We start from the raw sequence: 72,089 nt of genomic DNA on the forward strand, positions 1-72,089 counted from the left end.
GCGTACTCGTAACTGCTCGTTGCTCGGACGAATACTTCGCCAGCTCGAGAAAATGGCATCTCCCGCCGTCTTGATTTTTGGTGGCCAGAAACAGCCAATCACAAGCCAGGAGACTCTGCACTCCACCCAGCATGATGTGGTACCCTTACATGTCGAGAGCAGTGGTTGGCTGGCCCGATCAGGTGACCCTGGAATAGACTAGCTGCTGCTCGCATCATTCTCTGTCTGGATGCCGTTAGGGAGAGAGCTGCTGCTGCTGCAGGGATAGCGTTAGGGTGTTATATTAGTGTTAGGCAGGAGTGAGTCTACAAGAACCCAACAGCCCTTGTTAGAATAGCGTTATATTTAATTTTTTTTTGTTTGCTTGTGGCTGGGCTTGCTGGCACTAGTAGTGCAGCTAGTACCATAATGTGAGGAATTTGCAGGGAGACTTGCGAACGTTGTATTTAGCTCTTAGTGACACACATATCCATCTCAAACACCTAAGTGGGACAATTTGTTAGGGGTTTGATTGAATTAGGCACAGTCTGACGATTTTTTTTTTTCTTTCAAAACTTAAAGTGACTTTAAAAAATCCAGTTGTGTGTTGTCAGTGTAGGTTAGAAACTAGGCATACAAGAAACCAACCGGCTTTCTTAGGGGTACAATAGCGTTATATATATATTTTGTTGATTTGCTTGTGGCTGGCCTTGCTGGCACTATTAGTGCAGCTAGTGCCAGATTGTGACGAATTTGCAGGGAGACTTGCGAACGTTATATTTAGCTCTTAGTGACACACATATCCATCTCAAAAACCTAAACCTAAAACCTTTTTTTTCAAAACTAAAAGTCATAAGGCACAGCACAAAATCCTGTTGTGTGCTGTCAGTGTAGGTTAGAAACTAGCCATAGCAATAGGATAGCATCGTTTTAGTAAAAAAAACAAAAACACAAAAAAACACAAAAAAAATTTACAGTTTACACTTTAATTTTGAAAATGTTGAACCCGAGGGCTAGGGGTGGAGGACGAGGGCGTGGGCGTCCAACTACTGCAGGGGTCAGAGGCCGTGGTCCTGGGGGGGTGAAACACCACCTGCTGATGAGGGAGCAAGGGAACGCCGCAGAGCTATACTCCATAGGTTCATGTCTCAAGTTGCTGGGACTCGTGGTAGAGCACTGTTGAGGCCAGAAGAGTGCGAACAGGTAATGTCTCTGGATTGCGGATAATGCTTCTAGCCATTTATCCACCAGTCAGTCTTCCACGCAGTCTGCCCATGTCACCGAAATCAGCACTTCTCCAGCTCCTCCACCTCAGCCTCCTTCCCCCCAGTCTGCCCCCTCCCAGGAAAATTTGGCATTTGAACCGGAATACTCTGAGGAACTGTTTTCTAGACCCTTCCCAGAGTCACAAACCACTTGTCCGGTTACTGCTGAGCTCTTCTCCGATGCCCAGGTTTTCCACCGGTCGCAGTCTGTGGGTGATGATGACATTGTTATCATAGTGGAAGAAGTGTGTAAAGAGGTGTCGAATGATGAGGAGACACGGTTGTCGGACAGTGGTGAAGTTGTTGTCAGGGTAGGAAGTCCGAGGGGGGAGCAGACTGAGGGATCGGAGGATGATGAGGTGACAGACCGAAGCTGGGATGATAGGCCGGGTGAACACAGTGCTTCTGAGACGGAGGCGAGTCCTCTACGAGAACAGGTTGGAAGAGGCAGTGGTGGGGCCAGACGGAGAGGCAGGGCCAAAGCTGGTGCATCAGCGCCAAATGTTTCACGTAGTGAAGCTCCTGTGGCGAGGGCTAGATTTTCGGAAGTCTGGAGGTTCTTTAAACAAACAACGGATGACCGACGGACTGTGGTGTGCAACCTGTGCCACACCAGGATCAGCAGGGGTTCCACCAATACCAGCTTAACCACCACCAGTATGCACTGGCATATGAATGCTAAACACCCCACTCAATGGAACCAAGGCCATTCACCTCCGGCCGGGCACACCACTGCTCCATCCCCTGTGTCATCTGCTGCCTCTGCTAGTCAGCCCCCTGCCCAGGACCCCAGCCCAATCACCTCCCGTGCGAAAACCACACCTTCGCCTCCACGATCCTCCACAGCATCCACCAATGTCTCCATGCGCAGCGTTCAGCTCTCCATACACCAAACGCTGGAGCGCAAGAGGAAGTACAGTGCAATCCACCCACATGCCCAAGCCCTCAACATCCACATCTCCATACTACTTAGCCTGGAGATGCTGCCCTATAGGCTGGTAGAGACCGAGGCCTTTCGCAACCTCATGGCGGCGGCCACCCCTCGGTATTCGGTCCCCAGCCACCACTACTTTTTCCCAGCCCTGCACCAGCACGTGTCAGATAACATCATCCGTGCCCTGACCAACGCCGTTTCTGACAAGGTCCACCTGACCACGGACACGTGGACGAGTGCTGCCGGGCAGGGCCACTATATATTGCTGACGGCATATTGGGTTAACATGGTGGAGGCTGGGACTGTGTCTGACCCTGGGGCTGCTCATATATTGCCGACGCCGAGGATTGCTGGGCCTACCTCGGTCGAGGTCTCTAAGGCCTACTATGCCTCCTCCCACCCCTTCTCCACCTCCTCCTCCGAATTACCATCCATGGGCATGGCGCCATCAGTCGGTAGATCTAGGCACAGCAGCAGTGCCGTCGGCTGATCTGTGGCTGGCACCGCGGAACCTGAAGCCAGGCATGGTTGTGCGTGACAACGCCGTAACCTGGTGGCGGCTCTGCAACTCGGCAGACTGACACATGTGCCATGCCTGGCCCATGTGTTAAATCTCATAGTTCAGCGGTTCCTCAAGACATACCCCAATCTGTCTGATTTGCTCACGAAGGTGCGCCGCATCTGTTCGAATTTCAGGAAGTCCAGCACAGATGCTGCCACTCTCAGGGCAGTGCAGCGCCGATTCTAACTGCCCGCTCACCGACTGTTTTGCGACGTGCCCACGAGGTGGCATTCAACATTAACCATGTTATCCAGAGTTTACCAGCAGCGCAGAGCGATTGTAGAATGCCAGATGTCAACTTCCACCAGAACTGGTAGTCAGGTCAGTCAGATTCTTCAAGTCTGCAATGAGGAGTGGACGTGGATGTCTGATATCTGTCAGGTGCTGAGTAACTTTGAGGAGTCAACACAGATGGTCAGTGGCGATGCTGCCATCATCAGCCTCACCATCCCACTGCTTGACCTGTTGAAAAACTCTCTGGTCAGCATGAAGTCAGAAGCTTTGCGCTCGTCACAAGAGATGGGGTAAGAAGATTCCCTTGTTGATAGCCAAAGCACCCTCAGGTCTGTTTCTCAGCACATATTGGAGGAGGTGGAGGAGGATGAGGAGAAGGATGAGGAGGAAGAGGAGGAGAATGTTGGCGAGACAGAAGACGGGAGCATTGCTCATTCCTTCACTGTTCAGCGTGTATGGGCAGAGGAAGAGGAGTTGGATGAGTTGGAGGAGGAGGAAATGGACAGTCAGGCCAGTGAGGGGAGTGAATTCTTGCGAGTTGGAACTCTTGCGCATATGGCAGTTTTCATGCTAGGCTGCCTATCCCGTGACCCTCGCGTTCAAAGAATTTATTCCAGCACCGATTACTGGGTATTCACTCTCCTGGACCCACGGTACAAGCAAAATCTTTCCACTCTCATCCCTGGAGACGAAAGGAGTGTGAGAATGCATAAATACCAGCAGGCCCTGGTGCACAAGCTGAAACAGTATTTCCCTTCTGACAGCGCTAGCGGCAGAGGCCGTACTTCTGCGGGACAAGTAGCGAGGGAGAGTAGGTGAGCAGGCAACTTGTCCAGCACTGGCAGGGGTACGCTTTACAAGGCCTTTGCCAGTTTTATGTTACCCCAGCAAGACACTGTCACCTGTCCCCAGTCTCGGCAGAGTAGGGCTGATCTTTACAGAAAGATGGTGAGGAGTGCGTAGCTGACCATACCATCGTCCTAAATGATCACACAGCTCCCTACAACTACTGGGTTTCAAAGCTGGACATGTGGCACGAACTGGCGCTGTACGCCTTGGAGGTTCTTGCCTGCCTTGCCGCTAGCATGTTGTCTGAGTGGGTTTCAGTGCAGCTGGTGGCATCATCACCAATAAGCGTACACGCCTGTCGACTGACAGCGCTGACAGGCTGACGCTTATCAAGATGAATAAAGCCTGGATTTCTCAGGATTTCCATTATCCACCAGGTGAAAGAAGCTCAACCTGAATAATGTATGCACTCCTCCTCCTCATTTTCCTTCTTCTCCTCCTCTTTGTACACTAAAGCAGAGGAAACTTGCTATTTTTTGCCAGGGCCAACTGGCTCTAGGTATAGTACTCTATGTATTTAATTTTTCTGGAGGGCCACCTACCTGGTCCTCTGTTTTAAACAATTTTTGGGAGTGCCACATACAGACACTCAATCTATTTAATTTTTCTGGAGGACCACCTACCTGCTCCTCTGGTTTGAAAACTTTTTTGGACTGTCACATACAGGCACTATCCAAATTTAATTGTCTCCATAGCAGCCTCCACATGTCGTCTTTATAGCTGCATCCACATGTTGTCTTCATTGCTACCTCCACACATCATCTCCATAGCTGCCTCCCAAAGTCGTCCATATAGCTGCCTCCAGTGCAGCGACTGGCATGAACTGTAGGCATACATGGTCCCCTTAACAAATGAGCTGTGTCAGGCACAATTTTGGGTTGTTTTCATGGCTTCCACATCAAACTTGTTAACTTTGTTGGCACCCTGCTGTGTTATCCACAAAATTTACTGCCAAACTTTTATCATTTACAGATATTATTTCAGCACTTCTTGCGCATCTGTTTACATTCCCCTCACCTGCCATAACCAAGCCAATTACTTATAAGAACAGTACTACACTTGATCTTATACAAAAGGTTCTGGCCCCCAGGCTCATTTTGGGTGGGGAGGAGCTGAGAGACAGGGGCTTGGACAGGCGAAAACTCACCTGGCAGCGGACCGCCAGCTCCATCCCAAGATCCAACTAACATAGTTTTAACTGTAGCACCTTTAATCTATAACTACTTTACTGCCTCCATACATCGTCCCCTTATCAAACGAGCTGTGTCAGGCAGAATTTTCAGGTGTTTCACCAGATACATAATGGAACTCGGCCCATCTGTCGCCGCCATGCTGGAGGCCTGAAGTTTCAATCATAGCAGCGCAATATGGATGCCCCATACTGCCACTATTAGTCATGGTAGTCATCTCCATGGCTGCCTCCACATGTCGTCCCCTTTTCAAACAAGCTGTGTCAGGCTCATTTTTTGGGTGTTTCACCAGATACGTTATGGAACTTGATCACTATGTCGCCACCATGCTGTGTTATCGACTAAATATACCATCAACCTTTTGTTCACATAGGAAATCATTTCAGCGCTTCTTGCTCACCTCCTTTGGTTCCTTTTCTGCCACCCATTGGTTTGAAGCCTGAGTCCATTTGGGGTATGTCGCCATGCCACTCTCTAGCCTGCCGCTGCCTCTGCATGTCGTCTTCTATAGTGTCAGGGTCAATTATTGGATGTTTTAGATGCTATCTAGCCTCATTCGGTCACTCTGTCATCGCCATGCTGTTGCCCATAATTTTGGCATAATGCTGCGATTAGGCAGCCTCAGAGGCATCCATGCATGCTGCCCCTGCTGTTTCCTGTCCATTTCCGTGGTGTTTCCATCGTTTTCGGAGGTTTCCAGGTGTTTGGCCAAGCTTCCCTGTGCAGACCCTTGATCCCCTTGAAAAATGCTCGAGTCTCCCATTGACTTCAATGGGGTTCGTTATTCGAGACAAGCACTCGAGCATCGGGAAAAGTTTGTCTCGAATAACGAGCACCTGAGCATTTTAGTGCTCGTTCATCTCTACTTATGACCATGAGCTTGATGAGAACAATGTGAAATTCATACTTGCTCAATCCAAGACCGCAAAGACTCATAGGTGAATTTGAGGGGTTGTACGTACATGTGTATTATAAAGCATGCATTTAATTGAAAACATTCTAGAATTACACCATGTTGTATATCTTATTTAATGAATAATGGCGAAAGTTTGTACACTTACAAGTGGTAACAGTTTTTATATGTTTTTTTCTTTAAGGGGTTTATACTAAATGACTGTTTGTACAAACCAATGCTTATGTCAAAGTCTGACACTCTACACCCCGCACCCCAACACCCACCCTCCTTTGCCCCTCCCTTCCCTCACTCACTTTCACAAACCTTAAGGAACATTGCCACTTAACCAAATGGATTGGGGATTAGCAGGATAATCAGTATGGGATGACAATCCCCCATTTCTCTCACCCCGCCTCTCCTCCCACCCCTGTTACCCCACCCACAATTAAGGAAATCAATTTTAGTCCAAGACCGGACCTAGAGATCTAAATGTACCTTTCTGTAATGTATCACCTTGTTGTCAACTCTGTATCCGGAATGCTATTGACTTTTACTTGTCTAAATTCCTGTATTGTACCCCGCTTACCTTGAAAAACAATAAAAATAGTCATTCGAAATAAATGCGTTTTGAATTGTCACCAGGCCGATTCATTTGTGCCTAATTTTGCATCTGTAGAAGGCAAACCTTATATTTTACCTGATAAGGGTTGACGATGAGCACATACAGTACACAATCAAAACTTATTTATAGAATATAGATTTTTTGTGTGTATATTGTATATGTTTAAATGAAAATAACTCAAATGCTTTCTGTAAGGGTATATGTACAAGTCATCTAACATGGAATAAACTTTGTACTAGATTCAAAATGTAATGTATTTGCTTTTGCTTCTCTCCAGTGCATGTTGCATCTTTGTAAACTCACTAGGGTGCATTTATACAAATATAGCAGGTGGTATTTAAGTTGTTCCCCCTTTTTTGCATACCAATAAGCTATGTTTATCATTTGGAGAAAAGCGGTCCTTACAGATGGTAAATCACTGCTAACAGAACTTGTAGTATAATGTTATTCTAAGTCGTATCAAAATATACAGGTAGTAATCAACTAAATACATTGTTATTTGTCAGTCTGAAACTTTACTCAAAAGGTCAAAAATAGAAAAGTTTTAACAGTTTGACACTACCACTGCTACACAGTTCAATAAATGTTCACACATTAATGGCAACTTTCTCCTAAACTATTCAATGCTGACTTTAATGAGAATGTAAATACAATGTACTGAACATCTGTATAGCCTTGTAGGAGGTTTAATGAATACTTAATTGTGTTTAGTGACATGGGTTATAGAAGTACTGTACTGTTGGGAGGACAAGACTGTCAATTGCTCCTAGGATTTTAGACTTTTAGCATGAAATACAGTACTAGAATATAAATTGTGCTCATATACTTTTATATTAAGTAGGTTATATGATAATTAAATTGTGTATATTTTAATTGAAAGAAGTGCTCATTAGTTTTTCTAAACATTTGTACCAGGGGTGGTATTTTTAACTTTGGTAAAAAAATATCCAATGCTAGAAATTATAAAATATGACAAACCTATTTTATATGATCATAACACCAATACTACAATAAATAAACTTAAAATGACATTTTATAAAGTCATAATTTATACTTTGTATGTTCTTGTTATTTGCCCCTCTCTGTAGTATATTTCATTCTATATTGCTTCAGAACTAGTAAGAAGAGTGTAACTTCTATGAAGTCCAATAGTAGTCATCCTCAACCTTTTTGTATCTGTGGACTGGCTACACCCAACTTACCATGGTCCCAGGGAAAAAAATTGGTTTTCCCACAAATACCCCATATCTAACCCTGCACTGTCTTACCTTACTGCCCCATTACCTTTTTCTGTTGGTCTTAAGAAGGGGGCTACAGAAAGGGAGACATTATAATACCCCTATTTATATAGCATTCCACACACCTATAATACCCCCTTATCTTTGGCCTTTAAACTATGAGGAAAAAAATATACATACTGTATATAACTGAGTGTAAGCCAAGACACCTAATTTTACTGCAAAAATCACTGGGAAAACTGGGAAAAGCTGCTACTCTTATATAAAATGTCCAGCAGCAGCCACCCCACACTGATAAAATGTCCAGCAGCAGCAAGCCCACACTAATAAAATGTCCAGCATATGCCATCTCTCACTAAAAGAATTTCCAGCGGCAGTTGTCCTTCACTAATAAAATGTTCAGCAGCAGCCTCACCTCACTAATTAAATGTACATTAATGAAATGTCCATCCCTTGCTAATAAAATGTCCAAGCAGAGATCACCCTTCATTAATGAAATGTCCACAGCAGAGTCCCCCTTAATGAAATGTCCAGCAGCAGTGCCCCCACTCATTAATAAAATATCCACAACAGAGCCCCACTTAATGAAATGTCCACAGCAGAGCCTCCCCTCATTTAATGAACTATCCACTACTGAGTCCTCCTGTTAAAGTGTAACCGTCATTTCAAAAAACTTTTGATATGCTGTAGGGCAGGTAATTTTAAGCACTTTTGCAATTGGATTAGTTACCCAAATCTTGCTCCTTCCTCTTGTATTCTGCAGACTTCCCCTAGATGGCAGTGACTGCTCAGATAGCTGTTACTATGGACATTCCGTCTTCAGAAAGAAGACTACGGCAGGAGACATGCCCTCCTCCCCCTGCAATCAGCTGATCACCTCATGTGTCACTGCCCCAGCACTCAGCCATGTGCAGGGAGAAGACCTCACTAATATAGTGACTAGAGATGAGCGAGTATACTCGTCCGAGCTTGATGCTCGTTCGACTATTAAGGTACTCGAAACGGCTCGTTGCTCGGACGAGTATTTCCCCTGCTCGAGATCGAGCATTTAATTAAAAAAACACAGTGAAGAACAATGAAGAATAGAATAAAAACAGTGAACACAGGATCATTTAAGTGAAAAACACAGTGAAAAACACAGTGAAGAATAGATTACAGATGTTCGGCACATCTGCTTACTTGTCGGAAGATACGTGCGGAACGGTGCGAACAAAATAGTATGTGAAGAACACATTGAAGAACACGGTGAGCAGAACAGAGACACCGGGGAGCAGCACAGGCAGCGGCAGGCACGGACACATCGGGGCAGCGGCAGGCACAGACACATCGGGGCAGCGGCGGGCACGGAGACAGCGGGGCAGCGGCAGGCACGGAGACAGCGGGGCAGCGACAGGCACGGAGACAACGGGGCAGCGGCAGGCACGGAGACAGCGGGGCAGCGGCAGGCACGGAGACAGCGGGGCAGCGGCAGGCACGGAGACAGCGGGGCAGCGGTAGGCATGGAGACAGCGAGGCAGTGGCAGGCACGTTGACAGCGGGGCAGTGGCAGGCACGGAGACAGCGGGGCAGCGGCAGGCACGGAGACAGCAGGGAAGCAGCAGGCACAGAGACATCATGGGCAGCGGCAGGCACGGAGACATTGGGGCAGCGGCAGGCGCATAGACAGTGGGGCAGCGGCAGGCACGGAGACATCGGGGCAGCGGCAGGCATGGAGACATCGTGGGCAGCGGCAGGCACAGAGACATCGGGGCAGCGGCAGGCACGGAGACATCGGGGCAGCGGCAGGCACGGAGACATTGGGGCAGCGGCACAGAGACATCGGGAAGGGCAGAGAGATCGGGGAGACTTCAGTGGAAGAAGAGGAGCGGATCCCGGGACAGCGTATCTCCCGACAAGTAAGCAGATGTGCCGAACATCTGCAATCTATTCTTCACTGTGTTTTTCACTGCGTTTTTCACTTAAATGATCCTGTGTTCACTGTGTTCACTGTTTTTATTCTATTCTTCACTGTTCTTCACATCTGCTAACTTGTCGGGAGATAATATACACGCGGAACAGTGAAGAATAGATTGCAGATGTTTGCATACATTTGCTAACCTATCAGAAGACATTAATTAACACATTTTATTCCCGAACATAATCTCAGCAGCACGATCTCATCCAACATGGCGGCCCGACCCTAAGTCTGAAGTTACAGGGTCGGATCCAAGGGCAACTGAAATTTTGTACAGCAGGACTGATAGAGACAGGTTGGAATTATATCTGTGAAATGCATTTTTGTTAATAACAGTGAATTAGAGAATGTGTTATTTTGATGTGCAGAGTATACATAAGATACTTGTCTTCATGTGAATACCCCTTTAATGGGGACTGATATGTGGCCGCTTAATGGTCCCCATTGACGTCTATGGTGCTTAGTTACTGTGTGGTGAGCACATTTTGGGGCTTATTTACTAAGGGTCTGCAGATTGCATTTCCGCCAGACTTCCCAATGTTTTCGGGGATTTCACGGCTGAGACAGGTATTTAGAAGGGGATTGTGTCACATATGATTGGATTTTGGCACAATTACGCCAGATTTCATGCGATAGAAATCAGGGGGCGGGCCTTTGGAAGATTCAACGGAGTCCGGGAATTTAACTTTAAAATTGTGTCGCAAGACATGCACTTACATACACCGGGTGAACTCCTCGGACATGTAAGTAAATGTGCCCCATTGTCTCACCGCATCGTGACTGTGCATGGAGAAATATAGGACATGTCCTATATTTCGACATGCTATGATGCCAGTCACTCTCTTCTCTATGAAAGCCGCTGTATGTTTGCCCCAGGCGAACATATGTCGTATGAATGTATCCTAAGCCAAAACACTTGGAAACCTGTAGAAATGCTTTTAATTGTAATAAACATAGGTATACATGCACATTTTATACATTTTACCACCTCACAGGAACATCCAGCACATACCCACATATAGTACACACATAGAAAATTACTTATACATGTTCATACAATTTGCATACATTAAGCACACTTCACACACAGATCCACTTGCTGTTTATGAAGGGTAAGGGAGGAAGAGTGGACGTACATGGGAGCTGCTCTAGCTGATTGACATGGCTGAGAGATTCATGCTGGAGGCTTCACACATCCTCCCCAGCCCTCTCAGACCCCACAGGCTGAGGGACTGCCCGCTTGTGAGAGGAGTAGCAGAGCAGAGCATGATACAGCTGCTTTCTAAAGGGAAGATCTGTGGCCAGCTACTCTCAGGGGCTACAGCATGCACCCTCCTCACCTCTGATGCTAACCCCAGGACGCTACCACTGTATACACACACAAAGGGGCCCCCTTTGTGTCTGTAAATGAGGCTGCTCATTCACTGCCTATAGTGCAGCTAACATCCTCCTGCACTCTTCAAATGAGGCACAGGCCCAAGACCTGTCATCCCATCTGAATTTATTCTGGTAGATTAAATGGCAAATCCACCCCTGCACTTGATTGGGCCCATCCAGCTGCTCTGGCCTGGAGCAACAGCTTCCCCTAGAAATAGAATATATTTCTCTGTATACTATTGTCTTTTCTGCAATGTGCTATTGTATGTTGTTTGCAGCTCTCTATAACCCTGCAGCTGCGGGACCCTTAGTAAATGAGCTCCAATGTGTATGTGTTTAAAACTGTGCAGGGGAGCTGGAGTCCTGCATCTATGTCTGTCAGAGCCATACCTTAGTTGGTTTACGGTGAATGGCACCTCCACTTCAACAAAATCCAGCGGCCAGGCACGCCCACCTGTTCCCAGCCCTGCAGCTCTGACGGATTGCGATGGAGAGGCTAGAAGCACTGGACAAGGTAAGTACACCTTTATTTTTTCAACAGTCCTTCAGAGCCCACCTACAGAGTTACACTGTTGGACAACAGAGTGACAACTAGTTTAACCTTCCAAATAGAGACCTTTTTTAGTCTTTCCATGGTTTGATTCCAGGAGACTAAACTTTTAATTTTCCAAAATCTGATATGGGCAAATGAACGCTTGTTTTTTTGTAATTCCCAACAGTTTAATTATTAGGCTAACATAACATAATGCTATAAAATGATTAGCCCATTTCTACAGGGGAACAGACTGGGACTGGGTATAAAGAAGAGGTGCATATGTGTTTGCAGCAGTGCTAAATATAATCATGTGAGTGAATGTATGTAGCAGATTTGAGTCAGTGAATACCCAAGAGGAGTGAATGGATGTAGCAGAGCTTTGCGTGCTGTGGTTATGTGTAACTAACAAGGGATTTGTATTGGATTTCAATTTGTATCAAATATATTTCTTTTTGTATCATTAACTGTGGGGTGTGTCTTAATGGAAGTCTGAAAAAAATATAGTATATGTTTATATGTTGCCATTTTCGGAGTACTAGAACTTTAATCTTAAATCAAAGGAGCATAATTAGGGCGTGTTTCTTGTGCGATGAGATGACATTTTAATTGGTACTATTTAAGGATACATTTAGCTATTTAATCAGGTTTAGTTTAATGGGTTGAACTGCTCTGAGATCTTTGAGATCTCTTTGTGTATGACAGATGTATAAGGTACTAGCTTTTGTATAACAGCCAATCTCCTGCTGCTGACTGCAATGACACTATGAAAATACAATCAAATTAGGACAAACATTCTTGTCTATGTTGGCAACCTGTTAAGATTCATATTACTTTTTGTTACTATTTTACACTATTGAAATAATATTAATCCCTTAGGTAACTTTTAAACTTTATAAAATTCAATATCTTCACATGAAGCAAAACCACAAACCTGGTCAAAAGATCCATGAATAAGGCATCACAACTCTGAAACTAGTCTGTTTTTCTTTTTGGTTAGATCTGTGTGTTCCATAATAAAAGTGATTATAAAATATTGAGAATAAAGCAGGTATTTATTTTCTTATGGTTAATAACTATGTTGTGTTATAACTACACTAAGATCAATTTTTCATATAACATTAATGCCCTATAACAAAATGTAAGGTATCAGCTCACTGCTTTATTGATGACTAGCCTCAATTGATTTCTATTTGCAAATTACATGCTGCAAAAGGTAATTTACTTGAAAATAAGAACTACACTCCATGAAAATTATAGTGTGTTTGTCGCATATATTTTCAATCTCTTTGACAGTTTGGTTCCTCAGACTGATTAAAGTAGCCTATTAAGGGACCATTGAAGCTTAATCATATAATTTATAGGCTTCCTAAGACCTAACTACTAAAGAAACCACTTATGCCTTAGCTGTCAGTTTGCAAATCTCGAATATGATTAACAATTATTCCGTAGTCACTTCAGTGTTGCTGGAAAAGGATACATGCTTTCATTTAAATATATATTACACCAATGTGCTGCTTGTTTTAAATGTAAATCTATCTATATATATTTATGTAGAGCTATTCTTCTCACAAGTACATTCCGAATGCATATTTATTTCTTTTTTGTATTTCTCAAATCGTATAATCAGGGCAAATGAATAAAAAATAAAAATAAAAAAAAACATGTACATGGGTATGAAAGCAAGAACTATTATTTATGCCCAGAAGGCAGCTAGGAATAAGCAGGCTAGAAGTAATTTCACTAGTGATGACTGGACTACTTCACAATGAAATTTCCATTAATCCCATTTTAATGTTTTATGCAAGCAAGCCACATAAGGAGAATTATTTATGTTTTGTTGGTCAGCTCTGAGGATATAATGACTTGTGAAGTTATGCTGAAAAACACGAAAACACAATGGTTTCAACTTCTAAGTCTTGTTTCATGGTTGTTATTCAGTTCTGCAAGCCTAAAGCAGCAACTGCTAGTAAGCATTTAGAAAAGGAAATATATATATACAGGCGGTCCCCAACTTAAGGACACCTGACTTACAGATGATTTCTAGTTACAAACGGACTTCTGGATGTTGGTAATTTACCGTACTTTAGTCCCAGGATACAATGATCAGCTGTAACACTTATTAAAGGTGTCTGCAATTATTGTGACTCCTGGTTCTTATGACAACCCAAAAGTTTTAAAATCCAATTGTCACAGAGACCAAAAAAATGTTCTTATAAATTTTTATTATAATTTAATTATAAAATATAGAGTTCTGACTTCTGACTTCAAATTCAATTTAATAACAAATCTAAAGAACCTATCTGGTACGTAACCCCAGGACTGCCTGTATTCAGAAAAGCAAGTCTTTTTAAACATGGAATATTTGCTTAGTTCCTCAAATGATTATTTGTATTTGATGTAGTAATAGTTTGGGTCTCGAAGAAGAGCAGACCGCGAAACGGCCGTTGCTTCTATACATGTGAGTTGTTGTTGTCCTCCCTCCACTATGTATAATGCTTCTATGTAAGTATACTTTAGCCGGTGAAGGACCGGACCCTTTCCTGTTTATTCATTTCCATTTTTCACTCCACACCTTCAAAAATCTATTACTTTTTTTATTTTTACACGTAAAGAGCTATGTGAGCTTGTTTTCTGCGTAATAAATTGCAATTCATAGTGATGGTATTGAATATTCCATGCCATGTACTGGGAAGCAGGAAAAAAAATTCCAAATGCAATGAAAATGGTGAAAAAAAGCATTTGCGCCATTTTCTTGTGGGCTTAGATATTACGGCTTTCACTGAGCGCCCCAAATGACATGTCTACTTTATTCTTTGAGTTGGTACGATTATGGGGATACCAAATTTGTATAGGTTTTAGAATGTTTTCATACATTTACAAAAATTAAAACCTCCTGTACAAAATTTTTTTAAAATTTTTTGCCATATTCTGGCGCTAATAACTTTTTTATACTTTGTTGTACGGAGCTATGCGTGGTGTAATTTTTTGCAACATTTCAGTGATATCATTTTTAGGACTGTACAACCTTTTGATATCACTTTTTATAGATTTTTTTTATACTTTTCAAAATGGCAAAAAAGTGCCATTTTCGACTTTGGGCGCTATTTTCCTTTACGGGGTTAAACACATTGAAAAACCGTTAATATATTTTGATGGATCGGGAATTTTCAGACGCAGCAATACCTAATGTGTTTATGATTTTTGCTGTTTATTTATATTTATGTCAGTTCTAGGGAAAGGGGGGTGATTTGATTTTTAGGTTTTATTTTTATAAAATTTTTTTAAATCTTTTTTTTTCATTTTTCTTTTTACTATTTTTCAGACTCCCTAATGTACTTTAACCCTAGATCTGATCGATCCTATCATATACTGCCATACTACTGTATGGGGATTTTCCTCCTCATTCAGTACAACGTGCTATCAGGACATTGTAATGAAGGGGTTAAAACTAAATAGCCTCGGGTCTTCGGAAGACCCGAGGCTACCATGGCGACGGATCGCTGCCCCCCTGATGACGTCACGGGGAGTGACGATCCTTGGCATGCGCCACCATCTTTTTGAAGCTGCCGGCAGCTCTGCAGGCAGCAATCGCTGTGATAACACCCACGATCGGTGCTAGAAATATGCAGGAAAGACTTACCGGCTATGGAGAGGGCTCAGCCCGTGAGCCCTCTCCATGCAGCGGGACCTGACTGCCGCCGTGAATACATGGCGGGCGGTCATGAACCAGTTAATAAACGTCACTTGAAGGAAGAAAATACTAAGGAGCGAGTGCCATTCTTTTTGTCTATTATTGCAAGTCTCATTGCATTCTACTTTAATGGATAAATCAATTTTTGTGTACTGGCCACTGAAATCCAGAGTCATTAAGTAGTGCCGTCTATGTTTTTCTCTTCTATAAATTATGTAATAGATTCTTAGAATTATAATAGAATATGCATAATTGTACATTATTACACAGCATGTATAAATTGATCTGGGAACCAAACCTGCGATCTGTACCCCGTCATTTAACACCTACAAACTCTTTAAATGCCACTGACAAACTCTTTTGTATTGTGGCCATTACTAGAGATGAGCAAGCACTAAAATGCTCCTTATACTTCATGTGCTCTGACGTGCATTTTGAGCTGTGAGGTCTTTTATAGAGAGATGTGTACCTTTAATAATAAAGTCCAATCAGTTTAATTAAACACATCTGGACTCCAATGGAATCTTCAGAAGAATCAGAAGCAAATATAAAGTATGTGAGTTAAAATATGTTTCACAGCAAAGGGGCTGAATACTTATGACCATGTGATATTTCAGTTTTCTTGTTTAATAAATTAGCAAAATTATCTAAGTTTTTGTTTTTTTCTGTGAAGAGAATACATGAATGAGCAAAAAAAGAACTTTTTTGATCTTGCCAATTGGCTGCAATGTAACAAAAAGTGAAACATTTAAAGGGGTCTGAATACTTTCCGTACTCAGTGTTTATTGTATATACAATAAAGAATATACAACTCATCGATTACAACCTATGGCAGGCTGTAGTATATTTGATAGGCATTTAGTATATGTTACTAAATTACAGGCCTCTCAGACTTGATGATGCTCTGAATGCCCCCCATGAGATGCTATAGATTAGGTGTAACAGCACCCCACAGTGTGGACTCCTGTGAGCCATAACCACACCATGCTGTACAGTTATGCCATAGTACATATAGGGGTTAAAGCTATCACTTGTCTGGAAGAGTTATTATGATAATAGTGTCTGTGGGAATTAGTGCTATTCAACATAAAAAGCAATTGGGAGGTCAGGCAGTAATGTTGGTTTAGGATGCTCAATTAGTATTACAATGTTTCCCAAAAGTATTATATGTCATGTTATCGAAATTCTTTCATGCATACTTGTCAACACACGTCCTTTGGGACATTACTGTGGAAAAAGACCTTTCTCTGAGCTACTGTCAAATTTAATAGAAATACAATTGTCTATAATTAATTTCTATATTTTAGCTTTTACATTATATTGCTGATATTTTGAACATAGTCCAAAATCAGAAAAATTTATTATTTCTACAGCTTTTGCGGACAGAATTTAATTATCATGATTTACACAGTAGCATTTTTGTAGAGTTCATCCAAACACATTGTTTTTGGAATGAGGTTGGCAGAAACTCATTGGTACCAAGGTAAAACCGTTGCCTATGCTAACCAACCAGAGTTCAGCTTAAATTTCATAAACAGCTGTGAGAAAATGAAATACAAGCTCTGATTGGTTGCCATGAGCAACTAGAATTATTCTGGGGATGAGGGGCTCTATGTAGCTGTGTTACTGGGGGCGAGGCGGCTGTATGTAGTGGTGTTACTGGGGGCAAGAAAGTATGTAGCGGTGTTACTAGGGGTCAGGCAGCTGTATGTAGACATGTAGATGTGTGCATGTAGCTGTGTAAATATGGCCGAGGCGGCTGTATCTAGCTGTGAGAGTGCTAAGAAAGTGGAAAGTGAGCAGGGGGACGTGTATGTATGCTTCACTTAGTGGGGGCCCCCACCAACCTTAATCCGGCTCTGATACTCTTGACTATCTATTAGTTGGTCTACTTTACAACTGAATATTTTGGCATACAGACTGAATTTTAGGTCATGCCCCTCTTCACAATTCCATGCCAAAAATGCTTAAAAATGGTCTACTAACCTCAATAAATGTAAAAAGAACACTGTACACATGGCACCTATGGAGTGAAATTGGAAATATCTTTAAGATTTGCGAAAATATATTCTTATTTGATAAATTTGGTTAAACAGGCTCACTTTCCAACATATTTTTCAAAACTATGGGCATCATTTTTTTTTATAATGGACCCCACAGCTCCTATTTTTCATATTTGCAAAGCCAGTATTCTGGTGTAATAGCTTAATCAATGTTCCTCGCTTCTATTTCTATTATGATGATTGTTTTTTACCAGTAAAAAAGGTATACGCAGGCATTATACAAATAATGTGTATTTTACTATTGATTATTACTGTTATTGTACAAATTTTCTAAATTAATGTTTCCTGTATTAAATTATTCTAAATATCACATTATTCCTATATAACATTATTCCAAACCAATACATAAAATAAACTTATATAAACCAATGTAAATATACGATACAAGAATATATTGTCACGCTATCATACTTGCAAGTATAGCAAACAATGCCAAACAAGTCATCAGACTGTCAAAACTATAGTTACTTGCATTTGGATTATTGATCATTAAATACCATCTTAAATTGTCTCATTAGATTTCACAATTATTCTTATTATGTTGTTATTGTATAATCTGTGCAATATACACATTCTGCATTAAATGTTTATTTTGTAACCTAGTCAAGTGAATCACAATCTATTTCATATCTATAAATAGCTTGATTATAGAAGCGCCTAGCATTTTATTTCAGAGATGCCTTAAGGGTATTCACAGCAAGCATGCAAAATGGGGGAAATGTCAATTTTCTTTGAAAATGTGACATTTGCTCCTCTAGGTTTAGCATGGTCATTTGGGAAAATAATGACTCGGAAATCCAATTTCATCCTTTCTATTTTATTAAAAGAGGTTTATCAGTTCTGACCTCCCAAGACAGGTTATTTACAGTCAACTCTGTAATTCTTGTTTATAAAATCTACTGCTTAGTGGTTTTGTATTGTTCACATTCATAAATGTTGAATGTGTTTGTATGTTTTGCATATCTCTTAAATATCACAATGACCAACAGTTAAATGTCTTATACATTTTACAATATTTAAAAAAAATAAACAATCCCCTCGTCTGGTTGACTATTTCAAACAAAGAAAAAACATTTTTATAGTCAATTTAATGGTTTTCCACAAACATAAACCCTTTTATGACGAAGGGTCATTGATACCTGAATGTCGGGGTTAATAATTGCATTTCTGTTATGTTGTTGTGTTGTATTTCGATTTTTTGCCCATTTTCCTTAAAAAAACATTTTTTTTCTTCTTTTACATACCCTTAAAAGGGCATATTTTCTGTATAATAAATTGTACTTCCTGTTTGCAGTATTTAACTTCACATTTTTATATGTGAGACTGAAGAGAAAATATAGTCCCTGGTAAGAATTGTGAAATTGTGCATAAAACAAATAATCCTTCGACGAGGGATTGAAAATTCTCCATACATCTATGACCACTAAATCCTTAAGGCTTTCATACAGTAAGCTGAAGGATATTTAAGAGATTTGGTGTACACAAGTGATGTTATGGACCCCATAAAGCTAGGACAATGATTACTTACCTTCACTTGACAACATGGTTTCATGTTGCTAGCGCATGCAGGGCATGCAGATAAGATGGCAGCACAAAGTGTCTGCCAGCAGATAGAAGGGAAGGTAGAGAGGGGAGGGGGGTATTTACTGTTGTGCATAAGAATTTTATCCTGACCTGCTTGTGGACATCAAGGATGTCCAGGTGCTTTCTAAGCTCCTGTGTGTTCCTGTGTTCCTGCATTCCTGTTCCCGTGTTCCAGTCTGTTCCCGCTCCTGTGTTCCCATTCCCATCTGCCTGGACCTCCTGATGCTGACCCTGGATTGGACTCTGACCTCTGCATCTCTGCCGCCTGCCCTGACTGCCCACTTAGCCAGACCACGAGACTGTCACCTCCTAAGGTACTTCAACCTTGGTTGCCACCCGGGGCTAGCTTCACCTATGGAATGACCTGGTGGCACCCTGCCGCAGCAAGACAATCCCACTTTGCGGCAGGCTCTGGTGAAGATCAGGTGTCACTTAAATTCCTGTCCCAGGTGTAGGCTATTACCATCTCCCATGGTGGCCAGAGGGTCCACTGATCCTGAACTCTGACAAAATTAATGAGGTGTGTACAGATGTTCTGGTCCTAGTCACTAAATCATAAACATCATACTAGATGTGCTTGGAAGTCAAAATGTTGTTCATGGACGGGCATCCATGACGTAATATCTATTGGCAGAACATCAATTTCACACCAAAACATCGCCACTGTTTCAATAAACCATACCCTGTGGAATTTAGCATTTTTGGAGTGCTGCCTACACTTTTTTAAATTTATTACTGAAGGATCTTGCCAGGATCTAGGAAGGCTCTGCAATCCTTCTATTGAGGTTTTTCTCCACTGTTCGGACTTGGGGCCACATGTATCACTCGTTTTTTCTGTTATTTTTGTGCCTTTTCATACTGGCGCACTGTTTTTGCGCCTTTTTTGTGATTAAATGGTAAACTAGCCGAGCAGCAAAAATAACCAGCTTTCCCTAATTTATCTTACCAATCAAGATGTTTTGCTGCACCTAATGGTATTCATTTCTTTTTATTTAGGTGCAAAAACGGGCGTCGAAAACACTCCAGCCTGAAGGAGGCGTAAACTGAGAAGTGACACTGAGCCCCTGTGCAGAACAGCTCATTTCAAGCAGCAAAGCTCAGCCAGCCACTAGAACAGATAATACAGACACTGCAGACACTACAGACAGGATCTACAGACTCTTTTTACAGTTTATCACTAGAGATGAGCGAGCACTAAAATGCTCGGGTACTCGTTATTCGAGACGAACTTTTCCCGATGCTCGAGTGCTCGTCTCGAATAACGAGCCCCATTGAAGTCAATGGGAGACTCGAGCATTTTTCAAGGGGACCAAGGCTCTGCACAGGGAAGCTTGGCCAAACACCTGGGAACCTCAGAAAAGGATGGAAACACCACGGAAATGGACAGGAAACAGCAGGGGCAGCATGCATGGATGCCTCTGCGGCTGCTTAATCGCACCATTATGCCAAAATTATGGGCAACAGCATGGCCATGACAGAGTGACAGAATGAAACTAGATAGCATCTAAAACATCCAATAATTGACCCTGACACTATAGGGGACGGCACGCAGAGGCAGCGGCAGCAGCGGCAGGCTAGAGAGTGGCATGGCGACATACCCTAAATGGACTCAGGCTTCAAACCAATGGGTGGCAGAGAGGAACCAAAGGAGGTGAGCAAGAAGCGCTCAAATAATATCGGTACATGATAAAAGTTTGCCAGTATATTTTGTGGATTACACAGCAGGGTGGCGACAAAGTTAACATGGAAGTCATGAAAACAACCCAAAATTCTGCCTGACACAGCTCGTTTGATAAGGGGACCATGTATGGAGGCAGTGAACTAGTAGTAGATTAAAGGTGCTGCAGTTAAAACTATGTTAGTTGGATCTTGGCATGGAGCTGGCGCTCCGCTGCCAGGCGAGCTTTCGCCAATCCAAGCCCCTGTCTCTAGGCTACTCCCCAAACAGCACTTCTAAGAACCTTTTGTATAAGATCAAGTGTAGTAGCGTTCTTATAAGTTTAGGATATGGCGGGTGAGGGGAATGTAAACAGATGCGCAAGAAGCGCTGAAATAATATTGGTAAATGATAAAAGTTTGCCAGTATATTTTGTGGATTACACAGCAGGGTGGCGACAAAGTTAACATGGAAGCCATGAAAACAACCCAAAATTCTGCCTGACACAGCTCGTTTGATAAGGGGACTATGTATGCCTACAGTTCATGCCAGTCGCTGCACTGGCTGCCAGTCTCCTTTCGAATACAGTTTAAAATAATAACCCTCATCCATAAAGCTCTGTATAATGCTGCACCCCCCTACCTCTCCTCTCTTATCTCAGTCTATCGCCCAACCCGTGCTCTTAGATCCGCCAGTGATCTTAGATCAACCTCTACCCTAGTGCGGACCTCCCACTCGCATCTCCAAGACTTCTCTAGAGCTGCACCAATTCTATGGAATGCTCTGCCCCGGACTATCAGACTAATACCTAACCTCCAAAGTTTCAAACGTGCTCTTTAAACCCATTTCTTTAGGCAAGCCTATAACACTCATCAACTGCATGAAGTTTTAACTCTTCTACTAACCCGTCCTGTGTCGTCCTCCCATCTGTTATCCAGCAACCAACAGGCACCAGACTTCTCTGCAGTCCCATTCACCCTGGACCTGGTATATAAGATGACGGCTGAGTGGTTCAAGCGACAGCAATTCCATTTATTATATTTTGTTCTATTCCCTAAGAAGAATGGCTTGACCATTAAATATTCTTTTACCTCGTGTTACCCCATCATCTTCATAAACCGTAAGCTCTGGCGAGCAGGGACCTTACTCCTGTTGTTCCATACAAATGTTGTGCTCTGTTACATTACATTTGTATTTGTTTCCTATGATTTGTAAAGCGCTACAGAATATGATGGCGCTATATAAATAAAGATTATTATTATTATTATTATGGAGGCAGTGAACTAGTAGTAGATTAAAGGTGCTGCAGTTAAAACTATGTTAGTTGAATCTTGGGATGGAGCTGGCGCTCCGCTTCCAGGCGAGCTTTCGCCAATCCAAGCCCCTGTCTCTAGGCTACTCCCCAAACAGCACTTCTAAGAACCTTTTGTATGAGATCAAGTGTAGTAGCGTTCTTATAAGTTTGGGATATGGCGGGTGAGGGGAATGTAAACAGATGCGCAAGAAGCGCTGAAATAATATCGGTAAATGATAAAAGTTTGCCAGTATATTTTGTGGATTACACAGCAGGGTGGCGACAAAGTTAACAAGTTTGATGTGGAATGGCCTGTAATAGCTCTTGGGCGGTGTGCCTTTTATCGCCTAGGCTCAGCAGTTTGAGCACCGCCTGCTGTCGCTTAGCGACGGCACTGCTGCTGTGCCTAGAGCTACCGACTGATGGCGCAATGGCCACGGATGGTAATTCGGAGGAGGAGGAGGTGGAGGAGGGGTGGGAGGAGGAGGAGGTATAGTAGGCCTTTGAGACCTGGACCGAGGTAGACCCCGCAATCCTCTGCGTCGGCAGTATATGACCAGCCCCAGGGTCAGACTCGGTCCCAGCCTGCACCAAGTTAAGTGTAGTAGCGTTCTTATAAGTTATAAGATATGGCGAGTGAGGGGAATGTAAACAGATGCGCAAGAAGCGCTGAAATAATATCCCTAAATGGTAAAAGTTTGCCAGTATATTTTGTGGATAACACAGCAGGGTGGCGACAAAGTTAAAAACTTTGATGTGGAATCCATGAAAACAACCCAAATTTCTGCCTGACACACCTCGTTTGATAAGGGGACGATGTATGGAGGCAGCTATATGGACGACTTTTGGAGGTAGCAATGGAAACAACGTGTGGAGGCTGCTATGGAGACAATTTAATTTGGATAGTGCCTGTATGTGGCAGTCCAAAAAAGTTTTCAAACCAGAGGAGCAGGTAGGTGGCCCTCCAGAAAAATGAAATAGATTGAGTGCCTGTATGTGGCAGTCCAAAAAAGTTTTCAAACCAGAGGAGCAGGTAGGTGGCCCTCCAGAAAAATTGAATAGATTGAGTGCCTGTATGTGGCACTCACAAAAATTGTTTAAAACAGAGGACCGGGTGGGTGGCCCTCCAGAAAAATTAAATGCATACAGTACTATAGCTAGAGCGAGTGGGCCCTGTCAAAAAATAGCCAGTTTCCTCTGCTTTAGTGTACAAATAGGAGGAGAAGGAGGAAAATGAGGAGGAGTGCATAAATTATTCAGGTTGAGCTTCCTTCACCTGGTGGAGATTGGAAATTATGAGAAATCCAGGCTTTATTCATCTTAATAAGCGTCAGCCTGTCAGCGCTGTCAGTCAACAGGCGTGTACGCTTATCGGTGATGATGCCACCAGCTGCACTGAAAACCCGCTCGGACAAGACACTAGCGGCAGGGCAGGCAAGAACCTCCAAGGCGTACAGCGCCAGTTCGTGCCACATGTCCAGCTTTGAAACCCAGTAGTTGTAGGGAGCTGTGTGATCATTTAGGACGATGGTATGGTCAGCTACGTACTCCCTCACCATCTTTCTGTAAAGATCAGCCCTACTCTGCCGAGACTGGGGACAGGTGACAGTGTCTTGCTGGGGTGACATAAAGCTGGCAAAAGCCTTGTAAAGCGTACCCTTGCCAGTGCTGGACAAGCTGCCTGCTCGCCTACTCTCCCTCACTACTTGTCCCGCAGAACTACGCACTCTGCCGCTAGCGCTGTCAGAAGGGAAATAGTGTTTCAGCTTGTGCACCAGGGCCTGCTGGTATACATGCATTCTCACACTCCTTTCCTCTCCAGGGATCAGAGAGTGGAAAGATTTTGCTTGTACCGTGGGTCCAGCAGAGTGAATACCCAGTAATCGGTGCTGGAATAAATTCTTTGAACGCGAGGGTCACGGGATAGGCAGCCTAGCATGAAATCTGCCATATGCGCCAGAGTACCAACGCGTAAGAATTCACTCCCCTCACTGGCCTGACTGTCCATTTCCTCCTCCTCCAACTCCTCTTCTTCTGCCCATACACGCTGAACAGTGAAGGACTCAACAATGGTCCCCTCTTGTGTCTCGCCAACATTCTCCTCCTCTTCCTCCTCATCCTCCTCCACCTCCACCTCCTCCGATATGCGCTGAGAAACAGACCTAAGGGTGCTTTGGCTATCAACAAGGGAATCTTCTTCCCCCGTCTCTTGTGACGAGCGCAAAGCTTCCGACTTCATGCTGATCAGAGAGTTTTTCAACAGGCCAAGCAGCGGGATGGTGAGGCTGATGATGGCGGCATCGCCACTGACCATCTGTGTTGACTCCTCGAAGTTACTCAGCACCTGACAGATATCAGACATCCACGTCCACTCCTCATTGTAGACTTGAGGAAGCTGACTGACCTGATTACCAGTTCTGGTGGAAGTTGACATCTGGCAGTCTACAATCGCTCTGCGCTGCTGGTAAACTCTGGATAACATGGTTAATGTTGAATTCCACCTGGTGGGCACGTCGCACAACAGTCGGTGAGCAGGCAGTTGGAGGCGGCGCTGCGCTGCCCTGAGAGTGGCAGCATCTGTGCTGGACTTCCTGAAATGCGCACAGATGCGGCGCACCTTCGTGAGCAAATCAGACAGATTGGGGTATGTCTTGAGGAAACGCTGAACTATCAGATTTAACACATGGGCCAGGCATGGCACATGTGTCAGTCTGCCGAGTTGCAGAGCCGCCACCAGGTTACGGCCGTTGTCACACACAGCCATGCCTGGCTTCAGGTTCAGCGCTGCCAGCCACAGATCAGTCTGCGCCGTGATGCCCTGTAATAGTTCTTGGGCGGTATGCCTTTTATCGCCTAGGCTCAGCAGTTTGAGCACCGCCTGCTGTCTCTTAGCGACGGCACTGCTGCTGTGCCTAGAGCTAGCGACTGATGGCGCCATGCCCACGGATGGTCGTTCGGAGGAGGAGGTGGAGGAGGGGTGGGAGGAGGAGGAGGCATAGTAGGCCTGAAAGACCTGGACCGAGGTAGGCCCCGCAATCCACGGCGTCGGCAGTATATGACCAGCCGCAGGGTCAGACTCGGTCCCAGCCTCCACCAAGTTAACCCAATGTGCCGTCAGCAACATATAGTGGCCCTGCCCGGCAGCACTCGTCCACGTGTCCGTGGTCAGGTGGACCTTGTCAGAAACGGCGTTGGTCAGGGCACGGATGATGTTGTCTGACACGTGCTGGTGCAGGGCTGGGACGGCACATCGGGAAAAGTAGTGGCGGCTGGGGACCAAATACCGAGGGGCGGCCGCCGCCATGAGGTTGCGAAAGGCCTCGGTCTCTACTAGCCTATAGGGCAGCATCTCCTGGCTAAGCAATCTGGAGATGTGGACATTAAGGGCTTGGGCGTGCGGGTGGGTTGCACTATATTTCCGTTTCCGTTCCAGCGTCTGGGGTATGGAGAGCTGAACGCTGGTGGATGCTGTGGAGGATCGTGGAGGCGACGATGGGGTTTTTGTGCCAGGGTCCTGGGCAGGGGGCTTACTATCAGCTGACACAGGGGAAGGAGCAGTGGTGTGCATGGCCGGAGGTGAACTGGCTTGGTGCCACTGAGTGGGGTGTTTAGCATTCATATGCCTGCGCATACTGGTGGTAGTTAAGCTAGTAGTGGTGGAACCCCTGCTGATCCTGGTTTGGCAAAGGTTGCACACCACAGTCCGTCGGTCATCCGGTGTTTCCTTAAAGAACCTCCAGACTTCTGAAAATCTAGCCCTCGCCGCGGGAGCCCTCGCCACGGGAGCTTCACTACGTGACACATTTGGCGCTGATGCACCTGCTCTGGCCCTGCCTCTCCGTCTGGCCCCACCACTGCCTCTTCCAACCTGTTCTGGTCGAGGACTCTCCTCCGTCTCAGAAGCACTGTGTTCACCCGGCCTCTCAACCCAGCTTGGGTCTGTCACCTCATCATCCTCCGATCCCTCAGTCTGCTCCCCCCTCAGACTTCCTGCCCTGACAACAACTTCACCACTGTCTGACAACCGTGTCTCCTCATCGTCGGACACCTCTTTACACACTTCTTCCACTACGTCAAGAAGGTCATCATCACCCACAGACTGCGACTGGTGGAAAACCTGGGCATCGGAAAATTGCTCAGCAGCAACCGGACAAGTGGTTTGTGACTGTGGGAAGGGTCCAGAAAACAGTTCCTCAGAGTGTGCCGGTTCAAATGCCAAATTTTCATGGGAGGGGGCAGACTGGGGGGGAGGAGGCTGAGGTGCAGGAGCTGGAGGAGTGCCGATTTCGGTGACATGGGTGGACTGCGTGGAAGACTGACTGGTGGACAAATTGCTCGAAGCATTGTCGGGAATCCACAACATCACCTGTTCGCACTGTTCTGGCCTCAACAGTGCTCTACCACGAGTCCCAGTAACTTCAGACATGAACATAGGGAGTGTAGCTCTGCGGCGTTCCCCTGCTCCCTCATCAGCAGGTGGTGTCTCACCCCGCCCAGGACCACGGCCTCTGACCCCTGCAGTAGTTGGACGCCCACGTCCCCGCCCTCATCCTCTACCCCTAGCCCTCGGGTTAAAAATTTTGAAAATGAAAGTTATAACTTTAATTTTTTTTTAACTTTTTTTTGTGTTTTTTTTTTTTTGTGTTTTTTAGTTTTTAAAACCAAACGATGCTATCCTATTGCTATGGCTATTTTCTAGCCAAGTATGAAAGCACACTGCTATGCCAGATGAGATGAAGCTGAGTTATGAAAAAATAAACGTAAAATAAAAAGGAAATGGCAGACTGTGCCTAATTGAAATCCAACCCCTAATAAATTTTCCCACTTCGGTCTTTGCGATGGATATGTGCGTCACTAAGCGCTAAACACAGCGGTCGCACGTCTCACTCCAAATTCCTCACAATTTGATAGTAGATGCACTGCAGCAACTACAGCCAAAAGCAGATCAACCAGAAATAAAATATATATAACGCTACTGTAGGCTTAAGTAAGCCGTTTGGATTCTCCTTTGGCTATTTTCTAGCCAAGTATGAAAGCACACTGATGAGATGACGCTGAGTTATGAAAAAATAAACGTAAAATAAAAAGAAACTGCCAGACTGTGCCTAATTGAAATCCAACCCCTAATAAATTTTCCCACTTCGGTCTTTGCGATGGATATGTGCGTCACTAAGCGCTAAACACAGCGGTCGCAAGTCTCACTACAAATTCCTCACAATTTGCTAGTAGATGCACTGCAGCAAGGACAGCCACCAGCAGATCAACCAGAAATAAAATATATATAACGCTATTGTAGGCGTAAGTAAGCCGTTTGGATTCTCCTTTGGCTATTTTCTAGCCAAGTATGAAAGCACACTGATGAGATGACGCTGAGTTATGAAAAAATAAACGTAAAATAAAAAGAAACTGCCAGACTGTGCCTAATTGAAATCCAACCCCTAATAAATTTTCCCACTTCGGTCTTTGCGATGGATATGTGCGTCACTAAGCGCTAAACACAGCGGTCGCAAGTCTCACTACAAATTCCTCACAATTTGCTAGTAGATGCACTGCAGCAAGGACAGCCACCAGCAGATCAACCAGAAATAAAATATATATAACGCTATTGTAGGCGTAAGTAAGCCGTTTGGATTCTCCTATGGCTATTTTCTAGCCAAGTATGAAAGCACACTGCTATGCCAGATGAGATGACGCAGAGTTATGAAAAAATAAACGTAAAATAAAAAGTAAATGGCAGACTGTGCCTAATTGAAATCAAACCCCTAATAAATTTTCCCACTTTGGTGTTTGAGGTGGATATGTGTGTCACTAAGAGCTAAACACAACGGTAGCAAGTCCCCCTGCAAATTCCTCACAATATGGTACTAGCTGCAAATAAAAAAAAAAAAAAGTATAACGTTATTGTAGCCCTAAGAAGTGCTGTTGGGTTCTTGTAGAATCACTCCTGCCTAACACTATTCTAATTGAACAGCCTAACGCTTTCCCTGACCAGCAGCAGCTCTCTCCCTAGCGGCATCCAGACACAGAATGATCCGAGCAGCGCGGGCAGCGGCTAGTCTATCCCAGGGTCACCTGATCTGGCCAGCCAACCACTGCTATCGACGTGTAAGGGTACCACATCATGCTGGGTGGAGTGCAGAGTCTCCTGGCTTGTGATTGGCTCTGTTTCTGGCCGCCAAAAAGCAAAACGGCGGGAGCTGCCATTTTCTCGAGCAGGCGAAGTATTCGTCCGAGCAACGAGCAGTTTCGAGTACGCTAATGCTCGAACGAGCATCAAGCTCGGGCGAGTATGTTCGCTCATCTCTATTTATCACCTTCTATTTACAAAATATTCTGCAAAATCCTCAGCTCAGAGCAAGAGCTGAGAACTTTGCAGAATGTTGCAGATAGTACAGACAAGTGTCCCCTGTGTATTTCTGCACAGTATCCCCCTCAGACACACACCGGAGTGAAGTTGGCCCCCCCACCTTGTTCAAACCAAACAAAATTGGTTTATGCTACATTTGTGCTAGTTTGTGCAGCAGAAATTTTTGTTTGTGCCGCTATCATTTTTAAGATTTTAATAAAAGTTTCCAGAGGTCATCAGAGGTCAACCAGCCCCCCCACATTGCCCAAATCAAACAAAACTGGGACCGAACAATTCTGCTACATTTGTGCTGCTCAAATTTTTGTTTGTGCTGCTTTTGTTTTGAATATATGAACAAAAAATTAAAGTTCAAAAGTTCAACCAGCCCCCCCCCATTAACTGAATCAAACAAAACTGGTGTCAAACGTGAGTGCTATGTTTGTGCAGCAAAAAATTTTCGTTTGTGCCACTATAATTTTTAAGGTATGTTCAGATGTTTAAAGGTGTTTAGGATGAACTGGTAAAAACAAACTTAGTGACACTTCCCTGGATTGATCACCAGGAGGAGCTAACAAACACATTGTACTTTGGAAGAAATGAACTCTGATGACCTCTACAAAAAAGTATGATTTTTTGGTTGACCTCTGATGACCTCTGGAAACTTTCATTAAAATCTTAAAAACGATAGCGGCACAAATGAAAATTTCTGCTGCACAAACCAGCACAAACATAGCACAAACCAATTTTGACACCAATTTTGTTTGATTTGAACAAGGTGGGGGGCCAACTTCACTCAGGTAAAAAATGTACATTTCAGAACGCAAGTCTTACATATATGCATATGTGTTCTGGGCAAGTCCCAGTTGCTTTTATGTTTCATTTAAAACCAGAATTAAAAAAACAATGTGTGAGGCAATGCAAAGGTTATGCTCGGCCAAACTGCAGTAATCATTATATTAAACAATAACATGATGATTTTTTAATTTATAGCATTACTCTTTTTATTTCATATATAAGCGAATGCTAATGATTATGAAATAGCATTATGACTCAATAACCTGGCTGTAAGCAGGTGTTTATAGATAGTCTTATATCTATGCTTTAACCAGTACTCAAACCAAATCACTTATTGTCAGATAGCGTCAACTCCATTGTAAAGGCATGTGAGGAAGATTCTAGCTTTATTTGGTGCAGAAATCTTGAAGAAATGCAGTTTACAATGGTGTGAAAAGAAGATAATTTGCCAGGGTATCAAAAACATTCAGATATATGCTTTTCCTGACAAAGATGGCTGCTAACATGAGGGAGAGGGGAGGAGTTACGATACTACAGATAGAGAACAGGAAGACAGAAGGGTCAAAAGGCAAAGCAGTATAACATGGATAATCTAATTTGCATACTGACACCACTATTGTGATACTCCTGCAGGGAGAATTATCCACTGATTTTTAAGACAAATTAAATGGATAATCTAATTTGCATACTGACACCACTATTGTGATTGTTGAGAGCAAACGATTTATGAAGCTAAAATATGCAGAGTGCCAACAGGGCAACCTTAGTGTAAAGTTGTACACAGTAAAATAACATCAAGTAAACTTCAGAGAAATTGCAAGAACTGTATGTCATTAACCATTTGCCATCAAAGGGGTTATCCGGGTTTAAAAATCTTTTTATGGCCGGGCTGGGGAGGGCTAGTTAAACATAATAAACATGGACTTACCTCCTCCGGTGCCGGCGATGTCCTGCGCCGCGGTCACTTCGATCCGTGCCCCTGTAAACAAACAGGGGCACGGAAGCCGTGCACAGGGAGCTTCTGGTCTGCGTTGTGGACGGCTCCTCCCATCCGTCCCTATCTCTCAGCGTTGTAAGCGCTGAGAGATGGTGCGCATGGGAGCATCCGGCCGGCCAGAAGCTCCCTGTGTGCCGGTGTAATGAAACCGGCGCACGGAGAAGACGGGCCGCGGCGCGGGACATCGGCAGCACCGGAGGAGGTAAGTACATGTTTATTATGTTTAAATAGCCCTCCCCAGCCCGGCCATAAAAAAATTTTTAAACCCGGATAACCCCTTTAATTTATAAGGGCAGAGAGTTTATCAATGAAAAGGATTTCCATGCACAGTTAATAACAGGGTTGTGAATTTCTCAAATGAACGTTACAGACAACCCTAAAATTGTGCTGACAAATCATATTTCTAATGACATGTTTCTTGCAATCTGGTAAAATAATAGTCTATAAAAAAACAGAGGAGTCTTAAAGAAAATGGGAACTCAAGATCTTTATTTTATATATTATAGATATTTGATATATTATAGATAAAGATCAGTACATCTGCAGGTTTTCCAGGTTTTCTTCAGAAGGCAGAGGATACAATCAGTGGCAGATTAAGTGTCCCATGGGCCCTGGGCTGTTCACACGAATATGTCCCCCCAACATCCAGACCAACATGTGCCTTAATGTTTGGACTTAAGTACAACTATGTATACTCTATATCCTTAATCTTGTATTGTTCATAAAAGTTTTTTAATAATGAACTTTATTTTTTTTTTGTTTAAATCATTTTTATTATTTTTGGTTTTAGGAACAAAAGCATAACAAGCCCTGGTTACATTTCCAAATCTGTAAGGATAATAATTGAATTTAGCTCACGCAGGAGCTTCTGAATGTTAGGGTCGGGCTATAGCAACATTTATATGCATGGAAAAGGGAGGGTGGGGAAGAGAAAGGTGATGGGGTAGGATAGGATAGGTGGGTGTCCTTTTTATTGACGAGGCAGGAATTGTATGAAAGATGCCAGTAGTCCATTCAATCCTGTAGATCGTTCCGTTCAAGATCTTAGGAGAGTGTTTATCCGAGAACTTTCGTACATCACTTAGGTTAGACCTAGTGGAGTTGGTAAGTCCTGGATCTAGCATCAATCTAGTGTATCTCTTGTCTGGTTGGATAAGGGGGGAAAGGGGGTGAGGGAGGGGAGAGAGGGTGGAACAGGGGGATATATAGAACAGTAGATACCTTGCATCCACAACGGATGTGATATGACTGTGAAAGCATAATATATCTTTTGATTCTTACAGTTACCGTTTGAGTGCAGGAATACAACGTGTCTTAACATAACTTAACAACTATGAGTCCATTCGTGAGTCCTTGGGACTTCCAGGATTCGTTTAGAGTACCTTTCTTTAGATGACAGCAACAGTGGTGTCAGCTCACCTGGATCGTTGATTATGGACCCACGTGGATCGGTATAGCACGGACTCTCTTCCGCCTCCTCCGGATTGTAAGTAACTTGAAAACGCTTTGTCCAGCTCATGAACACAGATCCACTTGCGTTTTTTGATAAAAGCAGGTATTCTTTATTGTTCACATCAAAGACAATGTAAAAGTCACATGGAGTCATCACTTGAATAAATGAATAATCGCCTACACGTTTCGGGTAGGTACTCTACCCTTATTCATGGCTGACTTGAGATGTGCTGTTGATGGATTTAAATAGTAACGTGTACCATCACGTGATCGGACCTTGGACGGAAACACCCGGTCCCGTCCCAGGTGAGACTCACTAGTATCATTTGTGTGAGTTCCATCTAAACACATCTCAGTCTACATATACAGACAGAAAAAATTATAATGTTAAAACCATTAAAGCATTAAAAAACATGAGGATAAGTGAGAACAAAACTGTTATTCATAAACTATTGACCCTGTTTCTAACATCACATAATTTTCAGTATTGACAGATGACGTCAAGTCTTTTATTTAACCCCTTGGGTACTCGAGTCTCCAACGAGAAAATCCAAAATGTTTCTCTGTTAAGGAGTTTTCTTTTATGATCACCCCCACGTATAGGTTTCAAAACTTTTTCTATGCCCATGCAACTAAAGGCACTGCAATCGCTGCCATGTACATTTTGGAAATGTCTTGAAGCCAGAGACATTTACCGCATCCTTATTCTTGGCGTCAGACAAATGACGGCGAATGCGTATCTTCAGTGGTCCACTAGTGCATCCCACATACTGGATCTCACCTGGGACGGGACCGGGTGTTTCCGTCCAAGGTCCGATCACGTGATGGTACACGTTACTATTTAAATCCATCAACAGCACATCTCAAGTCAGCCATGAATAAGGGTAGAGTACCTACCCGAAACGCGTAGGCGATTATTCATTTATTCAAGTGATGACTCCATGTGACTTTTACATTGTCTTTGATGTGAACAATAAAGAATACCTGCTTTTATCAAAAAACGCAAGTGGATCTGTGTTCATGAGCTGGACAAAGCGTTTTCAAGTTTCTTTAGATGAGGTATGTCGCGTATTATAAGATCAAAGTAACATATGGAATGTTTGATGTCGTTTGGGGGTTGAGTCTATCAGTTTCCTGTGCAGTAATGGGCCCAGTAAAGAACGGAATTAGTGTGCAAGTACTAAGAACTAACCCATTAATGTGTACCTTGTTGATCTTTCTCTCCCTTGCGTTTATGTTTTTTCCAGGGTTCCCATAGGAGTGCAAATTGGTGATGTGAACGTTGTTCCCAGCTAACTAGTTCTTCCATCCTGCAGATATTATCAACTTTTTCCTCCCATTCCCATTTTGTTGGAATCACTAATTTTGCTGCCTGTATTAGATTAGAGTAGTGAGGTTCTTTTTACTTGGCTTCCATGTTTCGTGGGGCAACCACAAAAGGACAGATTAAGGTGTAAGTACTATTCTTTTCTCAGAATTTGGGCAATTTTGTTTCCTATATCTTTCCAGAAGGGGCGTATTAGAGGGCATTCCCACACGATATGGCCCAGAGTTCCTGTCTCTGTCTTACGCCAACAAATGTCTTTGTTTGCTAGTTTTTTCTGTTTCAATGTGGCAGGTGTGTTGTACCATCTTGTTACTGTTTTGTAGGTGTTTTCTTGTATTCTTACACATCTGGAGAAGCCATGCGAATTCCTGTGGATAGTTTTGATTTGGTTATCTGATAAGTTTATATTGAGATCATTTTCCCAACTCGTGATGTATGCAGGTTTGGTAATAGTGTTTCTATTTAGGATAAAGTTATACATAATTGAGATTGCTCCTTTCGGGATATATTCCTTCTTTAACCAGGATTCTAGCCAGGAGGTATCTTTTAATATTGGATGTTTTTGAGAAGGGATTCATGTGTTGACTTTACTATTTCATTCAATTCCTCTAATGGTTTGGAATGAAATTGTTTAAGGGTGGTCTGAGATAGTGAGCCCCACATTTTAGAGTCTGCCTCATATTTAGGATTGTACAGAAAAAGTATCAGATTGCTGGGCATTAAAGGGGAGGGAGTATTCAGGAGACTTTTTTGGAAACTTAAGGAGTGTAATGAGTTGATAGTTCCTGCAGTTATTGGATTAGTGCAAATTGTGGTTGTTTTAATGTTCCATAATTTTGCTAAATGTTTCGGATCAGTTGTGACTAATTCTATTTCCGTACTTAGATTTGAGAATTTGGGATTATGTAGTTGTGTCCATCTTTTAAGGTGAACTGCCCTCATGTAAATTTCTTGCAGATTAGTCTATCATGTGCTACTCTCGCTTTCTTGCCTCTCCATAGGAATTTGGAGAAGATACTTTTGAGCTTGGAGTAGAATATCCCCGGTAGTACTATTGGTATCTTTTGAAATAAATATAGAAGTTTCGGCATCATGAAAGCTTTGAGCAGGTTTTTTCTCCCCATCCATGAGACGAATGGGAGTGCATATGATTCTAGAGTGGATTTCATCTGGCTCAGCAGTGGTGAGTAGTTCTCCTTATAGAGAGCTGATAGATTTTTAGGTAAATGGACCCCTAAGTTAGTAAGCCGTGATGGTTGCCAGTGGAATGGTGTGGAGTTTTGGAGCTTTTCAACTAATGTGCTAGGAGTAGAGATGTTGAGCGCCTCTGATTTTTCAAAATTAATTTTAAAGTTAGAGATGCTACCAAATTCCTGAAAAACTTTCATAGTCTCTGGGATTGATTGGGCCGGTTCTGTAAGCATTAATAATAGGTCGTCAGCAAATGCTGCGTTTAAATGAGTGAGTTTCCCTATTTTAAGACCCTAAATGAGAGGGTTTTCCCTAATTGCTTGTAGCAGGGTTTCCATCACTATTATAAAAAGTGTTGGTGAAAGTGGGCATCCCTGCCTGGTCCCATTCCTAATCTGGAATGACCTTGACAGGGCCCCGTTGACTTTTACACTGGCTGAGGGATTTAATTATAAAGACCTGTATAAACGATTGTGGGACTTTGAACTTCTTAAGTGCTGCTATCATGAATTGCCATGAGACCCTATCGAATGCCTTCTCGGCATCAGTGCCGAGAAGGATTAGAGGGATTTTCTTTGTGGTGGCATGGTGTATTGCATGGATAACTCTAGTGGAGTTATGATTGCCTTCCCTACCAGGGACGAATCCGGTTTGTTCCTTATTAATTATTTCCGGCAGGTACGGGCTTATCCTCTGGGAAAGGAGCTTAGCCCGTATCTTAATGTCGGAATTTAGGAGAGATATAGGTCTATAACTCCCACAATTTTCCGGATTGTTCCCGGGTTTGGGTAGAACAGAGATTGTTGCTGATAGTGCGTGTTTAGGTAGCTGGACCCCTTCTAGCATCGCATTACAAAATTCCGTTAGGTGAGGTTGTAAAACTTTTGAAAATTTTTTATAGTAGCCCGGGGGAAAACCGTCAGGTCCAGGGCTCTTTTTAAGAGGCAGCGAGGATATTATCCTCCCTACTTCCTCCTTGGTTACCGGTTTAATCATTTCTACCTGTGCCACATTGTTGAGGGATGGGAGTTTCAGCCTATCCAAAAAATTATCTATGCGAAGTTGTCTATCTGGGATTGTTGCTTGTTGTCCCTCATCTAAATTATATAGATCCTGATAGAATTCCCGAAATGCTTCCGCTATATATTATTTGTTTTAGAGCATTTCTTGCCTTGTCGAGACACAATTGTGTCAACAAAGGCCTGTTCTCTTTCCTTTTTAATAAGGTGAGACATTAATTTGTTCCCTTTGTCGCCATGTGAATATTGAGTGAACTTGGCGTATTGATATCGCTTAGCAGTTCGTGAATTAAGCAGGTCTAATAATTCTGTTTGGAGGGTTTGTAATTTTTTCATTTTATCTCTAATATTGGATCTCTTCACTGCAGTCTCTATGGCAGAGATGCGCGACAGTAGGTCTTGCAACCTCCTCTCTCTTTGTATTTTATGCCAAGCTCCCATGGCCATTAATTCACCCCTGATTGTCACCTTGTGAGATTCCCATCTGACAGTCAGGGAGGTGTCTTTTGGGCTATTTTTATCAAAGTATGAATTGATCTTATTCTCTAGTCTTTCTATTTGTTTAGGATCATCTATGAGGTTCTCGTTGAGGCGCCATAGTGGTGATTTATTTGCCAGGTCAGATAGAGAGATGATAATTGAAACTGGAGCACGGTCAGAAATGGTTGCTGGATCTATTTCTGCAGATTTAATAATGTCCGGAGAACTAATGGGGGTAAAAATGTAATCCAAGCGTTGGAATGTTTTATGTACTGTGGAATAATGAGAGTAGTCTTTTCCCGCTGGATGCATTAACCGGTTAAGGACCGGGCCCTTTCCTGTTTTTTCATGTCCATTTTTCACTCCCCACCTTCAAAAATCTATAACTTTTTTATTTTTACACGTAAAGAGCTGTGTGACGGCTTGTTTTCTGCGTAACAAATTGCACTTCATAATGATGGTATTAAATATTCCATGCCATGTACTCGGAAGTGGGAAAAAAATTCCAAATGCAATGAAAATGGTGAAAAAACGCATTTGCGCCATTTTCTTGTGGGCTTGGATATTACGTCTTTCACTGAGTGCCCCAAATGACATGTCTACTTTATTCTTTGGGTCGGTACGATTAAGGCGATACCAAATTTGTATAGGTTTTATAATGTTTTCATACATTTACAAAAATTAAAACCTCCTGTACAAAAATTTTTTTTTTGATTTTGCCAACTTCTGGCGCTAATAACTTTTTTATACTTTGGTGTACGGAGCAGTGGGTGGGGTCATTTTTTGCGAAATTTGATAATATTTTCAATGATATCATTTTTAGGACTGTACGACCTTTTGATCACTTTTTATAGATTTTTTTAGATTTTTCAAAATGGCAAAAAAGTGCCATTTTCGACTTTGGGCGCTATTTTCCGTTACGGGGTTAAACGCATTGAAAAACCGTTATCATATTTTGATAGATCGGGCATTTTCGGACGCGTCGATACCTGATGTGTTTATGATTTTTACTGTTTATTTATATTTATGTCAGTTCTAGGGAAAGGGGGGTGATTTGAAATTTTAGGTTTTTTTATTATAATTTTTTTTTCAAACTTTTTTTTATTTTTATTTATACTATTTTTCAGACTCCCTAGGGTACTTTAACCCTAGGTTGTCTGATCGATCCTATCATATACTGCCATACTACAGTATGGCAGTATATGGGGATTTTCTTCATCATTCATTACAATGTGCTATCAGCACATTGTAATGAAGGGGTTAAAACGAAATAGCCTCGGGTCTTCGGAAGACCCGAGGCTACCATGGAGACGGATCGCCGCCCCCCGATGACGTCACGGGGAGCGGCGATCCCAGGTAAGATGGCGGCGCCCATGCGCCGCTATCTGTTTGAGGCTGCCGGCAGCTTTGACGGCAGCCCACGCTGTAAAAACACCAGCGATCGGTGCAGCCCGTGAGCCCTCTCCATGCAGCGCGCCGCGACCGCCGCCGTGAATACACGGCGGGCGGTCGCGAACCGGTTAATCTCCAAGTATCTAGCAGGCCTGTTTCATGTATAGTTTTCTGCATTATCCTTAACTTTTTTTGTGATTGCGAGGAGTTCCCTGTGGAGCAATCTATTAGAGGGTTCAAAGCTATGTTGATATCTCCCCCATAGATCTTATAACCCTCTGACATAGTTTCAATCTGTTTTAATGCATTTCTGAACCATTAAGATTGACCTGTGTTTGGGGCATACATGCAAACGAGTGTTACTGGCATATGACCAATCTTCCCCTTTACCAGAATTAGCCTTCCTTCTGTGTCCGTCCAAGTGAGGCTATGAGTAAATGGGACTGACCTTGAGATTAAAATACCTACCCCCCTCTTAGCTTTATGGAAAGTGTTGTAGAATCTCTGTGTGAACTTACTTTGAGAGAAAGGTAAAGTACTGTTGTTTCTCAGATGTGTCTCTTGGAGAAAGCAGATATCTGACTTATCTTTGTATAGCAATTGTAGAAGTTGTGATCTCTTAGTCTGCGAGTTTAAACCCCTCACGTTATAGGTGGTCACTTTGATGTTAGCCATTTATTGTCTTTGCATACCTGTAGATAGATCTTTGGAGGACTTTGGACTCACGGATTACTTGGACACTAGAACAATACAAAGCCAGAAATAAAAACAAATTAATAAAATACATTCAACTAGATTTGATCTCCCTTCTCACTACTAGGGTATCGCTCCTTCTATGAGTTACAGGTACACTGATGTTAATGTGTGCCTAATGGTGTGCTTTCGAAGGTTCTGAACTAGCTGTCACTTTACTAGTTGTGGGGAAACTGAAGGAAAGGGGCGTAGATAGTGAGTTGTGGTTCCTGACTGGAATTGACACAAGACAGCTACACCCAACTAGGTTTAAGTGTTAATCTTCCAACCACCTCACTCTCAGTGGGCGAGTGTATCAGTACTACTCTAAAGGGGGGTAGAGTAATAAGAGAATAACAAACAAGAAATAGAAATACAGAGAAACTTAGTTGACTTTCTTCTTCAGAGCCAATGTGGTGTTCTTATTGGTCCTGGATTCAAGATGAAATCTTCCTCTTCATTCTAGGTGACTTGGTTTTGCGGACTACTTCCCATTTTCCGACATTAGGTAGGGCTGGTAGATCCAGGTGCTGTTCCGTGACAGGCATCCAAGAGGGTATATCCAATGGAGCTATTTCCAATATGTCCCAAGCTTTGTTTAAATCTCCTCGAGTTCTGATGGTGCATCTTTTCCCATTTTTCATGAAGGAGATCCCGAATGGGTATAGCCATCTAAAGAGGTTTCCTTGTTCCCTCAGGAAGTCTGTTAATGGTCTCAAAACCTTTCTTTTGTAGAGGGTGGATGGTGCTAGATCTTGAAAGAAGGAAACAATCACAGAATTATGAACAATTACTCTATGGTCCTACTCACAAAAACCCAAAATTAAGCTCCCTCCTGAGAGATTACGTTTCTAGAGGTGCGATATCATGATCTACTGCCAAAAAATCACTACCCCTATATCCACAAAACCTGGATGATTCTTTTTACCAAAAATCCACAAATCAATCCGCCAGGACGCCCAATTGTCGATGGGGTAGGTTCAAACCAAACCACTATCCAAGTACTTTAATTAGATGCCGAGACCATTATTATCCAAAATCCCTTCTTACCTAAAGGACACTAACAATTTTTTTTAAGTTATGAGAAACAGCATGTGGAAGGCCAATATTTAACTTGCCACGATAGATGAAGAAATCCCTAAACCAGGGTCCTGCACACAATTGGGATCAAATCTATCAAAAGAGTGCTGACAATGGCAAAAAAGACCCCAATATTGTATCATTTGTATATGATATGCTCTTTGTACTATCCATAATGCTTTTAAATATGCAGATACATGGTTTAAACAGTTGGTAGCACAATGAAGGGTACAACGCACCTATGCAAATATTTTTCTGGATTACTTTGAAGATAAGTAAATATACACCAGAAAATAAATTTCTTAAATATATCCAAATGTACCAACACTATGTGGATGATATTTTTATGGCATGGTTAGACACCCAAGGTGACTTTATTGAATGCTTGTCTTATCTCAATTAGAATACAATGAATATGTTTTTTACCCATAAAATGCACACAAAGAAAATAGAATGCTTAGGATGAAGAGGTTCGGATCGAGGACAGCAGCATAATAACAACTATGTACTGAAAACTGACATCCACAAACTCATTTCTACACTTCTCAAACTACATCCATCTTAGACGTATTAACAATCAAGCCAATTTATTTCTAACCCAAGCTGAAGAACTGACAAAGCGGCTACAAAAAACATGTTATTCTTTATTCCTCTTAAAGAAAGCTAAGCAGACAGCATTAAAAGTACACCTGAACAGCTTTTGAATAAGTCATTAGATAAAATAGAGAGGGCAGAAAAATTCATTTTTTTCCTTGGATTTTACCACAATGGCCTCTAAAATCAAAGGTGCCATAAAAAAAAAATTGCTACATGGTGGAATACAATCCTCAACCGAAAACTAGCGCAGAAAGTGGACCCTTAGTGACCTTCTAGAGAAGCAAAACGATAATTAATCATTTAGTGCATAGTAGACTTCCCAGAACGCCTAATGAAAGTAACTGGTTAAGAAAATGTGTCCCCAAAGGGAAACATAGATGTGGAAGTTGTAACCATTGTTCCCGGATGATAAGAGGGAAAATAGTAAGAATTGGAGGTATAAAACCAAGAATCAAACAATACATAAGCTGTAGATCATGCTTTGTTGTATATGTAATTTTTTACCCATGTGGGCACTTTTTGTATAGGCAAAGCAATAAATTAAATTAACTTACCGTATATTCCGGCGTATAAGACAACTTTTGAAGACAGAAAAATCTTCTGTCTTGTCTGGGGTCGTCATATACGCCGGTCGGGTCGAGCTGCATATTGCAGCAAAGGCTTACCGGTAACACCCGCGATCGGTGCCGGCAGCCTCAAAAAGATAGCGGCGCATGGGCGCCGCCATCTTGCCTGGGATCGCTGACGTCATCAGGGGTGGCGATCCGTCTCCATGGTAGCCTCGGGTCTTCCGATGACCCGAGGCTATTTCATTTTAACCCCTTCATTACAATGTGCTGATAGCACATTGTAATGAATGAGGAGGAAAATCCCCATATACTGCCATACTGTAGTATGGCAGTATATGATAGGATTGATCAGACAACCTAGGGTTAAAGTACCCTATGGAATCTGAAAAATAGTATAAATAAAAATTAAAAAAAGTTAAAAAAAAAAAATTATAATAAAAAAACCTAAAATTTAAAATCACCCACCTTTCCCTAGAACTGACATAAATATAAATAAACAGTAAAAATCATAAACACATCAGGTATCGACGCATCCGAAAATGCCCGATCTATCAAAATATGATAACGGTTTTTCAATGCGTTTAACCCTGTAACGGAAAATAGCGCCCAAAAAATATAAAAAAATCTAGAAAAAGGGATCAAAAGGTTGCACAGTCCTAAAAATCATATCATTGAAAATATTATCAAATTTCGCAAAAAATGACACCACCCACAACTCCGTACACCAAAGTATAAAAAGTTATTAGCGCCAGAAGTTGGCAAAATCAAAAAATAATTTTTGTACAGGAGGTTTTCTTTTTTGTAAATGTATGAAAACATTATAAAACCTATACAAATTTGGTATCCCCTTAATCATACCGACCCAAAGAATAAAGTAGACATGTCATTGGGGACGCTCAGTGAAAGACGTAATATGCAAGCCCACAAGAAAATGGCACAAATGCGTTTTTTCACCATTTTCATTACATTTGGAATTTTTTTCCAGCTTCTGAGTACATGGCTTGGAATATTTAATAAAATAAAAATTTAAGGTACAGTATGGTAACATTTACAGTAAAATGGACGATGGTAATGTTGTTGTATGCCTTATGTTTATGAGCGACAGTTTTCCTGCTATATACCTGCAAAGGACCATGTTAAATTCAAATCTGTTTTTTTTTTTTTTTACCGGTGTTTTGTATGCGTTGGAAAAGGGGTAGTCTTATACGGCGAATATATCTTAAACTCTATATTTTAAACAGGAAAGTAGGGGGGGTCGTCTTATACACCAGGTCGTCTTATACGCCGGAATATACGGTAAATAAATGTATAAGATATAGAACTAATTTATTTTTTGTCCAGAGCAAAACAGATGATAGCGGCACCACCATATAGTTTCATAGTTTATACGGTTGAAAAAAGACACTTGTCCATCAAGTTCAACCAAGGAAGGGTAGGGATTGGATGAGGAAGGGATTTAAGTGTTTAACACTTAAAGAGATGTAAAGTTCGCTGGAGGGTTTCTTGGAGATGTTACGTCAAATCAGGATTGTTGTGGTGCACAAGTCACAAGATACAGTAGTTAGTCCATACGAAAAATACAAGCAGAATGAAAAGGATGGCACTCAACCATGTCCTGTGGAAATCCAATTCCTCTTTGTCCCATATGTGAGTATTGGTGTTTGTACCAAAACAAAGTAGGGAGGGAGTGAAGCATGATGCTCAAAGGAAGGCTACGGCCATTTTGCGCTGTTTGCGCTTCTTCCGGCCTCCGTGCGTAGTGCTTAGTCACAGAGCATATGGCATTGAAAGATACTATATAACATAACTTTATTTTCTATAAAACCTATTTTGCATACAAAAACTCTTTGACAGTGTACGTACTATGCTCTGTGGGGACTGGTGAAGTGCTAAAAATGGGTCTCCTGGGGACAGGTTCCCTTTAACCCACAAAGTTAAACAATTAAATGTAACAATTATTTTAATGTAAAATTTGCCAACAATTTCTTTTCATAATGTAAGTCTGAATAAATGTGGTTAATTATTTGAACTATCTTTGTGGATGTTTTTTATTTTTCATAAATTGGCTGGTCTACTGTGAATTTCTATAATATTAGCCATGTTCAAAGCACACCAGTACTAATTGCATGAAATGTGTAGATTTATTGCCGTTACAGATTATTTTCCATCTGTACAGAGGTTCCGTTGGGACCTTGTTTTATAGCATCTTTTGCTTATTAACCCATGTGAGCTGGACTGTGTAAATTGCATCTGTTCATTACCATTTTTCTACATATTTACAATTGTTCTTTTTTTCCAGGCAATTAATTTAATTTGACAACATTTTATTCGATATTAACTATGTACAAAAGACAACTTTCTGTCAATTTGTAACAGATTTCTGCAGAATTTTTTTGGCAGTAATAGTATGAAGATTATCATTTACTGAATTACAAATAATTCAGAAATACAATTACAGCAATACATTCAAATAAAAATGTACTAATGCACCATCCAGTGGAAAAATAAAAAAGCAGTGGAGCAAATACTTCACTTCCTCCCTCATGTCCTCCCACTACTGTCTATTGCACATTATAATGTAACAATAATGGGAAGTACTAAAATGAAAAGGATAAGTTTTGTCAGGCAAAACCAGCAAAAATTGATTTCCTGTAACAAACATGAATATGTTGCAAAATGCGTATGATGATTTATGTAACTGCATATGCTGTCAATTACATGTAGCCCAGGTATACTGGTGTTTATCAAATGAATAAAGCAACATGATACTGTATATACTCAAGTATAAGCCAACACAAGTAAAAGCCAAGGTACCTAATTTTACCAAAAAAATGGGAAAGCATATTGACTCGAGTATAAGCCTAGGGAGGGAAATACAGCCACTACTCTCTAATAAAATGTGAGGTAATCTCCCCTCATCAATAAAATATACAGTAATTTACCCTTATCAAAAACAATGTCCATTGGTTTCCCCTCATCAATAAAATGTCCACAGCAGAGTGCCCCCTTAGTGTAATGTCCACAGCAGAGTGCCCCCTTAGTGTAATGTCCACAGCAGAGTGTCCCCTTAGTGTAATGTCCACAGCAGAGTGTCCCCTTAGTGTAATGTCCACAGCAGAGTGCCCCCTTAGTGTAATGTCAACAGCAGAGTGCCCCCTTAGTGTAATGTCCACAGCAGAGTGCCCCCTTAGTGTAATGTCCACAGCAGAGTGCCCCCTTAGTGTAATGTCCACAGCAGAGTGTCCCCTTTGTGTAATGTCCACAGCAGAGTGCCCCTTAGTGTAATGTCCACAGCAGAGTGCCCCCTTAGTGTAATGTCCACAGCAGAGTGCCCCCTTAGTGTAATGTCCACAGCAGAGTGCCCCCTTAGTGTAATGTCCACAGCAGAGTGCCCCCTTAGTGTAATGTCCACAGCAGAGTGCCCCCTTAGTGTAATGTCCACAGCAGAGTGCCCCCTTAGTGTAATGTCCACAGCAGAGTGCCCCCTTAGTGTAATGTCCACAGCAGAGTGCCCCCTTAGTGTAATGTCCACAGCAGAGTGCCCCCTTAGTGTAATGTCCACAGCAGAGTGCCCCCTTAGTGTAATGTTCACAGCAGAGTGCCCCCTTAGTGTAATGTCCACAGCAGAGTGCCCCCTTAGTGTAATGTCCACAATAGAGTGCCCCCTTAGTGCAATGTCCACCGCAGAGTGCCCCCCTTAGTGTAATGTCCACCGGAGAGTGCCCCCCTTAGTGTAATGTCCACAGCAGAGGGCCCTATAAAAAAAATAAAGTTATTCCCACCCTCTGGTGATGTCACATGATGTCCTCTTCTCCCCGCACCAGCTTCTTGGGTTCCTGACCGGGCCACAGATACAAATCTATGCGATCTGCGGCACAGAATTATGATATCAGTTGAAGGTGACACTTCTGCATTTGAGTTTCCCTGCTAGCAGATAGTCTAGACGTGCATCTGCCGGCCCGGAGCCTGAGTAGGCGGTGCTGGGAGAAGAGGATGCCAGTGGAACCCAAAGACGTGCTGTAAGGTAAAGAGGTACTAACTTTATTTTTTTATATACTCAAGTATATATGGTATTTCAAAATCAGAATGATGGCCCACATTTAGTAAAAACAGTGAAGTCTTTACTATGTGCAATTTTCCTGTGTAGTATGCAGAGGGCGTTACATTCCAGGTTTCTGGCGCACGCTCTTCACGAATCTGATGCACTGCCCGACAGAGTGCACAAACTTTTTTTCACTGTAGCTTTAACATAGAACATGTGACACAATTATGTCAGACTCTGCATGATAAATCTTGCACGTAGACCGACTGAGCACCGCAACGTCCCCTTCAATGCAGAAATTTGTGTCGCATGAAGAGTAGTGCAGCCACAACACACAACGGTTACCTGCAACACAAATGTGGTGCAGACAATTTTTGAATACATGTGCAAGCAGTTTGCATCTAAAAGAACATGTAAAGTCTGACAGAAACCATCGCAAGCAAATTAGAAAATGTGCCAAAGTGTCCTTTTTCAGGTCAAATAACCTTCATATATATAATTTAGCATTATTTATTAACATAGTGAATAGAAATAATAATAATATTCTGTAGCATTTTACAAATCATAGGGGACATATACCAATTAAATACTGCATTACAGAGTACAAACAGTCATATGAAACAGTAGGAATGAGGGCCCTGAGGGGTATAAGAGCTTTTATAAGGGTCAGTTTAAAATAATTTAATAAATAAAAATGCTGCTGCTTGAACCAGCCATCAGCCGTCATCTTATATACAACATCCAAAGTTGACGGCACTGCAGAGAAGCCTGGAACATGGTATCAATCTGGTGTTTGCCAGATAACAGATGAGAAGATGACATTGGAGTTTCAAGCAGTTATTGAGTGTGATAGGTTTGCTTAAAGAGATTAGTTTTAAGAGCATGTTTGAAACTTTGGAAGTTGCGTATTTGTCTGATAGTCTGGGAAAGTGCATTCCAGAGAAATAGTGCAGCTCGGGAAAAGTCCTGGAGACGTGCTGAGAGGTTTGAATTAAGGTAGAGATTAGATCAAAGAGCCTGAGTTAGGCATTAGACTGAAAACAGAAAAGATAGGTAGGGAGGTGCAGCATTAGGCAGACCTTCGTGGATGAACGTTATTATTTTAAACTGTACATGGAAGGAGACGGGCAACCACTGCAACAAATTGGAGGCATCCGTATAGCATTTGGTCTGAAAGACAAACCAAGCCTGGCTGCTTCATTAAGAATAGATTGGAAAGGGTTCATTGAGTGGAAGACCAATTAGTAGGGAGTTACAGTAGTCTAGTCGAAAGTAAATCAGATCAACAATTAGAAATATTTCCAGAATCTACCCATTTGTTACAATCGAAACCTCCATAATGCTGAGACACATGCGGCAAGAGCGAGCAGGAGATTGAAAATGCAGTGTAAAGGAGAGTTTGGAGTCCAACACAACCCCGAGACAGCGGGCCTGCTGCCTCAGGATTATTGTGATTCAACAGACTAAAATGGAGAGGTTAGGATTGGGTCCGTTAGTGTATGGTGGAAGGACAAGAAGTTCAGTCTTAAAAAGATTTAAGTTTCAAGAAGAGAAAGGACATGATCTTATAGATGGTAGAGGGACAATCACTAGTGTTCTGCAGTAAGGGGGTGTGAAGTTTAGTGCAGAAGTACATAGCTGGGTAATATCAGATAGCTGTTCAGTTATCAGTATATTTATTAGAGAAGATTTGCATATTTTATGCAGTAAACTATAGCCTTAAGTAAAAATACATTTTTTATTTCATTTTAACTAATGAGATTATTCTGATGACTGGTTGTGTATCAGTATCTTGATGGATGTGCTAAATGTGCTTACTAACAGATTCCCTGGAGTGTTGATAGAAGTTAAAATGTGACTGGCAGTCTGAAAGTAAAAGACCCATGCAGTTAGTACAAAGCTTGATATTTAGAAGTTTAGCAGAGCTTTGATTAAAGCATGACATTGAAAGCCAATAGCCGGCGGTACTATAAAGAGAACTATTATTTTATTAATTATGTATTTTTATGTTTCCAATAATTTGCATTTATATCGCAAAATCATAATATGGACAATGCTCTTTGAACTACAAAAATCTACTAAACAATTCAAAATTATTATCTAGTTAATTCTCAAACTAATTCTCAAGAGAGAACAGCATAACATTGTATCATAAACTTAATAGAATGTGAACATCAATATTGTATGGCCTTTAAGCTATGATATTGATTTTCTTTTCATGGTTTAACACTGAGGTATATATATATATATTTCTAAGCATTATCTTAAGGTCAATAGAGTTTGGATTTTTTCATTATATTGAAGAATATCTGCCCACTGCAGGCACTTTTTAAATCAGAATAGTGTGTTCATGATTAATTGATATCACAATTTGTAATAGAAAACCTGCATTATCTAATGAAAGCAAATAAATAGTGGAAAATTGAACTTCATAATCTGGAGGTTTCCCAAAAGTGTTTATCACTGCCCTGAATACAGTTTAAAGAATGTTGCAAGGACGAATCACTAAGTTGGAAAAGTTATGTTTAACTCCTTAAGGACGCAGCCATTTTACAGCTTAAGGCTCAGTCCCATTTTTTGGATTCTGACCTGCGTCTCTTTATATGGTTATAACTTTTGAACACTTTTACTTATCAAAGCGATTCCGAGATTGTTTTTTCCCCACATGTTGTACTTCATTTTAGTGGTAAATTTTGGCTGATAAGTTTTGCGTTTATTTACAAAAAAAGGAAAAAAATGATGAATTTTTAGAAAAATTAGCCATTTTCGAAATTCAAAATCACCGCGTTTTCAGGCAGATCGATTTACCACCTAAATAACTTGCCAAATAACATTTCCCATTTGTCTACTTTACATTTTCATAATTTTTGAAATGTTTGGATAATTTATTTTGACGTCATGCGGCCTACAAATCGAATAGCGATTTTCCGTATTTTCAGAATTGACTATTTTGGGGATAAATACTGTTTGAAATTAAATTTTACATATTTAGCATAAAAAACCCCCTATATAACCAACCCATTTTCAAATCTGCACCCCACAAACTATCAGAAACAGCATTTACAAAGATTGTTAACCCCTTAAGATCTTCATAGTAATTGAATCAAAATGGCGGTGAAATTTAGAATGGTCAAATTTTGTCGGTTATACGTTCATTTAGCCCTAAAATTTACACATTTCCAAAAGATAAAAAGAGAAAACCCACCATAAAATTTATTCTACAATTTCTCCTGAGTGCAGCAACCCCCCACATGTGGACATTACTTGTGTTATGGGGGCACAGCGAGGCGCAGAAGGGAAGGAGCACCCTGCAGCTGCCAGGATTTTAGTTTTCTCGTTGCCCCCTTTTCAAGGCTATAAAATTTTCGCTTTTCCGTTATTTGGGCCATGTGATGGCATTTTTTTTTACGCGATGAGATGCTTTTTCCAGTGTTACCATTTTGGGGTTGGTATCATGAGTAGAAAAGCATCAATTCTGTACTGGATTTTTTACTTTTTTTTTTCGTGTTCACTGTATATCCTAATAATCCTGTTATCTTTATTCTATGGGTCGATACGATTACGGGGATACCAGACATGAATATTTTTTCTTATGTTTTACTAAATTTGCCAAATAAAACCCTAATGTGGGGAAAAATCTATCATTTTTGCATCGCGGTCTTCCAAGTGGCATAACATTGTTAGGTTTTTGGCTACAGAGCTGGTCGATGGCTTGTTTTTTGCGGGACATGTTTTTTGGAGTACATATGTTTTGTTGATCACTTTTTATTGCATTTTTAGTGGGATATAATAGGTAAAAATCATAATTTTGGGTGGGTTTTTTAATGTTTTTTTTTACGGCGTTCATCATATGGGTTCAATAGTTATTTAGTTTTATTCTATGGATTGTTATGGACGCGGTGATACTATATATGTGGGGTTTGTGTTATGATTTAGACTTTTTTGAGCGTTATATGTCTCTTTATATGTTTTGGGGCTTATGGGCATTTTTAGTGATTTATAAAGTTATTTTTTATTGAAAAACATTTTTTTTTTACATTTTTTACTTGATCCACCATGGGATATGGGAATGCTTGTTCATTATAATACTCTGCAATACTCATGTATTGCAGGGTATTAGCAGTGCCAGCCTATGCAGATGCATAGGCTGACACTTTGCCTTTAAGATGACGTCACAGACTCCATCTTAAAGGCACCGCCTTCAGGCTTTTCTGGGGTCCCACTCGGAACCCCAGAGGTGCCAAAACAGCGATCAGCCCCCCGAAAACAGCGCGGGGGGGGGGGGCGATCGTGGGGTAAAGACCCCCAGAAAACATGTTAAATGCAGCGGTCGCGTTGACCGTGGCATTTAACGGGTTAAACGCCCGCGATCGGAGCCCGTTTCCGACCGCGGGTGTTAGCCGGGGATGTCAACGGTAGATTACCGTTGAAATCCCGCGGCTAACGATGCCGGTTCGGCTGCTATGCAGCGCTGAATCGGCATCGTCTCTGCGCAGTAGCTGTACTGCGCTGAGCGCTATTTGCGGGACTCAGCGCAGTACAGCTACGGCGCAGAGCGCTAAGGGGTTAATAAAGAAAAGTTTATGGTGTACTTCTTTTAGGTGTTTAGTTATTCTTACTAATTACTGTCAACACAAATTTATGAAGGAATTTTTTGTGTGGAAATATTTTCATAAAAAATGTTCAGTAAAACTTTAAAATAGAATTTCATCATAATATTCTAAAATTCATAATTTCATTTAATTTTTCTTTTAACCCCTTAAAGAGAACCCTTAAAGAGAACCCGTCATGCAAAATAACCCCCTATAATCTAAATATATTTTCATAAACTGCCATTAGAGAGCATTGCTTATATCCCTTCATTGTCCCTCCACATGCCTGTAAACTTAAGCAATGAGGTCCTAAAGCTGTATGCAAATGACCTCTAAAATGTCCAATGAGTCATTAGCATATTCAAGCTGTCCAGCTTATTCATGAGTGGGAGGCACAGCCACACCTCCAGTGCTTGACTGACAGCTGCTCCATGTAATGGCTGCTCCATGTGCTTGCTTGTGGCCACGCCCCCTGCTGCCTGTATGTGAAAGATACAACAGCTCCAGGCAGCCATGTTATAGCAGAACATGTCAGGTACTTGTGTAGCTGATGTCTGTGTCTCACACATGTGTATTAGGAGGATGCAGCATGTCAGCAGATGCAGCACAGACACTGCAATGCTTTACTATACATTACACACAGACATGAGCAGGAGGAGGAGAGGGGAGGGGTAACAGGAGTGACATCACTGCCTCTGACCTGCCTCATTTACATAATAAAAAAGGTGATTTTACAATGATTAATGTATAAATTGACTAGATAAAGGCTGGGATGGATCCTTGTGAGCTGTTCCAACGGGTAGTAGTGACAGGACAAGTGGCCCAGACCTGATGACAGGTTATAGCTTAAGGCTCAGCCCCATTTTTTGGATTCTGACATGCGTCGCTTTATATAGTGATTACTTTTGAACAATGTTACTTATCAAAGCGGTAAATGTTGGCTGATAAGTTTTGCGTTTATTTACAAAAAAAAAAAAAGAAAGAAAAAATGCTGAATTTCTTTGAAAAATTTATCATTTTCAAAATTCTAAATCTATTACAGCTGACACCACACATTAACATCCACGATCGGAGCGATTGTTGTAAAGGTTGTCCCCCTATGGATTGGATCCCCCGTGCCGGGGGATCCTCTTATGGGCACACCATCCGGGTCAGACTGTAAACTGTCTGCACATGCGTCTGCATGCTCAGATAATTTATACTGCTCTACAATGAATTAGTATTGTAGAGCAGTGTATTGGACTTGAACCAGCAATCAGAGCATCACTGGTTCAAGTTCAAGTTTGTAGAAGTAAAAAAAAATTTAAAAACACTAAACATTAGAATAAATGAAAAATAAATAAAAATATAAGCCCCTAAAATGTCACTTTCCCATAAAAACACTTAATAAAGTATAAAAACACAAACACACAAAACCCCCACATATTTGGTATTGCTGCATCCGTAACAATCGGTATAATAAAACAGAATCCTTACCGGACCTGCACGGTAAACTCTGGGAAAAAAACCTGCAAAAAAAGTTCTGAAAAAAGATCATTTTTAATTAATACCACTGTAAAATAAGACCCCTTCTCGCAAAAAATAAGCCCTTAACCAGATTTGTTAGCCGAAAAAATAAAAAAGTTATGCATATGAAAATATGGTGATGCTAAAAGTTTTCTCCAAATTTGTTTTTTATTCAGTAAAATTGAATAAAATACAAAAAAAACCCAGATATTTGGTATCGCTGCATCCATGAAAATCTGCATAATAAAACAGAATAGTTATTGGACCCACACAGTGAACTCCATAAATCAGAACTCCAAAAGAAAAGATATTTAATTAATACCCTTTAAAAAATGTTCTGTGCTATGACTATCTGCATCAAAAGTAGAGAATTTAGAACTTTGAAAATAATGATTTTTCCAAATCATCCAAATTTTCATATCATCCAAATTTTCAAACTAATTTTAAGTACAATGTGTCACGAGAAAACAATCTCAAAATCCCCTGGATTTCAAAGCGTTCCAAAGCTATAAGCACTTATAGTGACACAGGGCAGATTTGAAAAATGGGGCCATGTCCTAGAGGCCAAAATAGGCTCAAAGGGGTTAAACAGATACATTAATAACAAACATGTTTATCACAGTTCGTGGGGGATGAACCGTCTGAGAGTCTATTTAGGAAGAGTCTGTGGACCCTCTGGAGCACCGTGGGGGTTGGTATGAGACCCGCGGTGGCAGCCAAGACAACCTGAGAAGACAGCAGGAATGCAGAGGAACACTGGTAATGCTGGTATGAAGTGAAGACACCGCTGGGCTGGAACCCTGGAAGGCACAGCAGAAGAACAGGATGGTAGTAGGTCACCACTGGGCTGGAACCCTGGATGGCACAGCAGGAGCACAGTTATATGGGAACAGATACGGACCACCGGACACGGACCACCGAACACGGACTACAGGAATGGGACTTTGGGAACACACGGGTGACTTTCACTTCAGTGAGAAGACTTGAAGATCCGGCAAGGAGTGAAGGGAGCCGCCGGGTTATAGAGGAAACCTGCAAGTGACCAGCACCAATGGGAAGGATGCTGGCCCTTTAAGTTCTGAGAAGTCAGCGCGCGCGTGCCCTATCAGCGGGGGTGCACGGCGAGGAAGGTAGGAGGCTTGAGGCCTGTACGCCGGGACCCAGAGCACAGCCCCGATGAGGTGCTTGGACCAGACAGGGAACAAGCTGAGGTTACCCTGGAGACGTATGTAGAGTCATTTGGCTGCTAGATGGATAACTTGCAATTAGTCTTCAACAAGCAGTACGGACAGAGTTTGAAATGGATCTTGGAAGGCCGTAGCAGCACTGGGAAGCTGCGGAGGCAGGGTTGGCTCTTGGGAAGCCAGAGACTGGCGTGGCTCTTGGAAAGCCGGAGCAGCGTTGGGAGGTAGCAGAGGCAGGAGCAGTTCTTAGAAGGCTGGAACAGCTTTGGGAAGCTACGGAGGCTGGAGCGGCTCTTGGACAGCCGGAGGCTCAGGAATAGCTTCTGAGAAATCTGAAGACTCTGGGGTCTGGGGATCACCACTATCCCACAGAGGAGCAGACCAGGCCAGGGCCTCTCCCGAGAGCAGGGAGAAGTAAAATGCCAGCTTGGAGCATTCGGTGATGGTCTGGAAAGACTTTAGTTTAATGTTCCACGAGCACTGGGAAACAAAGCTCCAGCAAAAATTGGGGTTGCTATCAAATTTGTTAGGCATCAAAACTTTGGGTCCATAGTCTACTGCCAGAACCCACGACGGGGTGACGGAAGCAACAGGAGGAGGAGTTGCGGAAGCCTGTTGCTGGGAGGCAATCATCTATCGAAGGGTGACAGTGAGTTTGTTCAGGAGTTCTTTTTGGACAGTCTCAATCTCTTGAGACTGCTGGGCGATAGTACTTGGAAGGTCAATCAGTAGGCAATGTGGATCCTCAGCACAGTCCATGGCTTTAGCAGGATACAAGACCTTGGCAGAGTCCATGGCCAGATCTTACTATCACAGCATGTGAGGGGCGAACCGTCTCAGAGTCTCTTTGGGAAGAGTCTGTGGACCCTCTGGACCACAGCGAGGGGTGGTATGAGACCAGCGGTGGCAGACAAGGTAACTAATGCAGGAAACAGTCACAACCTGAGATGCGTAATTAGCCAAAAATAAATATATAGATACCAAGCAAGGTTGCCATACACAGTTTTGGGGGCCAACGTTGCTCTCACCTTGCAAATATCAATCTTATACCAGTTAGTCAAGTGAGATAACTAAAATTCATAACGTTTTATTGGATATGCATTAAAAACCAACATCTAAATAATATAAAAAATAACAGTAAACTCAATCAGTGCATCCATCCCGGATGGTCACAGTATCACTGGGATCAAACAATGTATACACCAAATACTCAGGTATAAAGTCTCTTGATCTCTTACAGACCCATAGATGTAGTAGAAAATATTTGTATCTTACCATACATGGTGGTGTCTGTACAGAGGTACCTTGTGGGTTCCTGGGTCGGGAGTATAAGTCCTCTCCTCGGGAGGAATGGATGCGAGTAGAAAGCAAAGGTGCCTGTACACCTCCCTATGGTCCCGTAGTTGTCTCCCGCCCTTACAAGGGCAGTACCATTAAGACTTGCCCTATGAAAAATCAAAAATACCCCCGCATCCCCCCACCCTGATGGGTGTCTTCAGACATGGGATTCATCAGAGGGTCTACATCGGTAAAATGCGGACATTAAAAATTAGATACAGTGGACCCTGTTATGGGGTCACTAAGGGGTATCAAATGTGCAGAGTGACTAATATAGAGATAAGTACTCTGCAGTGGAGCCCAAGTGAAGTGGCCACACTCATGATCCCTAGCTGGTCTCTAGAGATAAGACCTTAATTATAGGGTAAAAATACCCTTGCTCCCCTAGTTCCTCATACTCACACACCAATCACATGCAGGGATTGCCGCCATCACACCTTGCATGCATCACCGGAAGTGGCGGGAGGCCCCGCCCCCTGACACGTTTCACCGGAAGTGCCAATAGACTCGTGCACTAACATGCGTCCCGGAAGTGGCTGTAGTCTCCACCCACTGACACGTGTCACCAGAAGTGCCGTTAAGCTCCGTCCACTGACGTGTGGTCAGCTGATCCAGTCACATGCATGGAGGAGTGTTTGTTATTCAAGGAGGGGCAAATAATTTACTGGTCGCTATACTGCCGCTGACACTGCTTGCTCTGGCATAGCAGCAATCAGCATGCTATGTACTGGCTAATAAGACAACAGGTAAAAGCAGGCTAACGCAAACACCACCAACAATGCGTATTAACCCTATATACACCCCACTCTGAGTATTTGGTGTGTACATTGTTTGATCTTAGTGATACTGTGACCATCCGGGATGGATGCACTGGATAATTTTACTGTTATTTGATATTATTTAGATGTTGGTTTTTAATGCATATCCAATAAAAAGTTATGAATTTTAGTTATCTCACTTGACTAGCTGGAATAAGATTGATATTTGCTAGGTGAGAGCAACGTTGGCCCCCAAAACTGTGTATGGCAACCTTGCTTGGTATCTATATATTTATTTTTGGCTAATTACGTATCTTGATTTTTTGCTATGGCTGGCTTTTTGACAACTGGAATTGACAGGCAGCAATGGTTACAAGAGGTTACTGAGGTTTTTTCAGATAAGGCATTCGTGCAGAAGAGATACACTCCAACATACCAGACAGCCTTTAGGGAGCTCACAAAGATTTATCAAGATCAATGTAATTTCTGGTGGGAAGTACAAAGTTTAGAAAATTGTATTAAACACAAGATCGTACTAAGGGGTTTAGGAATAACCCTGGGGGGCAGGTTTAAGAACCAAAGTGGGAACAGGAGGCAACAGCAAGCTCCCTACATTTTATGCAACTGTTAGTAGAGGAGGAGAGCCTAAATCTTGAGTCCCTGGAAAGGAGACTACAAGAACAGATTGAGACTGTCCGTGAATTTAATACTCAGGCTGATTTCTCAACGAAAGAAACACAATTACAAAATACACTGGAAAAATTCCAACATCACCTCAAAGAGCGTAAGCACAGCCAGTTCTCCTGAGACCTACAAGACTTCATATAGAATCAAGCCTACACTATTTTGAGTACTAGGCCAACAAGTAGAGAAACAGAGACAGACCTTTCATCTACAGAAGCGGAGACTTCAGACGTAGAGAGTACAAACAGGGCTCCAAAGGGAAGATGATCAAAACAAAGGGGAGGTGGAGGAGGCAGTGGAAGGGGAGATAATACCACCATAACCACCACCCCATCCTCGCAGTCCTCTTTTTTAGAGAACAATTATCCCCTTCAAAGCAAATACAACACACGGAAGGGTCCCCCCAAATCGTAAACTTGTGAAACAAAAACATCACCCTGTCAGAAAAGGTGGTCTTGGACAAAGGCCTGTCATTTGTACCAACCTCTGACTTTAACACCTTTGATTGTATCTCCTTTTTGCTAAACGCCTGTATTGGCATAAACATTTTAAAAGGTTGGAGAAGAAAGAAAGTCGTGAACTAGGGATCCTCCATAACATGCCTAAGGATGTAAGATTGCTTTTTCACCTAGAGGATATGTCAATGCTGGAGTGTAAGGGCCCATTCACTGACCTAAAGAAGGGTAGCATAAAGATGCCCCAAAAAGGAGAGGTGAACTACATAGATGTCTTTGTCAACCTAGTTACAAAAGACTTGGAGGGTCTGGGAGACAATAGAACTCCACATAATCTAGCAGCGTGTGAAATACATGCATTATGTAGACTTGAAACTGACAATAACACGGTGATTAAACCATAAAGGGGGGTTACATTGTACTAATGAATACCCCCAATATATGAGAATGTGCCTTGACTTGTTGGAAAATGTTACTTGTTATGATATTTTGACAAGTAACCCCACTGAAAAATTTTGTAAAGAACTAGACGGAATTCTGTCAGCGGCCAAAAATAAAGGGCTCATAAGTAAGGCAGAATATGAGTTCATGCTGCCTAAGTTTCCAACTACTGCCACATTCTATGCACTCCCTAAAGTGCATAAGGGTGCCAGCCCCCTAAAAGGATGTCCAATAGTGTCAGGGGTTGGTTTCCTATGCCAAAATGTGGGTATATATGTGGATATAATCCTAAAACCATTTGTTTTATCCCTTCCCTCATATATCAGAGACACCACAGACCTCCTTAAACATCTTGAGGGACTGACTATCGATGAGGGCATGCTTCTAGCAAGTATCGATGTGGAGGCACTGTACTCCTTTATACCCCGGGCTGGATTAAGGATGGTGGGGGCCCCTGGGCGCAAAATCTGGTGGAGGCCCCCGACTTAGACAATCATTTTAATTTTTATTAGACATAGATGTGCGTTTCTGGGATTCGTTTACAAACTCATACATAAATGCAACTCGCAGACACAGTGCAGAATGTGTTCACGCCCCGTACTTGCAGGAAAATAGAGAGCAAGCTCTTTTTCCCGTGGACAGCATGGTACATGGAACACGTTATTTAACACGAATATTTGGTCGCAAATTGTATGTCCGGATACACATCCCCATAACGTTCGTGTGAAAGGGGTCCAAAGATGCTGTCAAATGTTTGCGTTTTGAGAATATACTATTATTACAAGAATATAACTACTATAATACTGCCCCCTATGTACAAGAATATAACTACTATAATACTGCCCCCTATGTACAAGAATATAACTACTATAATACTGCCCCCTATGTACAAGAATATAACCACTATATTACTGTCCCGTATGTACAAGAATATAACTACTATAATACTGCCCATATGAACAAGAATATAACTACTATAATACTGCCCCCTATGTACAAGAATATAACTACCATAATACTGCCCCCTATGTACAAGAATATAACTACCATAATAATGCCCCCTATGTACAAGAATATAACTACCATAATACTGCCCCCTATGTACAAGAATATAACTACCATAATACTGCCCCCTATGTACAAGAAAATAACTACCATAATACTGCCCCCTATGTACAAGAATATAACTACCATAATACTGCCCCCTATGTACAAGAAAATAACTACCATAAAACTGCCCCCTATGTACAAGAATATAACTACCATAATACTGCCCCCTATGTACAAGAATATAACTACCATAATACTGCCCCCTATGTACAAGAATATAACTACCATAATACTGCCCCCTATGTACAAGAATATAACTACCATAATACTGCCCCCTATGTACAAGAATATAACTACTTTAATACTGCCCCCTATGTACAAGAATATAACTACTATAATACTGCCCCCTATGTACAAGAATATAACTACCATAATACTGCCCCCTATGTACAAGAATATAACTACCATAATACTGTCCCCTATGTAGAAGAATATAACTACTATAATACTGCCCCCTATGTACAAGAATATAACTACTATAATACTGCCCCCTATGTATAGGAATATAACTAATTTAATACTGTTCCCTATGTACAGGAATATAACTAATTTAATACTGCCCCCTATGTATAAGAATATAAATACTATAATACTACCCCATATGTACAAGAATATAACTACTATAATACTATCTCCTATGTACAGGAATATAACTACTATAATAGTGCCCCCTATGTACAAGAATATAACTACCATAATACTGTCCCCTATGTACAAGAATATAACTACTATAATACTGCCCCCTATGTACAAGAATATAACTACTATAATACTGCCCCCTATGTACAAGAATATAACTACTATAATACTGCCCCCTATGTATAGGAATATAACTACTATAATACTGTCCCCTATGTACAAGAATATAACTACCGTACTATAATACTGCCCCCTATGTACAAGAATATAACTACTATAATACTGCCCCCTATGTACAAGAATAATAAAACTACTATAATACAGCCCCCTATCTACAAGAATATAACTACTATAATAGTACCCCCTATGTACAAGAATATAACTACTATAATACTGCCCCCTATGTACAAGAATATAACTACTATAATACTGCCCCCTATGTACAAGAATATAACTACCGTACTATAATACTACTCCCTATGTACAAAAATATAACTACCGTACTATAATACTGCCCCCTATGTACAAGAATATAACTACTATAATACTGCCCCCTATGTACAAGAATATAACTACTATAATACTGCCCCCTATGTACAAGAATATAACTACTATAATACTGCCCCCTATGTACAAGAATATAACTACTATAATACTGCCCCCTTGCTGAGAGGTTGTGTGCAGTGTGAGCTCCTGAGGTCTCCTCATGTCTGGAGCTAGCCCAGGGCGGGGCCACCCTGGGTGGGGAAGTTCCCCATGCAAGGCCCAGGCTTCCAGGCCTTCTCTGGGAAATAATTCTCAGCCACCAAATCCCTTGGATGTAAATTCTAAAGTGACCAGTGCAGTGAGTTCTGTGCAGAGTGTCAGCAGTTCTGGTGTAGTCAGAGTTAGTACATTACCCTGTCCATGCTGCTTTTAAAGCTGCTGTCACCTCTGGCCTTCCCACACTGACGCTGTAAATCTTCATGGATTCTGCCATTCAGCCTGCAGCTGGGCCCGCTCATCGGAGCGCAGTACATAGTAAGTGCTCACACTCCTCCACGCTACACAGGTTGCACAATGACCTCACTAGCGCGACCTGTGTAGCTGACATACAGACCAGGCGCGGTGGATAGAATGGCCAGTCCTCCCCTGCTAGGACACGGGAGCGATGCTCTGCAGCCAGAGTACAGATACAGTCCCTCATAGCTGACTGTTCTATTACTGGAGCGGGCAGCCACAGGTGCAGGCAGGGGGCACATCACTGCCGCTGATTCGCACATGAGTGGAAGCGCTGCGATCGCAGCGCGTCTGTCACTCATGTGACAGTCAACTTCCTGAGCTGACAGGAAGCATCGGCGCCAATGTGCAGCGCCGATGCAAATAGAACTATGGGACCCTTTAATGTCTGTGGCGGCAGACATAGTCAGCTGGTGGGGGCCCCCTGGGGGGGGGCAAGATGGTGGGGGCCCTGTTGATCCCATGATAGAGGACTGGAAACAGTGTCTCACTTTCTGTCAAGTCGGGGAAGACAGTTTAGTGATCATAACAAACTGATCACAGATTTGTTAAGCCCTACGGGCCTCTTTTGGCCTTAAGGACGCGGCCTCATTTTTTAAATCTGCCCTGTGTCACTATAAGTGGTTATAGCTATGGAACGCTATGAGATATCCAGGGGATTTTAAGTTTGTTTTCTCGTGACAAATTGTACTTCAAATTAGTTTAAAAATTTGGATGAAATCTTTGGCAACAATTTTGAAAAATTCTTTATTTTCAACGTTCTAAATTCTCTACTTTTGATGCAGATAGTCATAGCACCCAAATAAATTCATAACTTACATTTCCCAAATGTCTGCTTTATGGTGGATATTTTTTAAGATTCCACATATTTTACTAGAATGTTATGAGGCTCCGAATTTAGGTGCCATTTTTCAAATTTTTTGTAAAATCACCAAAACCCTATTTTTAGATGGACCTGCTCAACTTCTAATTGACACTGAGAGGCCTAAATAATAGCTAGACTCGAAAATTACCCCATTATGGAAACTACACCCCTCAACGTATGAAAATCCACTTTTAAGAAATTTGTTATAGGGGGTTAAAAAATGGAGGTGCCGTTATAATATTTTTTCACAATACAATCATTTTGGGTGGAAAATTAAACATTTACAATGGATTAAATGAAATAAGGCTCCACAAAGTTTGATACCCAATTTCTCTCGAGTACATCGATACCCTATATCTGGTGGTATCCTGTTGTATGGGCGCACGGGCCCCCGTTGAACATAGAAGCCCTATCAGCCTACCAGCATTAGGCATAAGAAATAAAAGTCAGTACATGCCACCAAAGGGGTCACACAGTGTAGAAGCTTTCATTGATCTTGTCAAAAAAGACATTACATCACTAAGACAGAACATCGACCTGGGTATCTTGCATGCACCAAACAACATGTCCAGCACAGATAGGTTAGCACTATCTAATCTACTCACATCGAAAGACATTGTTATAAAACCAGCCGATAAAGGTGGAGCCATTTTGATCCAGAACAAAGAGATTTACACCAAAGAAATCCTCAATCAACTTAACGACACTAACATTCATGTTAAAGTAGAAAGAAATCCCACTACTAGGATCATGGGAAAAATCCGAGATACCCTGGAGAAATATCTAACATTAGGCACAATCGACTCCCAAACATACACCTTCCTGACAAAGAAAACACCCATCATTCCAGTATTCTATACCCTCCCAAAAATTCACAAGAACCTCACTAAACCTCCGGGCCGCCTAATAGTCGCATCCACTGAATCCGTACTCTCACCCCTATCCATCTTCCTTGAAAAAATACTCATTCCATTGGTAGAAACAACAAAATCCTTCCTGCTAGACACCAACACATTTTTGGACTTGATCAAAACCACCAAAAAGATCGATCCCACAGACCTTCTGGTCACTCTTGACATTAACAGCCTTTACACATCAATAACTCACAACAAAGGCCTTAGAGCAGTACAGGAACTACTCCGACAAACCTTCTACTCCACTGACATCATCAACTTATGTCTCGAACTATTAGAAATTGTTTTAACTGAAAACCACTTCATGTTTCAGGACTTGTTTTACATTCAACGACAGGGCATGGCGGTGGGGTCCAATGTGGCACCCCCATATGCAGCCTTTGAAGAAACCTTTGTTTACTCTAACCCCCTCTTCTCCACACACTGTCGTATTTGGTAACGTTATATCGATGACATATTTTGCATATGGGGGGGCCATCGGACTCCCTACAACAGTTCCCTTGTGATCTCAATTCGGTATGACCAGAACTCCAGTTCACACTACAAAGCGATAACCATAAAATCAATTTCCTTGACACTCTCATTATCAAAGAAACAGACGGTACATTATGGTCTGACCTATACACCAAGCCCACAGACCGCAATAATCTACTGCATTTCACCAGTTGTCACCCCCTTCCTATCTCTCAATTTAAGAGATTAGAAAGAATTATCAGTAAACCTGAAATTCTGAACATCAGACTTGAAGAAATACAGGACAAATTCTCACAAAGGGGATATCCCCCTAACACTCTAACAGAATACAAAAAAAGACCACCAAGATCGGAAAAACCATCCACGAAACGCATACCATTTGTCCATACATACTACTCCTTCTCCTTTAAGGTCCATAAAATCATACGTAAACACTGGCCACTCCTTCAAAAAGGACAGCCCAATATCCTTGAGTTCAAAGAACCCTTTCTACCATGTTTCAAATGCCCTGACAAACTAGGGAAAGCAGACATTGGTTCATGTACCAAAATACCAAGGCAAGTCTTCATGAAAACACAGAAAAAAAGGCACATTCCCATGCCTATCCTGTTGCAATGTAACAACGTCCAGAAAGGCGACACATTTACACATCCCCACACAGGCCAAAGATACCCTATACGCGACTTTTACACATGCAATTCAGACTGTCATTTACTTGATCAAGTGCCCCTGTGGTCTCGCATACATTGGCAAGACGACATTACCCATCAGAGAGAGAATCTCAAAACACAAATCTACCATCAGATAAAAAAATTTTTACTCCCTGTACCTGCCCACTTTCATGAAAAAAGCATTCTGTAAACCAACTTAAGTTCCAAGTCATTGAACACGTAGGGATCTCGAGACGTAATGGGGAGTGGCAATCCTTAAAAAATTAGAATCATTCTGGATCCACACATTACAAACTCTATCACCCAGAGGAATGAACAGAGATAATAATATTCAAAGCTTGTGTTGAACTTCTATAATACTTCTATAACTTCTATAACACTAATACGAAAAAATTCTATTCTTTTGCAGAGACGCTGAAAGCAGCTCTGATTGCTGGTTCAAGTTCAATGCACTGCTCTACAATACTTTTTCATTGCAGAGCAGTGTAAACTGTCTGAGCATGCAGGAGCAAGCTCAGACAATTTACAGTCAGACCCGGGCAGACTCGGGGCTGCCCAGAAGAGGATCGGATCCGATCCATAGTAGAAACACCCTGACACGCCGTGGTCATGCTTGACCGCAGCGTGTAAGGGGTTAACACCCGCAATCGGATCCAGCTCCGTTTGTGAGCCGGTGCCAGAAGCAGGACATTATAGCACGTCCCTGTGCGCTTAGCATCTAGCCGAAGGGACGTACCATAACGTCCTGGTGCACCAAAGTTTTCCTTGACACATCACTTCTTCCTCTTCAATGGTAGGATCTACCACCAGCTCAGAGGCACAGCAATGGGAAGCCCTAGTGCTCCCTTATATGCCAACTTGCTCCTGGGCTGGTGGGAGAACACAGTATTGTTTGGCGATCCCACTTATACTGGCATTGAGGGAGCTGAAATTTTCCTCAGATATATAGACAATATATTTGTACTGTGGAGAGGAGGGAAAGACATGTTCATAAATTTCGTTGAAAGCCTTAACACTAGAGATGAGCGAGCACTAAAATGCTCGGGTACTCGTTATTCGAGACGAACTTTTCCCGATGCTCGAGTGCTCGTCTCGAATAACGAGCCCCATTGAAGTCAATGGGAGACTCGAGCATTTTTCAAGGGGACCAAGGCTCTGCACAGGGAAGCTTGGCCAAACACCTGGGAACCTCAGAAAAGGATGGAAACACCACGGAAATGGACAGGAAACAGCAGGGGCAGCATGCATGGATGCCTCTGAGGCTGCTTAATCACACCATTATGCCAAAATTATGGGCAACAGCATGGCCATGACAGAGTGACAGAATGAAGCAAGATAGCATCTAAAACATCCAATAATTGACCCTGACACTATAGGGGACGGCATGCAGAGGCAGTGGCAGCAGCTGCAGGCTAGAGAGTGGCATGGCGACATACCCTAAATGGACTCAGGCTTCAAACCAATGGGTGGCAGAGAGGAACCAAAGGAGGTGAGCAAGAAGCGCTCAAATAATATCGGTACATGATAAAAGTTTGCCAGTATATTTTGTGGATTACACAGCAGGGTGGCGACAAAGTTAACATGGAAGCCATGAAAACAACCCAAAATTCTGCCTGACACAGCTCGTTTGATAAGGGGACCATGTATGGAGGCAGTGAACTAGTAGTAGATTAAAGGTGCTGCAGTTAAAACTATGTTAGTTGGATCTTGGCATGGAGCTGGCGCTCCGCTGCCAGGCGAGCTTTCGCCAATCCAAGCCCCTGTCTCTAGGCTACTCCCCAAACAGCACTTCTAAGAACCTTTTGTATAAGATCAAGTGTAGTAGCGTTCTTATAAGTTTAGGATATGCCGGGTGAGGGGAATGTAAACAGATGCGCAAGAAGCGCTGAAATAATATTGGTAAATGATAAAAGTTTGCCAGTATATTTTGTGGATAACACAGCAGGGTGGCAACAAAGTTAACAACTTTGATGTGGAATCCATGAAAACAACCCAAATTTCTGCCTGACACACCTCGTTTGATAAGGGGACGATGTATGGAGGCAGCTATATGGACGACTTTTGGAGGTAGCAATGGAGACATCGTGTGGAGGCTGCTATGGAGACAATTTGGATAGTGCCTGTATGTGGCAGTCCAAAAAAGTTTTCAAACCAGAGGAGCAGGTAGGTGGCCCTCCAGAAAAATGAAATAGATTGAGTGCCTGTATGTGGCAGTCCAAAAAAGTCTTCAAACCAGAGGAGCAGGTAGGTGGCCCTCCAGAAAAATGAAATAGATTGAGTGCCTGTATGTGGCACTCCCAAAAATTGTTTAAAACAGAGGACCGGGTAGGTGGCCCTCCAGAAAAATTAAATGCATAAAGTACTATAGCTAGAGCCAGTGGGCCCTGTCAAAAAATAGCCAGTTTCCTCTGCTTTAGTGTACAAAGAGGAGGAGAAGGAGGAAAATGAGGAGGAGGAGGAGTGGATAAATTATTCAGGTTGAGCTTCCTTCACCTGGTGGAGATTGGAAATTATGAGAAATCCAGGCTTTATTCATCTTAATAAGCGTCAGCCTGTCAGCGCTGTCAGTCGACAGGCGTGTACGCTTATCGGTGATGATGCCACCAGCTGCACTGAAAACCCGCTCGGACAAGACGCTAGCGGCAGGGCAGGCAAGAACCTCCAAGGCGTACAGCGCCAGTTCGTGCCACATGTCCAGCTTTGAAACCCAGTAGTTGTAGGGAGCTGTGTGATCATTTAGGACGATGGTATGGTCAGCTACGTACTCCCTCACCATCTTTCTGTAAAGATCAGCCCTACTCTGCCGAGACTGGGGACAGGTGACAGTGTCTTGCTGGGGTGACATAAAGCTGGCAAAAGCCTTGTAAAGCGTACCCTTGCCAGTGCTGGACAAGCTGCCTGCTCGCCTACTCTCCCTCGCTACTTGTCCCGCAGAACTACGCCCTCTGCCGCTAGCGCTGTCAGAAGGGAAATACTGTTTCAGCTTGTGCACCAGGGCCTGCTGGTATTCATGCATTCTCACACTCCTTTCCTCTCCAGGGATGAGAGTGGAAAGATTTTGCTTGTACCGTGGGTCCAGGAGAGTGAATACCCAGTAATCGGTGCTGGAATAAATTCTTTGAACGCGAGGGTCACGGGATAGGCAGCCTAGCATGAAATCTGCCATATGCGCCAGAGTACCAACGCGTAAGAATTCACTCCCCTCACTGGCCTGACTGTCCATTTCCTCCTCCTCCAACTCCTCCAACTCCTCTTCTTCTGCCCATACACGCTGAACAGTGGAGGACTCAACAATGGTTCCCTCTTGTGTCTCGCCAACATTCTCCTCCTCTTCCTCCTCATCCTCCTCCACCTCCACCTCCTCCGATATGCGCTGAGAAACAGACCTAAGGGTGCTTTGGCTATCAACAAGGGAATCTTCTTCCCCCGTCTCTTGTGACGAGCGCAAAGCTTCCGACTTCATGCTGATCAGAGAGTTTTTCAACAGCCCAAGCAGCGGGATGGTAAGGCTGATGATGGCGGCATCGCCACTGACCATCTGTGTTGACTCCTCGAAGTTACTCAGCACCTGACAGATATCAGACATCCACGTCCACTCCTCATTGTAGACTTGAGGAAGCTGACTGACCTGACTACCAGTTCTGGTGGAAGTTGACATCTGGCAGTCTACAATTGCTCTGCGCTGCTGGTAAACTCTGGATAACAGGGTTAATGTTGAATTCCACCTCGTGGGCACGTCGCACAACAGTCGGTGAGCGGGCAGTTGGAGGCGGCGCTGCGCTGCCCTGAGAGTGGCAGCATCTGTGCTGGACTTCCTGAAATGCGCACACAGATGCGGCGCACATTCGTGAGCAAATCAGACAGATTGGGGTATGTCTTGAGGAAACACTGAACTATGAGATTTAACACATGGGCTAGGCATGGCACATGTGTCAGTCTGCCGAGTTGCAGAGCCGCCACCAGGTTACGGCCGTTGTCACACACAACCATGCCTGGCTTCAGGTTCAGCGGTGCCAGCCACAGATCAGTCTGCGCCGTGATGCCCTGTAATAGCTCTTGGGCGGTGTGCCTTTTATCGCCCAGGCTCAGCAGCTTGAGCACCGCCTGCTGTCGCTTAGCGACGGCACTGCTGCTGTGCCTAGAGCTACCGACTGATGGCGGCATGCCCACGGATGGTAGTTCGGAGGAGGAGGTGGAGGAGGGGTGGGAGGAGGAGGAGGCATACTAGGCCTGAAAGACCTGGACCGAGGTAGGCCCCGCAATCCTCGGCGTCGGCAGTATATGACCAGCTGCAGGGTCAGACTCGGTCCCAGCCTCCACCAAGTTAACCCAATGTGCCGTCAGCGATACATGGTGGCCCTGCCCGGCAGCACTCGTCCACGTGTCTGTGGTCAGGGGGACCTTGTCAGAAACGGCGTTGGTCAGGGCACGGATGATGTTGTCTGACACGTGCTGGTGCAGGGCTGGGACGGCACATCGGGAAAAGTAGTGGCGGCTGGGGACCGAATACCGAGGGGCGGCCGCCGCCATGAGGTTGCGAAAGGCCTCGGTCTCTACTAGCCTATAGGGCAGCATCTAAAGGCTAAGCAATCTGGAGATGTGGACATTAAGGGCTTGGGCGTGCGGGTGGGTTGCACTATATTTCCGTTTCCGCTCCAGCGTCTGGGGTATGGAGAGCTGAACGCTGATGGATGCTGTGGAGGATCGTGGAGGCGACGATGGGGTTTTTGTGCCAGGGTCCTGGGCAGGGGGCTGACTATCAGCTGAAACAGGGGAAGGAGCAGTGGTGTGCACGGCCGGAGGTGAACGGGCTTGGTGCCACTGAGTGGGGTGTTTAGCATTCATATGCCTGCGCATACTGGTGGTAGTTAAGCTAGTAGTGGTGGAACCCCTGCTGATCCTGGTTTGGCAAAGGTTGCACACCACAGTCCGTCGGTCATCCGGTGTTTCCTTAAAGAACCTCCAGACTTCTGAAAATCTAGCCCTCGCCGCGGGAGCCCTCGCCACGGGAGCTTCACTACGTGACACATTTGGCGCTGATGCACCTGCTCTGGCCCTGCCTCTCCGTCTGGCCCCACCACTGCCTCTTCCAACCTGTTCTGGTCGAGGACTCTCCTCCGTCTCAGAAGCACTGTGTTCACCCGGCCTCTCAACCCAGCTTGGGTCTGTCACCTCATCATCCTCCGATCCCTCAGTCTGCTCCCCCCTCGGACTTCCTGCCCTGACAACAACTTCACCACTGTCTGACAACCGTGTCTCCTCATCGTCCGACACCTCTTTACACACTTCTTCCACTACGTCAAGAAGGTCATCATCACCCACAGACTGCGACTGGTGGAAAACCTGGGCATCGGAAAATTGCTCAGCAGCAACCGGACAAGTGGTTTGTGACTGTGGGAAGGGTCCAGAAAACAGTTCCTCAGAGTATGCCGGTTCAAATGCCAAATTTTCCTGGGAGGGGGCAGACTGGGGGGGAGGAGGCTGAGGTGCAGGAGCTGGAGGAGTGCCGATTTCGGTGACATGGGTGGACTGCGTGGAAGACTGACTGGTGGACAAATTGCTCGAAGCATTGTCGGCAATCCACGACATCACCTGTTCGCACTGTTCTGGCCTCAACAGTGCTCTACCACGAGTCCCAGTAACTTCAGACATGAACCTAGGGAGTGTAGCTCTGCGGCGTTCCCCTGCTCCCTCATCAGCAGGTGGTGTCTCACCCCGCCCAGGACCACGGCCTCTGACCCCTGCAGTAGTTGGACGCCCACGTCCCCGTCCTCGTCCTCTACCCCTAGCCCTCGGGTTAAACATTTTGAAAATGAAAGTTATAACTTAAATTTTTTTTTAACTTTTTTTGTGTTTTTTTGTGTTTTTTATTTTTTTTTTGTGTTTTTTAGTTTTTAAAGCCAAACAATGCTATCCTATTGCTTTGGCTATTTTCTAGCCAAGTATGAAAGCACACTGCTATGCCAGATGAGATGACGCTGAGTTATGAAAAAATAAACATAAAATAAAAAGGAAATGGCAGACTGTGCCTAATTGAAATCCAACCCCTAATAAATTTTCCCACTTCGGTCTTTGCGATGGATATGTGCGTCACTAAGCGCTAAACACAGCGGTCGCAAGTCTCACTCCAAATTCCTGACAATTGGCTAGTATATGCACTGCAGCAAGGACAGCCACCAGCAGATCAACCAGAAATAAAATATATATAACGCTATTGTAGGCGTAAGTAAGCCGTTTGGATTCTCCTTTGGCTATTTTCTAGCCAAGTATGAAAGCACACTGATGAGATGACGCTGAGTTATGAAAAAATAAACGTAAAATAAAAAGAAACTGCCAGACTGTGCCTAATTGAAATCCAACCCCTAATAAATTTTCCCACTTCGGTCTTTGCGATGGATATGTGCGTCACTAAGCGCTAAACACAGCGGTCGCAAGTCTCACTCCAAATTCCTGACAATTGGCTAGTATATGCACTGCAGCAAGGACAGCCACCAGCAGATCAACCAGAAATAAAATATATATAATGCTATTGTAGGCGTAAGTAAGCCGTTTGGATTCTCCTTTGGCTATTTTCTAGCCAAGTATGAAAGCACACTGATGAGATGACGCTGAGTTATGAAAAAATAAACGTAAAATAAAAAGAAACTGCCAGACTGTGCCTAATTGAAATCCAACCCCTAATAAATTTTCCCACTTCGGTCTTTGCGATGGATATGTGCGTCACTAAGCGCTAAACACAGCGGTCGCAAGTCTCACTCCAAATTCCTGACAATTGGCTAGTATATGCACTGCAGCAAGGACAGCCACCAGCAGATCAACCAGAAATAAAATATATATAACGCTATTGTAGGCGTGAATAAGCCGTTTGGATTCTCCTTTGGCTATTTTCTAGCCAAGTATGAAAGCACACTGATGAGATGACGCTGAGTTATGAAAAAATAAACGTAAAATAAAAAGAAACTGCCAGACTGTGCCTAATTGAAATCCAACCCCTAATAAATTTTCCCACTTCGGTCTTTGCGATGGATATGTGCGTCACTAAGCGCTAAACACAGCGGTCGCAAGTCTCACTCCAAATTCCTGACAATTGGCTAGTATTAGAGATGAGCGAACACTAAAATGCTCGGGTACTCGTTATTCGAGACGAACTTTTCCCGATGCTCGAGTGCTCGTCTCGAATAACGAACCCCATTGAAGTCAATGGGAGACTCGAGCATTTTTCAAGGGGACCAAGGCTCTGCACAGGGAAGCTTGGCCAAACACCTGGGAACCTCAGAAAAGGATGGAAACACCACGGAAATGGACAGGAAACAGCAGGGGCAGCATGCATGGATGCCTCTGAGGCTGCATAATCGCACCATTATGCCAAAATTATGGGCAACAGCATGGCCATGACAGAGTGACAGAATGAAGCTAGATAGCATCTAAAACATCCAATAATTGACCCTGACACTATAGGGGACGGCATGCAGAGGCAGCGGCAGCAGGCTAGAGAGTGTCATGGCGACATACCCTAAATGGACTCAGGCTTCAAACCAATGGGTGGCAGAGAGGAACCAAAGGAGGTGAGCAAGAAGCGCTCAAATAATATCGGTACATGATAAAAGTTTGCCAGTATATTTTGTGGATTACACAGCAGGGTGGCGACAAAGTTAACATGGAAGCCATGAAAACAACCCAAAATTCTGCCTGACACAGCTCGTTTGATAAGGGGACCATGTATGGAGGCAGTGAACTAGTAGTAGATTAAAGGTGCTGCAGTTAAAACTATGTTAGTTGGATCTTGGCATGGAGCTGGCGCTCCGCTGCCAGGCGAGCTTTCGCCAATCCAAGCCCCTGTCTATAGGCTACTCCCCAAACAGCACTTCTAAGAACCTTTTGTATAAGATCAAGTGTAGTAGCGTTCTTATAAGTTTAGGATATGGCGGGTGAGGGGAATGTAAACAGATGCGCAAGAAGCGCTGAAATAATATCCCTAAATGGTAAAAGTTTGCAAGTATATTTTGGGGATTACACAGCAGGGTGGCGACAAAGTTAACAACTTTGATGTGGAATGCCCTGTAATAGCTCTTGGGCGGTGTGCCTTTTATCGCCTAGGCTCAGCAGTTTCAGCACCGCCTGCTGTCGCTTAGCGACGGCACTGCTGCTGTGCCTAGAGCTACCGACTGATGGCGCCATGCCCACGGATGGTAATTCGGAGGAGGAGGAGGTGGAGGAGGGGTGGGAGGAGGTATAGTAGGCCTTTGAGACCTGGACCGAGGTAGGCCCCGCAATTCTCTGCGTCGGCAGTATATGACCAGCCCCAGGGTCAGACTCGGTCCCAGCCTGCACCAAGTTAAGTGTAGTAGCGTTCTTATAAGTTTGGGATATGGCGGGTGAGGGGAATGTAAACAGATGCGCAAGAAGCGCATGATGCGCATGGAGCTGGCGTTCCGCTGCCAGGCGAGCTTTCGCCAATCCAAGCCCCTGTCTCTAGGCTACTCCCCAAACAGCACTTCTAAGAACCTTTTGTATAAGATCAAGTGTAGTAGCGTTCTTATAAGTTTAGGATATGCCGGGTGAGGGGAATGTAAACAGATGCGCAAGAAGCGCTGAAATAATATCCCTAAATGGTAAAAGTTTGCCAGTATATTTTGTGGATAACACAGCAGGGTGGCGACAAAGTTAACAACTTTGATGTGGAATCCATGAAAACAACCCAAATTTCTGCCTGACACACCTCGTTTGATAAAGGGACGATGTATGGAGGCAGCTATATGGACGACTTTTGGAGGTAGCAATGGAGACAACGTGTGGAGGCTGCTATGGAGACAATATAATTTGGATAGTGCCTGTATGTGGCAGTCCCAAACATTTTTCAAACCAGAGGAGCAGGTAGGTGGCCCTCCAGTAAAATGGGATAGATTGAGTGCCTGTATGTGGCAGTCCCAAAAATGTTTCAAACCAGAGGAGCAGGTAGGTGGCCCTCCAGTAAAATGGAATAGATTGAGTGCCTGTATGTGGCAGTCCCAAAAATTGTTCAAACCAGAGGAGCAGGTAGGTGGCCCTGCAGTAAAATGGAATAGATTGAGTGCCTGTATGTGGCAGTCCCAAAAATTGTTCAAACCAGAGGAGCAGGTAGGTGGCCCTGCAGTAAAATGGAATAGATTGAGTGCCTGTATGTGGCAGTCCCAAAAATGTTTCAAACCAGAGGAGCAGGTAGGTGGCCCTCCAGTAAAATGGAATAGATTGAGTGCCTGTATGTGGCAGTCCCAAAAATTGTTCAAACCAGAGGAGCAGGTAGGTGGCCCTGCAGTAAAATGGAATAGATTGAGTGCCTGTATGTGGCAGTCCCAAAAATTTTTTAAAACAGAGGACCGGGTAGGTGGCCCTCCAGAAAAATGGAATAGATTGAGTGCCTGTATGTGGCACTCACAAAAATTGTTTCAAACAGAGGACCGGGTAGGTGGCCCTCCAGAAAAATTAAATGCATGAAGTACTATAGCAAGAGCCAGTGGGCCCTGTCAAAAAATAGCCATTTTCCTCTGCTTTACTGTACAAAGAGGAGGAGAAGGAGGAAAATGAGGAGGAGGAGGAGGAGTGGATCAATTATTCAGGTTGAGCTTCCTTCACCTGGTGGAGATTGGAAATTCTGAGAAATCCAGCCTTTATTCATTTTAATAAGCGTCAGCCTGTCAGCGCTGTCAGTCGACAGGCGTGTACGCTTATCGGTGATGATGCCACCAGCTGCACTGAAAACCCGCTCGGACAAGACGCTAGCGGCAGGGCAGGCAAGAACCTCCAAGGCGTACAGCGCCAGTTCGTGCCACATGTCCAGCTTTGAAACCCAGTAGTTGTAGGGAGCTGTGTGATCATTTAGGACGATGGTATGGTCAGCTACGTACTCCCTCACCATCTTTCTGTAAAGATCAGCCCTACTCTGCCGAGACTGGGGACAGGTGACAGTGTCTTGCTGGGGTGACATAAAGCTGGCAAAAGCCTTGTAAAGCGTACCCTTGCCAGTGCTGGACAAGCTGCCTGCTCGCCTACTCTCCCTCGCTACTTGTCCCGCAGAACTACGCACTCTGCCGCTAGCGCTGTCAGAAGGGAAATACTGTTTCAGCTTGTGCACCAGGGCCTGCTGGTATTCATGCATTCTCACACTCCTTTCCTCTCCAGGGATGAGAGTGGGAAGATTTTGCTTGTACCGTGGGTCCAGGAGAGTGAACACCCAGTAATCGGTGCTGGAATAAATTCTTTGAACGCGAGGGTCACGGGATAGGCAGCCTAGCATGAAATCTGCCATATGCGCCAGAGTACCAACGCGTAAGAATTCACTCCCCTCACTGGCCTGACTGTCCATTTCCTCCTCCTCCAACTCCTCCAACTCCTCTTCTTCTGCCCATACACGCTGAACAGTGAAGGACTCAACAATGGTCCCCTCTTGTGTCTCGCCAACATTCTCCTCCTCTTCCTCCTCATCCTCCTCCACCTCCACCTCCTCCGATATGCGCTGAGAAACAGACCTCAGGGTGCTTTGGCTATCAACAAGGGAATATTCTTCCCCCGTCTCTTGTGACGAGCGCAAAGCTTCCGACTTCATGCTGACCAGAGAGTTTTTCAACAGGCCAAGCAGCGGGATGGTGAGGCTGATGATGGCGGCATCGCCACTGACCATCTGTGTTGACTCCTCAAAGTTACTCAGCACCTGACAGATATCAGACATCCACGTCCACTCCTCATTGTAGACTTGAGGAAGCTGACTGACCTGACTACCAGTTCTGGTGGAAGTTGACATCTGGCAGTCTACAATCGCTCTGCGCTGCTGGTAAACTCTGGATAACATGGTCAGTGTTGAATTCCACCTCGTGGGCACGTCGCACAACAGTCGGTGAGCGGGCAGTTGGAGGCGGCGCTGCGCTGCCCTGAGAGTGGCAGCATCTGGGCTGGACTTCCTGAAATGCGCACAGATGCGGCGCACCTTCGTGAGCAAATCAGACAGATTGGGGTATGTCTTGAGGAAACGCTGCCAGGCATGGCACATGTGTCAGTCTGCCGAGTTGCAGAGCCGCCACCAGGTTACGGCCGTTGTCACACACAACCATTCCCGGCTTGAGGTTCAGCGGTGCCAGCCACAGATCAGTCTGCGCCGTGATGCCCTGTAATAGCTCTTGGGCGGTGTGCCTTTTGTCGCCTAGGCTCAGCAGTTTGAGCACCGCCTGCTGTCGCTTAGCGACGGCACTGCTGCTGTGCCTAGAGCTACCGACTGATGGCGCCGTGCCCACGGATGGTAGTTCGGAGGAGGAGGTGGAGGAGGGGTGGGAGGAGGAGGAGGCATAGTAGGCCTGAAACACCTGGACCGAGGTAGGCCCCGCAATCCTCGGCGTCGGCAGTATATGAGCAGCCCCAGGGTCAGACTCGGTCCCAGCCTCCACCAAGTTAACCCAATGTGCCGTCAGCGATATATAGTGGCCCTGCCCGGCAGCACTCGTCCACGTGTCCGTGGTCAGGTGGACCTTGTCAGAAACGGCGTTGGTC

General features: G+C 43.3%; 1 long non-coding RNA gene across 1 annotated transcript; it reads right to left on the reverse strand.

The window, feature by feature from the left end:
* Nucleotides 1–32,861: 32,861 nt before the first annotated feature.
* LOC140134088 (uncharacterized) lies at nucleotides 32,862–57,625 on the reverse strand. The gene is made up of 3 exons (XR_011856078.1): nucleotides 57,549–57,625; nucleotides 37,441–37,662; nucleotides 32,862–33,208 (listed from the first exon to the last, which is right to left on the reverse strand). It is a non-coding gene; the product is annotated as an uncharacterized lncRNA (long non-coding RNA).
* Between the last annotated feature and the right edge of the window lie 14,464 nt (nucleotides 57,626–72,089).

This window comes from Engystomops pustulosus, chromosome 5 (genome assembly GCF_040894005.1).
Source record: "Engystomops pustulosus chromosome 5, aEngPut4.maternal, whole genome shotgun sequence".
Lineage (NCBI taxonomy): Eukaryota > Metazoa > Chordata > Amphibia > Anura > Leptodactylidae > Engystomops > Engystomops pustulosus.